Source organism: Salmo salar, chromosome ssa14, assembly GCF_905237065.1.
Source record: "Salmo salar chromosome ssa14, Ssal_v3.1, whole genome shotgun sequence".
NCBI lineage: Eukaryota > Metazoa > Chordata > Actinopteri > Salmoniformes > Salmonidae > Salmo > Salmo salar.
The window spans coordinates 85,803,489-85,875,248 of record NC_059455.1 but is presented as its reverse complement, the minus strand read 5'-3'; the positions used below and the strand labels follow the sequence as shown (position 1 = coordinate 85,875,248).

Here is a 71,760-nt window from a genome sequence, read left to right as displayed (position 1 = left end):
TATTTTAGGACCTTCCTCTGACACTACCTGGTATAGAGGTCCTGGGTGGCAGGGAGTTCGGCCCCAGTGATGTACTGGGTCATACACACTACTCTCTGTAGCGCCTTGCGGTTGGATGCCAAGCAGTTACCATACCAAGCAGAGATGCAGCTAGTCAAGATGCCCTCAGTGGTGCAGCTGTATAACTTTTTGAGGATCTGAGGGCCCATACCAAATCTTTGAGGGGGAAGAGGCATTGCCATGCCCTCTTCACGACTGTGTTGGTGTGTATGGACCATGATAGATCCTTAGTGGACACTGAGCAACTTGAAGCTCTCGACCCGCTCCACCACAGCTCCGTCGATGCAAATTGGGGCGTGCTATACCCTTCCTGTAATCCACAATCAGCTCCTTTGTCTTGCTGATGTTGAGGGAGATGTTGTTGTCCTTGCACCACACTGCCAGGTCACTGACCTCCTCCCTATGGGCTGTTTCATTGTTTTTGGTGATCAGGCCTACCACCGTTGTGTCATTGGCAAACTTAATGATAGTTTTGGAGTTGTGCGTGACCACGCAGTCTTAGGTGAACATGGATTACAGGAGGGGATTATGCACGCAACACTGAGGGACCCCCGTGTTGAGTGTCAGCGTGGCGGATGTGTTGTTGCCTACCCTTACCACCTGGGGGTGGCCCGTCAGGAAGTCCAGTATCCAGTTGCAGAGGGAGGTGTTCAGTCCCAGGGTCCTTAGCTTAGTGATGAGTTTGGAGGGCACTACGGTGTTGAATGCTGAACTATCGTCAATAAACAACATTCTCACATAGGTGTTCCTCTTGTCCAGGTGGGAAAGGGCAGTGTGGAGTGCAATAGAGATTGCGTCATCTGTGGATCGGTTGGGGCGGTATGCGAATTGGAGTGGGTCCAGGGTGTCTGAGATGATAGTGAGCCATTACCAGCCTTTCAAAGCATTTCATTGCTACAGATGTGAGTGCTACGGGGCGATAGACATTTAGACAGGTTACCTTGGCGTTCTTTGGCAAAGAGACTATGGTGGTCTGCTTGAAACATGTAGGTATTAAAGACTGGGTCAGGGAGAGGTTGAAAATGTCAATTAAGACACCTGCCAGCTGGTCAGCACATGCACTGTGTGAGCATACTGGTAATCCATCTGGGCCTGCAGCCTTGTGAATGTTTACACCTATAAAAGTCTACATTCATACTTGAGTCATTGAGGAGACACTCTTATCCAGAGCGACTTACAACAGTGAGTGCATACTTTTTTGTCTGGGCATATGCCCTACAATGTTTCGGACGCATTCCAAAGGGATGCTGGCCCATGTTGACTCCAATGCTTCCCACAGTTGTGTCAAATTAGCTGGATGTCCTTTGGGTGGTGGACCATTCTTGATACACACAGGAAACTGTTGAGAGTGAAAAACCCAGCAGTGTTGCAGTTCTTGACACAAACCGGTACACCTGGCACTTACTACGATACAGTACAAAGCCACTTAAATCTTTTGTCTTGCCCATTCACCCTCTGAATGGCACACATACCCAATCCATTCACCTGGTCAGTCTATGTCATGGAAAGAGCAGGTGTTCATAATGTTATATTATCAATGTCCTTTTTCAGCCACGACTCCAAGGAACATAGAATATTACAGTTCTTCAGGTACCGTTGATAGGATAGTCTCGAACGGAGCTCATTCAGCTGTTTTCTAGTGACTACTTAGAATAGTCACTAGAAATAGAATGGAGGGTAGAGGCAGATTACGCCTCTCTTACGTAGCCTTTTTCTTTTTAGAGTCTCGGACCTGGTCCACGGTGGTTCTGACTCGTTGAAGTAGACGTCTTCATCCAAATCAAGGTTAGTGATCGCTGTTCTGATGTCCAGAAGATATTTTTGGTGATAGGAAACAATGGCAGAAACATTATGTACAAAAGAAGTTAAGATCAGCGCAAAAAAACACACAAAATAGCCATTCTGCCCCATCTCTCCAGCCAGACCGTCCTATTTGCATGATCCTGTCGAGGCCCAGTGCTTTATCCTTCGCTTGAGGGACAACTAGGTGTTTGATAAATGAGTCTGTGAGCGCAGCTCCCTTGGGTAGAGTGCTACACGCAGCAGGAGAGAGGAGAACAATGTGCATGTCAGAGCAGAAGATTAATGTTGGGCTCCACTGTAGATGATGTAGACTCAGCTATGCTCCCCGACCGACCAACATGGCACCTTCTAAATTGCTTCTATTGATGCTCATCTGTCAGAGTCTAACAGATAGCATGATGTTGTGACCATGTAGCCTCTAGATAGAACTATTGTGGTTTTCCTTGTAGTGTGAGGAAACTATGCCCTCTGCCAAGAGGTTCAGACCTTTATGGCACAGGAGATGATGATGTGCCTGCCTCGGCTGTAACTACAGGGTTGCTGGTTCAAACCCCACTCCAGCTGTTCCCCGCCTCTCGCTACAGTGATGGCAATAGGAGGATAGGAGAGACCAGGGGCAAATGTAACAGCAGAATGATAGGTCAAGACCAGGGGCAAATGTAACTAGCCTGGCTACCCATCCACATCACTCCGGCCAAACCCCACGCCCACTAATGTTTCTTCTGCACCATGAGTCTTGGTTTGTTTCATCCTTGACAACTTCTGGAATGCAAACACATTCTGATTGTCCTGATTGGTCCCGGAAACTGATGGGTTAGGCCAGAGCTGACCTATGTGATAACATTATCAACATTGATACTCTGATTGGCTAGAGTTGTTAGAGACAATCTAATCGCTTATGAATTTATTTTGTACAATGCCCCTCATTTTGACGTCACACAAATGACTTCTAGGATGGCAGATTCAGTCTAAATGTATGTAGCGATCGATAGAGGAGCTGAATGTAGCTATTTAATGATAGGGGAGACCAGGGTCAAATGTAACAGGGGTCAGTTGTAACACCTTTAATTCCTCCAATCAGAGATAAGCTAGAGTGTTGAAATTCAATCAACAATTCCTACCCTTTCAAAAAAGTTTGAGAAAAAAACACCATGCCTAATGTTCTCTCTTATCATTCAAAACTCCTAATTTCCTCCAAACACCGTCTGCAGTCTGTGCCACATGTGCAGTACTTTTTGGCATATGTCATAACAAACGTCTTAGAAACAGGTTGGCCATTGGTTGTATAATAAAGTGAGAGCCTTCACCCCCCTGTCCTTCGCCAGTCTCCTGCATTATATAACAACACACTGTGAGGCGCAGATAAGTCAAATCTCCCAATGCTGAAATGGCTTTGTGCGCGTCTCGCCCGCTTGTTAAAACACTCCGCAGCCAGGGCTTGGATCGTCAATCACCCTGAAGGCGGCGGCAGCGGGTGAGCTAAATTGGCTCTTGCACCACGCGGGGGGAAAATCTGCCCGTGGTGCAGGACGCAACATGGGGCGTATTCTGTCAAAGCCTACCTCTCTCTGCTCTCTATTCTTTTCATGTGCAGCAGACAAACAAAAAGTCCACTGTACAATAATGACAGAAAGGCCTTTTTTTTTTAAGTATATTCAAATGTAAAATTCTGCAATCAAAAGTGTTTATGCTGTTCAGCTGAGATTTACTGGATGGGCTCAGAAGCTTTCAGATTCTGTTGCAGGGCTATATGAAATGAAGAGAGAAAGAGAAAGGAAGACAGGCTTCGAAGTTGTGTAAACAAAACTCATTAACAAGTTCTGACACGACAACAGCAGCACCTGAGGGATACAGAGATCAGAGGAAACTGGACCCAACCACAGTCAGCAAAGCAGGGGAAGAACCTTACCTCAACGCTATCTCAAAGGTTTACCATAGGCGTGTGTCAAATACCTAAAATAATGAGAAGGGAAGGGTGGGGACTATGCTTGAGGAATTAAGAAGTAAGTGCCTCTCTGGTTAAGTGTTTAACTGTTCAGGCCTATTTTCTTTCAACTGAAACATTTTAAATGAGACATTTAGAGAGCTTTTGGTTTTTGGTCGGAATTGCAGCTCCAAGCGAAAAGTTTATCTCCCATTTTAATGCACGTTATCCTCCACTAAATGTCAGAACCAACTCCTGAGGCCCAGTGTAGCCTAATTGCAACACAACTACATTAGGCATTGTGAAGATACAAGAGTCACGAAATACTCTACGGTGCCCAACAATCAATTCCAGTCCTGATTGGCTAAAATAGACCTATGCATCTTCATAAAAAGGGCAAAGACCTCCTGGAAAATTCATAGAAAGCTATACAGAAAATTGTGTATGTTGGAGGAGAGAGAGAGAGGTATGTATCAGATGCTCAACATGCTCTGCTCACACCTACTGTAATGGTCCGGGCCTAAACCACACAAAAACAACACTAGACACTTTAGAACACAAAGTTTTAACTATCTCATCCTGGAATATACAAGGTCTGAGGTCATCTGCCTTTGCTTAAAGAACAGGAACCCAGACTTCATCAAAGAAATTGACAATACAGACATTGTCATCCTACAAGAAACATGGTATAAAGGAGACAGACCCACTGGTTGCCCTCTAGAGAGCTGGTAGTCCCATCCACCAAACTACCAAACTACCAGGTGTGAAACAGGGAAGACAACATAACCAACGGGTCACAACTCCTGCAGCTCTGTTGGACGCTGGGTAGGCTTCGAGGGGACTCCTTTGGTAGGTACACATACAGCTCATCTCTTGGCAGTAGTACTGTAGACTACTTTATAACTGACCTCAACCCAGAGTCTCTTAGTGTTCACAGTCAGTCCACTGACACCCCTATCAGATCACAGCAAAATCACACTACTTGAACAGAGCTTTGCTCAATCATGAAGCATGAAAGCCAAAGGAACTGAATAATATTAAGAAATGCTATATATGGAAGGAAAGCACTGTGGAAGTCTACCACAAAACAATTAGGCAACAACAAATTCAATCTCTTAAAGACAATTTCCTGGACACAATATTTCACTGTAATAGTGAAGGTGTAAACTTGGCAGGAGAAAACCTAAACAGTATATTTGACCTCTCAGCTTCCCTATCAAATCAAAAAATGTCAAGCAGACAACCTAAGAAAATGAACAACAATGACAAATGGTGTGATGAAGAATACAAAAAATCTAAGAAACTAATTGATAAACCTATTCAACCAAAAACATAGAGAACCATAAAACCTGAGCCTACGCCTTCACAATGGTGAATCACTAAAACAATACAGAAATACACTACGGAAAAGGAAGGAACAGCACTTCAGAAATCACCTCAATGTAAATGAAGAATCCATAGAATCTAACAACTTCTGGGAAAATTGGAAAACTCTAAACAAACAATAACACGAAGAATTATCTATCCAAAATGGAGATGTATAGATAAACCACTTCTCCAATCTTTTTGTCTCTATAACAAAGAACAAACAGCAAAAGCATATACATGATCAAATACAAATCTTAGAATCAACTATTAAAGACTACCAGAATCCACTGGATTCTCCAATTACCTTGAATGAATAATGGACAAAATAAAAACCCTCCAACCCAAAAAGTCCTGTGGGGTTGATGGTATCCTAAATTAAATGATCAAATATACAGACCACAAATTCCAATTGGCTATACTTAAACTCTTTAACATCATCCTCAGCTTCGGCATCTTCCCCAATATTTGTAACCAAGGACTGACCACCGCAATCCACAAAGTGGAGACAAATTTGACCCCAATAACTACCGTGGGATATGCGTCAAGAGCAACCTCGGGAAAGTCCTCGACATTATCATTAACAGCAGACTCGTACATTTCCTCAGCGAAACAATATACTGAGCAAATGTCAAATTGGCTTTTTACCAAATTACCGAATGACAGACCACATATTCACCCTGCACACCATAATTGACAAACAAACCAAAACAAAGGCAAAGTCTTCGCATGCTTTGTTAATATCAAAAAATCTTTCAACTCAATTTGGAACGAGGGCCTGCTATAGAAATGGATGGAAAGTGGTGTTAGGGGAAAAACATATGACATTACAAAATCCATGTTTAGAAACAACAAGTGTGCTGTTACAATTGGCAAAAAATACACACATCTCTTTCCATAGGGCCAGGGAAGTGAGAAAGGGAAGCAGCTTAAGCCCCACCCTCATAAACAGAATCAACGAATTGGCGAGGGCACTAGAGCAGTCTGCAGCACCCAGCCTCACCCTGCTAGGATCTGAAGTCCAATGTCTACTGTTTGCTGGTGATCTCGTGCTTCTGTCCCCAACCAAGGAGGGCCTACAGCAGCACCTTGATCTTCTGCACAGATTCTGTCAGACCTGGGTCCTGACAGTAAATCTCAGTAAGACAAAAATAGTGGTGTTCCAAAAAAGGTCCAGTTGCCAGGATCACGAATACAAATTCCATTTAGACACCCTTACCCTAGATCACAAACTTTACATAGCTCGGCCTAAATATCAGCGCCACAGGTAACTTCCACATAGCTGTGAACGATCTGAGAGACAAGGCAAGAATGGCCTTCTATGTCATCAAAAAGAACATAAAATTCGACATACCAATTAGGATCTGGCTAAAAATACTTGAATCAATTATAGAACCCATTGCCCTTAATGGTTGAGAGGTCTGGGGTCCGCTCACCAACCAAGAATTCACAAAATGGGACAAACACTAAATTGAGACTGCATGCAATATTCTGAAAAAAAACCTCCGTGTACAACGTAAACCACCAAAAAATGCATGCAGAGCAGAATGAGGCCGATACCCGCTAATTATAAAAATCCAGAAAAGAGGCGTTCAATTCTACAACCATCTAAAACAAAGCAATTCCCAAACCTTCCATAACAAAGCCTTAACTTCCATAGAAAAAAACCTGAAGAGTCCCCTAAGCAAGCTGGTCCTGGGGCTCTGTTCACAAACACAAACAGACCCCACAGAGCCCCAGGACAGCAACACAATTAGATCTAACCAAAGCATGAGAAAACTAAATAATTATTACTTGAAACACTGGAAAGAATTTACAAAAAAACAGAGCAAACTAGAATGCTATTTGGCCCCAAACAGAGAGTGCACAGTGGCAGAATACCTGACCACTGTGCTGACCCTAAATTAAGGAAATCTTTGACTATGTACGGTGAGCGTAGCCTTGCTATTGAGAGTGGCAACCGAAGGCAGACCTGACTCTCAAGAGAAGACAGGCTATGCCCTCAAAATTAGGTGGAAACTGAGCTGTACTTCCTAACCTCCTGCCAAATGTATGACCATATTAGAGACACATATTTCCCTAAGATTACACAGACCCACAAGGAATTTTAAAACAAATCCAATTTTGATCAACTCCCATATCTATTGGTTGAAATACCACAGTGTAGCATAGCAGCAACATTTGTGACCTTTTGCCACAAGAAAAGAGCAACCAATGAACAAAAAACACCATTGTAATTCCTTGAATTCCTTGATTTATAAATAAATCACTAACAGTGTCACCAGCAAAGCACCCCCACACAATCACACCTCCTCCTCCATGTCTCACGGTGGGAATCACACATGCGGAGATCATCCCTTCACCTACTGTACTCAGCCTCGGACAAAGACACGGCGGTTGGAACCAAAAATCTCAAATTTGGACTTATCAGACCAAAGGACAGATTTCCACCGGTCTAATGTCCATTGCTTGTGTTTCTTGGACAAGCAAGTCTCTTCTTATTATTTGTGTCCTTAATTAAGTAGTGGTTTCTTTGCAGCAATTCAACCATACAGGCCTGATTCACACAGTATCCTCTGAACAGTTGATGTTGAGATGTGTCTGTTACTTGAACTCTGTGAAGTATTTATTTGGGCTGCAATTAGGTAACTCTAATGAACTTATCCTCTGCAGCAGAGGTAACTCTGGGTCTTCCAATCCTGTGGCGGTGCTCATGAGAGCCAGTTTCATCATAGCACTTGATGGTTTTTGTGACTGCACTTGAAGAAACTTTAAAAGGTCTTGAAATGTTCCGTATTGACTGACCTTAATGTCTTAAAGTAATGATGGACTGTCATTCTCTTTGCTTATTTGAGCTATTCTTGTTATAATATGGACTTGGTCTTTTATCAAATAGGGCTATCTTCTGTTTACTGTTCAATTGAACTTGAGCAATGCCAAAGACACCCATATGATGTCTGCCAACAGTGGTCTGATCAACAGTCTGCAGGCTCAGATAATAAAACTCAACAGAGATAAAAACCTCAATATGGAATCATTTCAGGGCGCAACTTTGATTTTGGAAGTGGGTTTTTTTCTTCGTTTTTTTATCCAGTCGGAAAAACACTCCAAACAGCCTACCCGACCGCTCATTTTGTATCACATTCCAATGATTAAACTGGGGTGGACATAAATGCACGAGGAGGTGTGGTATATGGCCTGTATACCACGGCTAAGGGCTGTTCTTCAGCGCGGCACAACGCGGAGTGCCTGGATATAGCCCTCAGCCGTGGTATATTGGCCATTTTACACAAACCCCCAAGGTGCCTTATTGCTATTATAAACTGGTTACCAATGTAATTAGACCAGTAAAAATGAATGTTTTGTCATACCCGTGGTATACAACGGCTTTCAGTCTATCAGCATTCAGGGTTAGAGCCACCCAGTATATATAATAGTATAAATGACACAGCAGTAATATTATGTGACTTATATGAAAGCCTTCACAGGAAACCATGTAACTAAAAAGAGAGAATATACTATTTTGTGCCGGAGTCTGGTGTTGCGCATATGCCCACATATGCCCCCTGGCAACGGGGGTTCGAGGCGACCTGGTGACCCTCAGTCTATGCCCCTACTATCTGTCTCTCTACATTGTCAAAAATAATACAAATCCTTTAAATATATATTTTTCTAAAGGATGAAAAGAAAACTGTTTCAAGAAAATGATGGCAGGCAGACACAGGAGGTCATATAGAGTAGCTTTCACAGTTAGTAGGACCCCTGTCTGCCTGGTATCATTTCAATTTTATTGAAACAGTATTTTCTCCGTTCTAGCAATATGTCAACAAGGGTAAGTGCCTAGGGGTAGATGTTGATATGGGATTCAGGGTATATTTCTCCCCATCCCCTCCATTGTATTACTTGCTAATTTACATCCCCTTTGGGACATAAGGGACAACGAGCCACTTATTCTTGTGGAAACATTTAGCACCCTGTTGACTTATGCCCTGTGTTGTATGGAATGACCTGTGTTTGTTTAATGCTGTGCTTGTTTGGTAAGCTCATAGACAAGTCTTCCCAATGGGGATACAATGCAATACACTAATCATACAAGTATCTCATTGCTTGTTTGTGCAGACAGCTTCCCACCTAGTGCCTTAAATAATTTTTTGCAGTTTACTGGTGAGCAATAATCTCTCCACACTACCAAAGTAGGCTAGGCACCAGCATGGCTGTATAATCCACAGGAGACCTGTGTGTTTACACTGTAATGCAGGATATGTCAGCCTGAGAACATTCACTGAAACCCTGTAACTCCTATCCAATCCTCTCAGATCACCCTAAGTGCATAAGGTGTATGTAGGGGCGAGGGATTGATTTAGGATTCATGAGAGGTTTCTTCTGAATAAACCACCACTGGGTTTTCCCACAGTCCCACTAGGTAACACATTCAGTACTAATTCCGCCATGGAGTCAGTCACCATAAGCCACTATATTGTTACTTACCTGTATCCTATATGTCCTCAGCTCCAGCCCTCCTGACAGTCTGTCACAGACTCATTATCTGTGCAGTCCAGGGCAGATAGGCCTTACCATCACTTCTGTTGCGTTCATCAAGTAAATGCAGTACCTTGTCAGTCATCATATGAATATTGTATAAGGGGAAAGTTATTCAATTGAGAAATGTCATCATGTCAACATTCAAGGGCAACCTCCTCGTGTTGGGTTGCTACTGGAGAAACTGGTATTGAAAAGTGTCAATACCTGGTGCTAACATGTGTCATTTGTCCTGGTTTTGTCCACATTCTGATTGTGCCCACATTTTTAGGCAGATGTAGACTAATAAAATACGCATTGTGATTTGATTGTGATCAGAAATTATAAGTGTAAACAGACAAGATTAGGAAAATATCAGGACAAAGGACGTATGTTAGAACCAGGTATAAACAGGACTTGTGTCAACTTTCAAGGGCAACCACCTCGTGCTGGGTGGTTACTGGTGAAGATTGTACTTTACGCTGAATTTGGATACATGAATCTGGGATAGAGAGTAAATGATAGCTCTCAATACTTATTCCGAGAATCATCATTGGATGCACTCTCTAGCAGTCAAATAACTGGAGAGATTATCAGGTGAGAGTGTGTGTGTGTGTGTGTGTGTGTGTGTGTGTGTGTGTGTGTGTGTGTGTGTGTGTGTGTGTGTGTGTGTGTGTGTGTGTGTGTGTGTGTGTGTGTGTGAGGCCAACTGACCTCGTGTCCTGGTTTAATAATTTGAACATGTGAGAGCGATGCTGAATTTCACGGTATCATGTCCACTCATGGATCACCGAAAGATGTAATGTGATTTAATGTCTGTTCCACTGACTCACAGATCAAATTATCTGGTTTATGGATGTCAGTGTCTTCAGTGCCGTCCTGGTCTAGCATGCCTCTTAGGCTCATTCTCTTTAATAATCAAACCAAACAACACACAAACTGTCACGTCCTGCCAATAGAAAGCTGTTATTTTCTATGGTAGAGTAGGTCAGGGGGTGACATGGGGGTTTTCTAGTTTAGTTTTTCTATGTTGTTATGTTCTAGTTTTGTATTTCTCTGTTGGGTTTTGTTTGGGATGATCTCCAATTTGAGGCAGCTGCTCCTCATTGTCTCTAATTGGAGATCATACTTAAGTTGGGTTTTTTTCTACCTGGGTTTGTGGGAGATTGTTTTTGAGTTAGTGTATGTTTCAACTCTGCGTCACGGTTTGTTGTTTTGTTATTCAGTTTATTTATATGTATTGCATAGTTTCACAGTTCAATAGAAATGTGGAAGAACACACGCTGCACTTTGGTCCGCTTCTTCCTACGACAGCTGTGACAGAATCTCCCACCACCAAAGGACCAAGCAGCGTGCCCAGGAGAAACAGGAATGGACCTGGGAGGAAATTCTGGATGGGAAAGGACCCTGGAGTCAGGCTGGGGAGTATCGCCGTCCGAAAGAGGAGATTGAGGCAGCGAAAGCGGAGCGGCGATATTACGAGGCACTATACCAACCACGAGGCATGTGCGAGAGGCAGCCCCAAAAACAATTGGGGGGGGGGGCACACGGGGAGATTGGCAGAGTCAGGGTGGAGACCTGAGCCAACTCCCTGTGCTTACCGTGGGGAGTGAGTGACGAAGCAAGCACCGTGTTATGCGGTGATGCGCACTGTGTCGCCAGTGCGCATTCACAGCCCGGTGCGATCTGTGCCCGAGCCCCGCATTTGCAGAGCTAGGTTGAGCATTCAGCCAGGAAGGGTGGTGCCAGCTCAGCGCTCCTGGTCTCCAGTTCACCTTCTCGGTCCAGAATATCCTGCGCCGGCTCTGCGCACTGTCGCCAGTGCGTATTCACAGCCCAGTGCGTCCTGTGCCAGCACCCCGCATTTGCCGGGCGAAAGTAAGCATCCAGCCAGGACGGGTTGTGCCAGCTCTACGCTCGAGACCTCCAGTGCGCCTTCACGGCCCAGTATATCCTGTGCCTGCCCCACGTACCAGGCCTCCAGTGAGTCTATCCAGCCTGGTACGCCTTATGCCTGCTCCTCGCACTTGCCCTGAGGTGCGTGTCACCAGTCTGGCGTCACCTGTGCCAGCCCCACGCATCAGGCCTCCAGTGCGCCTGCCCAGTCCGGCGACAGTTCCCAGTCCAGAGCTTCCGGCGACAGTTCCCAGTCCAGAGCTTCCGGCGACAGTTCCCAGTCCAGAGCTTCTGGTGACAGTTCCCAGTCCAGAGCTTCCGGCGACAGTTCCCAGTCCGGACCCTCTGGTGACGGCCCGCAGTCCGGACCCTCCGGCGACGGCCCGCAGTCCGGACCCTCCTGCGACGGCCCGCAGTCCGGACCCTCCTGCGACGGCCCGCAGTCCGGACCCTCCTGCGACGGCCCGCAGTCCGGACCCTCCTGCGACGGCCCGCAGTCCGGACCCTCCGTTGACGGCCCGCAGTCCAGAACCTCCGGCGGCGGTCTGCAGTACAGAGCCTCCAACGATGATCCACGGTCCGGTGGCACAAAAGCAGAGGGATCAGCGGGCGGAGCGGGGATTACGCCCCGGAGCCGCCTCCTCTGTTGGAGGATCCGCGGGATGAGAAGGTTCTGCTTACTGCACCAGAGCCGCCATAGACATTTGTCACCCTCCCTAACCCTCCCTTTTCTTTGGTTATTTTGGTTGTTTAGGTGCATTCAGAGTCTGCACCTTTGGGGGGGGGGGTACTGTCACGTCCTGACCATAGAAAGCTGTTATTTTCTATGGTAGAGTAGGTCAGGGCGTTACAGGGGGGTTTTCTAGTTTAGTTTTTCTATGTTCTAGTTTTGTATTTCTATGTTGGGTTTTGTTTGGGATGATCTCCAAATTGAGGCAGCTGATCCTCGTTGTCTCTAATTGGAGATCATACTTAAGTAGGGTTTTTTTCTACCTGGGTTTGTGGGAGATTGTTTTTGAGTTACTGTATGTTTCAACTCTGCGTCACGGTTTGTTGTTTTGTTATTCAGTTTATTTATATGTATTGCATAGTTTCACAGTTCAATAAAAATGTGGAACGACACACACGCTGCACTTTGGTCCGCTCCTTCCTACGATAGCCTTGACACAAACACACACAAAACGTACACACATACAGACACACTCTCACTCTCTCTGTCTCTCTAATACACACACACACACCTGCACACGCACACACACACAGCTACATAATAATCAGGATCAGCCAGCAGTAAAGGTCTCTCAGAACCGTATTCATCCTGAATTAATCTCCAGCTGTTGAAGTACATTGACATTCTCATTCCATAGAATAAAGATGCTGCACTGTGTGGCTTGTTAGAATTCATACAGTAAGTGTGTCTTTAATACGTCTCACTCCTTTATCCTTTTCTTCGTCACTGGAGATATGAGAAGGTTGGGGTCTGTGAAAGCCATATAGCCATTATTTCCATATCGCCTCAAGTATACTGTGTGTTGTGATGTATACACTTGTGTGTTGTGAATTCTGTAATGATTGTATTGAAATGTTTTTAAAAAATTATAACTGCCTTAATTTTGACGGAACACAGGAAGAGTAGCTGCTGCCTCGGGATACATAATAAATACAAATAAAATACAAATACTGAACAAAAATGTAAACGCAACATGCAGCAATTTCAAAGATTTTACTGAGTTACCGTTCATATAAGGAAATCAGTCAATTTAAATAAATAAATTATGCCGTAATCTATGGATTTCACATGACTGGGAATACAGATATGCATCTGTTGGTCACAGATACCTTAAAAAAAAGTAGGGGTGTGGATCATAAAACCAGTCAGTATCTGGTGTGACCACCATTTAACTCATGCAGCGCGACACATCTCCTTTGTATAAAGTTGATCAGGCTGTTGATTGTGATCAGGCTGTTGAATGTTGTCCCACTCCTCTTCAATGGCTGTGCGATGTTGCTGGGTATTGACGGGAACTGGAACACGCTGTCGTACACATCAATCCAGAGCATCCCAAACAAGCTCACTGGGTGACATGCCAGGTGAGGATGCAGGCCATGGAGGAACTGGGACATTTTCAGCTTCCAGGAATTGTGTACAGATCCTTGCGACATCAAATCAAACTTTATTTGTCACATGCCCCGAATACAACAGGTGTAGACCGCACCATGAAATGCTTACTTACAAGCCCTTAACCAACAGTGCAGTTCAAGACAGAGTTAAGAACATATTTACCAAATAAACTAAAGTAAAAAATTATTAAAAAGTAACACAATAAAATAACAATAACGAGGCTATATACAGGGTGTACCGGTACCGAGTCAATGTGTGGTGGTACAGGTTAGTCGAGGTAATTTGTACATGTCGGTAGCAGAGAGAACAGTCCTTTGTGACTGGAGTCTTTGACAATTTTTGGGGCTTTCCTCTGACACCGCCTATGTCTGTGCGCCTGTGTGTATGACTGTTTGTGTTGGGGCCGGGGGGGTTGTGAATTCTAATCATCCTTCCTTCATTTCTTTGTCCCACCTAGCTGGTTAAAAATTTTTCATTCTTTTTTTTTATGGTCTTTTTTCTGTCATCTCCTCAAAGGGAGGAGACGACAGGACTTAGAAAAATGATCCACAACGACCAGGATCGTGGTGTTACTTTGTGAAGGTGGAAGATCGGTTAAGAACTCCACCGACAAGTGCGACCACGGCCGTTGTGGAACAGGTAAGGGTTGTAACTTACCTCTGGGCAGGTGTTTAGGAGCCTTGCACTGGGCGCACACTGAGCAGGAGGAAACAAACCCTCACGTCCTTAGCTAAAGTGGGCCACCAGTACCTCCCACTAAGACAGCGCATTGTCCGACCGATCCCAGGATGACCAGAGGAGGGTAACGTGTGGGCCCAGTAGATCAATCGGTCGCGGACAGCAGACGGAACGTACTGACGCCCAGCTGGACACTGGGGGGGAACGGGCTCTGCACGTGATGCCCGCTCAATGTCCGTGTCCAGCTCCCACACTACCGGTGCCACCAAACAAGAGGCTGGGAGTATGGGAGTGGGATCCATGGACCGCTCCTCTGTGTCATATAGCCGGGACAGTGCATCTGCCTTAAAGTTCTGAGAGCATGGTCTGTAGGAAAGGGTAAACACAAAACAGGTGAAAAACTGGCTCACCTTGCCTGGCAAGGATTCAGTCTCCTCGCCTCCCGAATGTACTCCAGATTGCGGTGGTCAGTCCAGATGAGAAAGGGGTGTTTAGCCCCCTCAAGCCAATGTCTCCACGCCTTCAAAGCCTTGACGACAGCCAACAGCTCCCGGTCCCCCACATCATAGTTTCGCTCCGCCGGGCTGAGCTTCTTAGAGAAGAAGGCACTGGGGCGGAGCTTAGGTGGCGTACCCGAGCGCTGAGAGAGCACAGCTCCTATCCCAGCCTCAGATGAGTCCATCTCCACTATGAATTGCAAAGAGGGATCCGGATGAGCCAACACAGGAACCGAGGTAAACAGAGCCTTCAGGTGCCTAAAAGCCCTTTCCGCCCCAGCTGACCACTGCAAGCGCACCGGGCCCCCCTTCAGCAGTGAGGTAATGGGAGCAGCTACCTGACCAAAACCCCGGATAAACCTCCGGTAGTAGTTGGCAAACCCTAAAAATCGCTGCACCTCCTTCACTGTGGTGGGAGTCGGCCAATTGCGCACAGCTGCAATGCGGTCACTTTCCATCTCCACTCCTGACTTGGAAAGGCGATATCCTAAGAAGGAGATGGACTGTTGAAAGAACAGGCATTTCTCAGCCTTGACGTACAGGTCATGCTCCAACAAGCGACCAAGCACTCTTCGCACCAGGGACACATGCTCGGCGCATGTAGCGAAGTATGTCAGAATGTCATCAATATACACCACTACACCCTGCCCGTGCAGGTCCCTGAATATCTCGTCTACAAAGGATTGGAAGACTGATGGAGCATTCTTCAACCCGTATGGCATATTCATATTCATATTTGGGTCAGTGATTCTGTCACGGCGTGTGTGTAGGTGGCAGAGAGGTCAAGCGCAGGAGAAACAAGCTTGGTGGAACTGGAGTAGTTTAATATAGTAAAACAAACTCCAAAACCAAAGTACAATAAAAAAAGAAACATGGGTACAAAACCCTGTTAAGCACCAAAAAGGAAAACACACGCAAAACAACAAACAATCACTGACAAGGACATGAGGGGAACCAAAGGGTTAAATACACCACATGTAATGAATGGGATTGGAACCAGGTGTGTAGACAAGACAAAACCAATGGAAAATGAAAAATAGATCAATGATGGCTAGAAGACCGGAGACATCGACCGCCGAGCACCACCCGAACAAGGAGGGGCAATGACTTCGGCAGAAGTCGTGACAGCAGAATAAAAGTGAAGACATCAAAACTATGAATTAACACATATGGAATCATGTAGTAACCAAAAAAGTGTTAAAGAAATCTAAATATATTTGAGATTCTTCAAAGTAGCCACCCTTTGCCTTGATGACAGCTTTGCACACTCTTGGCATTCTCTCAACCAGCTTCATGAGGTAGTCACCTGGAATGCATTTCAATGAACAGGTGTGCCTTGTTTTTGTTTTTTTACCTTTATTTAACTAGGCAAGTCAGTTAAGAACAGATTATTGTGTTGTGCTGTGTTGTGACAAGGGAGGGGTGGTATACAGAAGATAGCCCTATTTGGTAAAAGACCAAGTCCATATTATAACAATAACAGCTCAAATAAGCAAAGAGAATGACAGTCCATCATTACTTTAAGACATGAAGGTCAGTCAATCCGGAAAATGTCAAGAACTTTGAAGTTTCTGAAAGTGCAGTCACAAAAACCAACAAGCGCTATGATGAAACTGGCTCTCATGAGGACCGCCACAGGAATGGAAGACCCAGAGTTACCTCTGCTGCAGCGGATAAGTTCATTAGAGTTATCAGCTTCAGAAATTGCAGCCCAAATAAATGCTTCACAGAGTTCAAGTAACAAACACATCTCAACATCAACTGTTCAGAGGAGACTGCGTTAATCAGGCCTTCATGGTCGAATTGCTGCAAAGAAACCACTACTAAAGGACACCAATAATAAGAAGAGACTTGCTTGGGCCAAGAAACACAAGCAATGGACATTAGACCGGTGGAAATCTGTCCTTTGGTCTGATGAGTCCAAAGTTTCGATTTTTTGGTTGCAACCGTCGTGTCTTTGTGAGACACAGAGTAGGCGAACAGATAATCTCTGCATGTGTGGTTCTCACCGTGAAGTATGGAGGAGGAGGTGCGATGGTGTCAGGGTGCTTTGCTTGTGACACTGTCAGTGATTTATTTAGAATCCAAGGCAAACTAAACCAGCATTGCTACCACAGCATTCTGCATCAATATGCCATCACATCTGGTTTGTGGGACTATCATTGGTGGGTCTATCATTTGTTTTTCAACTGGACAATGACCCAAACACACCTCCTGGCTGTGTAAGGGCTATTTGACCAAGAAGGAGAGTGATGGAGTGCTGCATCAGATGACCTAGCCTCCACAATCACCTGACCTCAACCCAATTGAGATGGTTTGGGATGATTGGACCGCAGAGTGGCTACTTTGAAGAATCTCAAATATAACCTATATTTTGATTTGTTTAACACTTTTTTGGTTACTATATAATTCCATATGTGTTACTTCATATTTTTGATGTCTTCACTATTATTCTACAATGTAGAAAATAGTAAAAATAAAGAAAAACCTTTGAATTAGTAGGTGTGTCCAAACTTTTGACTGGTACAGTAAGTATTCACACCCCTGAGTCAATACTTTGTAGAAGTACATTTGACAGTGATTACAGCTGTGAGTCTTTCTGGGTAGGTCTCTAAGAGCTTTCCACACCTGGACTGTGCAACATTTGCCCATTATTCTTTTCAAAATTCTTTAAGCTCTGTCAAACTATTTGTTGATGATTGCTAGACACCATTTTCAGGTCTTGCCATAGATTTTCAAGTAGATTTAAGTGAAAACTGTAACTCGGACACAGGAACATTCACTGTCCTCTTGGTAAGCAACTCCAGTGTCGAATAAGGACAAAAAGTGAATTGCTTTGCCAATTTTTTGGCAGATTACTTTATTGCCTTGTTGCAAACAGGATGCATGTTTTGGAATATGTTCTGTACAGGCTTCCTTCTTTTCACTCTGTGAATTAGGTTAGCGTTGTGGAGTAACTGCAATTTTGTTGATCTATCTTCAGTTTTCTCCAATCACAGCCATTAAACTCTGTAACTGTTTTAGTCACCATTGGCCTCATGGTGAAATCCCTGAGCAGTTCCCTTCCTCTCCGGCAATGGAGTTAGGAAATTGGAAAACCTCCCTGGTCTTTGTGGTTGAATCTGTGTCTGACATTCACTACTCGACTGAGGGACCTTACAGATAATTGTATGCGCAGGATGCAGAGATGAGGTAGTCATTCAAAAGTCATGTTAAACACTGTTATTATTAGTCCATGCAACTTATTATGTGACTTGTTAAGCAAATGTGTACTCTTGAACCTATTTAGACTTGCCATAACAAAGGGGTTGAATACAGCTTTAAATGTTTAATTAACTTGCAAAAATCATAATTCCACTTTGACATTATGGGGTATTGTGTGTAGGCCAGTGAATTTTTTATTTCTTATTTCAGGCTGTAACACAACAGAATTTAGAAAAAATCAAGGGGTGTGAGTACTTTATGGCCAAATTAATCATCATCTTGTTGTTTGTCCGGGGATCCAATGCAACATCCTTGACTTGGGCCCTGAGGGACCAGACAGACATACTGTCTATGGGTTTCACTGAATAGTGATTATGACCCTTAACAGTGCCATACTGCACTGGGCTAAGTGTACTGTACTAAGAATAGCCCCACTGTCAAAGTACAATAGTGGAGGTTATTATACCATGCCAGGGTCAAGGAGAGGCTTCCTAAAAGAGAGTCTGTAGGCCAACTCACTGCTGCTACTCCAACCTCAGGTTGTAAAAGGCTTGACTTTGGCTGTGACTTGTTTACATCTTCATAAAGGCAGAACAACCAAGACTGAATATCTATTTGGTTTTGGTTGATTGATTACTTTGTCAACACGTTGGTTTGCAGATTGATCAATGGAAGGTTGAGAAAACCAGAGGATTTTGACAGAATCACTTTTGCGATAAAAAAATAATATATTGTCTTTCTTTGGATGAATAACACAATGTGGAAATGGAAAGGTAACCTTATAGAATATCATTTCTATACGGTTCACAATGCTGTTGATAGTTTATTTGTCTTTAGTGTGTATGTCAGCCTTCATTTATAGGACTCACGTGAGGCAGGATGTCCAGACAGAATTTCCAGCTATGAGACACGTAAAGGTAACAGGCATCTAGACCTCCACCAATGGACTGTATGTATGGTATCATTTTAAAGCCTTGAGCTCCCTCTTCTGGTTCAAATAGCAGCAGCATCTTGCTCCAAGACATGTTTCTCATCCTCCAGTCTATGGACCCGTGCCAGTTTGTGAAATGTTTTAATGATACTAAGGGACGGATCGAAATTTACAGAATGGTTACCTGGAGGAAAATGCTTTTTCAATTTTAGTCAAGTGGAGGGTTTCGTATTTTTTAAATCTAGTCCAATGGAGGGTCATGTAATTTGTTATTGATGAAATTGAGATATTTTTGTTTTATAATTTTAAATATGTTTTGGAATTAGTTGCTTATTAGGCTATATATCGATGTGTTCCCGATGCCACCCCTCATTTCTGATACTCCGCTGGGCGCTCAATATGATGTGTGCCTATTGGCTATTTAGTGTGGTCTCTATCAAATTATCCATGACCTTGTCACGCCCTGACCCGAGAGACTTTTTATGTCTCTATTTAGGTTTGGTCAGGGTGTGATTTGGGTGGGCATTTTATGTCCCTTTTTCTACTTGTTTGCATTTCTTTGTTTTGGCCGGGTGTAGTTCTCAATCAGGGACAGCTGTCTATCATTGTCACTGATTGGAAGCCATACTTAGGCAGCCTGTTTTGCTTTGGGGTTTTGTGGGTAGTTGTTTTCTGTCTTGTGTGTTCACCTGGCAGAATTGTTGGCTTTCGTTTTCTTGTTTTAGTTAAAGTGTCATTAAAGTTAATATGAGCACTTACCATGCTGCATCTTGGTCCCCTCTGTCAGACGATCGTTACAGAACTACCCACCACAACTGGATCAAGCAGCGTGCTCGTGAGGAGATGGACACCTGGTCTCACCAGGAGTGGATTGGGAGGAGAGACTGGACTTGGGGCCAGGTGATCGACAGATATCGGAGCCTACCTGGGAAGAACGAGAGGCAGCCCCCCCCAAAAAAATGTGGGGGGGCACACGGGTAGTTTGGCTGGACCAAGGGTGAGGCCCGAGTCAACTACCCGTGCTTTTTGCGGTAAGCAGGTGCCTGCCTCTCGCACTCTCTCTCCAGTGCGCCTGCCCAGCCCAGTACATCCTGTCTGCTCCCAGAGCCAGGCCTCCTGCATGTCTCCCCAGCCTGGTGAGTCCTGTGCCTGCTCCCAGAGCTAGGCCTCCTGCATGTCTCCCCAGCCTGGTGAGTCCTGTGCCTGCGCCCAGAGCCAGGCCTACTGCAAGTCCCGTCAGTCCGGCGCCGCAAGAGCTGCCCGCCTGTCCGGCGCCGCCAGAGTCGCCCGCCAGTCCAGGGCCCGCGGCGAGGGACCTCTCCAGAGCTGCATCCCGCTCCAGAGCCGCCACCGCGGAGAAATGCCCACCCAGACCCTCCCCTATAGGTTCAGGTTTTGCGGCCGGAGTCCGCACGTTTGGGGGGGGTACTATCACGCCCTGACCTGAGAGAGCCTTTTTATGTCTCTATTTAGGTTTGGTCAGGGTGTGATTTGGGTGGGCATTCTATGTGTTTGCATTTCTTTGTTTTGGCCGGGTGTGGTTCTCAATCAGGGACAGCTGTCTATCGTTGTCGCTGATTGGGAGCCATACTTAGGCAGCCTGTTTTCCTTTGGGGTTTTGTGGGTAGTTGTTTTCTGTCTTGTGTGTTCACCTGGCAGAACTGTTGGCTTTCATTTTCTTGTTTTATTTAAAGTGTCATTAAAGTTAATATGAGCACTTACCATGCTGCATCTTGGTCCCCTCTGTCAGACGATCGTTACAAACCTATAGGCTACGAAGTGCATGCACAGAGCAAAGTAATATTTCTAAGAGCTGCTGGGATGGTGTGAATAAAACTAGGCTGCATTACACACTGCAATGGATATTCCAACCCTGAGCCCCGGCCTGCTCTGCTCTTGCTGATGAAAACCGTTTTTGTGTTGCCTGCTGAACGAACCCTACGGTCGCAGTTCAGGAAGAGAGTCAAAGGCTCTTTGACTAACTTTTGGTTAGGCCCAGACTTGTGTGCGGACTAGCCTATAGCCTTTGTTACTATAATTGATGTTATTAAAAACAATGTTTCTTATGTATTCATCAGAGTTATTGACGTCACAATAAGCCAAATTTGAGTAACTTTGTGCTGAAACTTGAAGCAGCAGCTGCTTCAAAATCAATCAAATGGGCAGCTCATGGTGCGGAAAAAGAAAGCAAATTCGAGTAGGCATTCATTTCAACTTCTTAATTTTAATTAGACTTTACTAACAACAAGAGGGATTTGTGTTGGAGCTTATTTCTTCCTATTTAAGAAATAAGAGGGAGGTCTACAAAATTAGGCTACAGGCTGCTATATCCATATATTTGGAGGTCAATTCATCCACCCACCATGCACTCTTTAAAAAGTATACCTCTTTGACAGTGACGGGCTGTTAAGTTAAAATCAAGACTCGAGTTTAGAGGGTATAAGAGGGTATGCCATAGGCCTACCCTTCATTAAAGAAAATGGCAAAAAGTACAGGCCTATGCTTTGTTACCTTAAGATTTTTAACAAAATGGAACCTATTATATAAAGTGATATTTAACAGCACTGTGGTCCGCGATGCTTTATGCTAGAAACAAGCTATACAGTACCTGGGAAAAACGCGACTCTGATGCATTTGGGGATATCATTGTTTTGTTTCTTTGACATTCAGAGTCTGAGCTACAACCTTCTATAGCCAAGGAGACAAAACATTGTCTTTGCTTGGGAAGTAATCAATTCTGCCATTATAAATTGATTAAGCTATTCACTTTCTGTACAATCGAAGATTTTTAAACCCAGACAGCTTTTGGGGAAACCCTTGTGACCTTCTCTCGTTGCATTAAGACACGGAAGAAGAGTAGCCAGCAGTTAAAGCTTACATTTTTTCAGTGTTGGTAGGCCTACTCTGTGTGGGGTGGAAAGATAGGCTTGTTCTGTCTGGGGTGGAACGGTAGGTCTACTCTGTCTGGGGTGAAAAGGTAGGCCTAATTTTAAGTACTATGCTCAGATTCCTAATACAGCCTGTCTCAGATTTAATGATTTGCAAACGGGGACAGTTTCATTGCAAACAAGACACACTGATTTGGCATTACAGAAATATGCTAAGATTAACATAGGCCTTGGTACATTATTATTATTAGCCTGCAATTTCTGTAATTTGTGTGGTATTAAAAAAGATTCTGCTAATATGTACAATTACGTAGAATTGCATGAAATGTTCATTTTAAAAAACATTCTCTGACCACAGTGATCTGCAAATCCAAAACCTTCTGGCCCGCAGCCCTGTGCTCTATAAAAACTATGCGTTGCCATCCAATGCTTACAAGGCGAATAACAGTTTCTACAACTGCATATCTATCCTCTGGTCTGTCCAAGAAGTGAGGATAAACGGTAAGCATGTTCTACCTTATTGTTTCATTTCACCACATGACCAAAATTATGTGGACACCTGCTGGTCGAACATCTGATTCCAAAAATCATGGCCATTAATAAGGAGTTGGTCCCCCCTTTGCTGCTATAATAGTCTTGAGTCTTCTGGGAAGGCTTTCCACTAGATGTTGGAACATTGCTGCTGGTCGGGTACTGATGTTGGGGTCGGGCACTGATGTTGGGCGATTAGGCTTGGCTCGCAGTCGGCATTCCATATCCACCCAAAGGTGTTTGATGGGGTCAGTGCTCTGTGCAGGCCAGTCAAGTTCTTCCACACTGATCTTGACAAACTATTTCTGTATGGACCTCGCTTTGTGCACGGGCACATTGTCATGCTGAAACAGGAAATGGTCTTCCCCAAACTGTTGCCACAAAGTTGGAAGCACAGAATCGTCTAGAATGTCATTGTATGCTCTAGCATTAAGATTTCCCTTCACTGGAACTAAGAGGCCTAGCCCGAACCATGAAAAACAGCCACCAAACTTTACAGTTTCCACTATGCAATGGGGAAGGTAGCGTTCTCCTGGTATCCACCAAACTCAGATTCATCCCTTGGACTGCCAGATGGTGAACCGTGATTCATCACTCCTGAGAATGCGTTTCCACTGCTCCAGAGTCCAATGGCGGCGAGCTTTACACCGTCCAGCCGACGCTTGGCATTGCGCATGATGATCTTAGGCTTGTGTGCGGCTGCTCGGCCATGGAAACCCATTTCATGAAGCTCCCGACGAACAGTTATTGTGCAGACGTTGCTTCCAGAGGCAGTTTGGAACTCAGTAGTGAGTGTTGCAACTGAGGACAGATGTTTTTTACACGCTATGTGCTTCAGCACTCGGTGGTCCCGTTCTGTGAGCTTGAGTGGCCTACCACTTTCTGCTAGATGTTTCCACTTCACAATAACAGCACGTACAGTTGACCAGGGTAGAAATATGACAAACTGACTTGTGCCACGTTGAAAGTCACTGAGCTCTCCAGTAAGACCATTCTACTGCCAATGTTTGTCTATGAAGATTGCATGGCTGTGTGCTCGATTTTATACACCTGTCAGCAACGGGTGAGGCTGAAGTAGCCAAATCCACTAATTTGAAGGGGTGTCCACATACCTTTGGCCATGTAGTGTATTATTTTGGGTATAGGGGAGTCACTTTTTCTTTTGCAAGCGTTCATGGGAGGGTTTATGTAAAATATTTCAGAGGTCCGATATTCTAACCCTTATTATAAATAACGTTTACTCCCTAATTGAGTCAGTTATTCAAAGCTAGGTTTAATATAGGAGGAAAAGCCATATCTTGCCGGTCCCAGACACACAAGGGACAGCATGGCCAGTTCCTGGAACGAACAAGGTTGAGAAACACATACTGTTCTAGATGGCGATAGTTGAAACAAAAGGCAATACAATAAAATATTGCCACCATTCATTCAACAAACAAGATGGCAGGTTATATCCTCTGAGTCAGATACAAATGACGCGTTCATAACAACTGGGAGCTTGGAAATCTCCGACTTCCGACTTCAGTTCATTCATAACAACTGGGAGCTCGGTTGTTCTATGAAAAATCGATCTGAATGGTCACCCAACTCGCAATTCCAACTCAGGACCTCGGGCCGCTATCTAGAGCTCCGACTTCCCGACCTGAAGATCCCTGACGTCATTATGTTTTCAGAGTTCCCAGTTCTTTTAAATCCGGCAATAGATAGGCTATGATACAGCCTAACCTACACCTTACCCTCAGCTATTGTTTTTTTGGTGCACATTGTCCCCCCTTCACTTTATGAGTAATACATCTATATGCATATTTACGTCATCTTCATCTTAATTATCCAAAAGCGTTTACTTGAGCCCTGTATTTACTTCAATTTTAAATGGCAGATCCAATAACAAAGTAATTGGGTAATCTAACGTCTGCTTCTAGCTAGTTTTACTACATTGAACCAAATCACTTGAAATCCCACGTTGCTGTTGATTTCATCCTAGAAGAAAAACAATCAAATTCATGAATCCGGCGTTACCTCTGCAGAGCAGACGTGCTGTGTGACGTGGCAGAATGGGCGGAAGGGGTTGTTTGTGTTTTGGTTCTAGTAAAAGGGGAAGTTGCAAGAAGAAAGAAAAAAGGAGGAGACGTGATCGGGGTTGTTGAAATTATTTGTATGTTCAACAATACGTATCTGTCCGCACTGCAACCTTTATTTTGTGTATAGACTCGTGTGTGGTATTCTGTGTTCGTCAACCGCCTGGCACTCAGGTATAGTAAGCAAAATGGTGTGACAAGTTGTAGATTTCAGCTCATTAGTTGTCAACAGGCTAGCTTAGCTAGCTTGATATGCTACATTGGCGTCTGATGAGAAATGCAGAAAATAGGCCGTGGCCCGGATTTGGGTCGGGAAGAGACCTAACAACGGTTTGTCATTTAATCGTTCCGGCCAAAACCGTGTTCGTGATGCTATTTATTGGCTGTTTATCATGTGTGGATATGGGTTCGTCATACGCTTCTGCTCGCTAGTTAGCTTATTGAAAATATAGTAAGCCAGCCAGCTCCATCATCACATTCGCAATCGGACTTGTTTTGCTAACGTTAGCTTGCCACCCAGTCACCTAACTAGCTAACAGTAGCTGCTTAGCAAGGCAGTCGGTAATCAGGGAGTAGGTAGGTAGCACACGTTAGCAATTCAGATTTTGATGTAGCTAGTTAGCTGGCTAGTTACCTGGCTTGCTAATAATCTAGCTAGCAAGCTAACGTTAATTGAGTTAGCATTTTCTTCTATTTGGAAAATGGCGTACTCTCAATTTTCTAGCTAGACACTGTGGCTTCGAAAATAAATCGAAGAGTAGGCCACGTTAGCTATGCTAATTTAGTACATTGTTAGAAGTTTGAACAGTCCATGCTAGCACTGCAGAGATTCATAACAGTGCTGGTTGAGTCACTTCCCACCTCGAAGGCAACAGCCAGTACAAGTACAGGCCGTTGGCATTGCTGTCAGCCTATTGCGCATGTTTACCTTCTAACTAACTTCGCTCTTATATTAGCTATATGTAGGCGAACATATTTACATTGGAAGGCAACACTGCAACGTCCTTGCTGAGTAGTGTTTTCCTCTATGACAAATTGTGTGTGTGTTTTGGAAAGTTTGATGGGTACAAATTCAGCTCCGAGTGGGGATGTTACTGTGTTAATTTCGGTACGAAAGAGTTTGCATGGTTTTGACTGTAAATGCATATGGGAAGTCCAGATCAGAGCCAAATTATTCTGTCTTTTAAAAATATTTCCATAGTATAAAGATTAGGCACACACAACTCTGTCAGTAGCAATGTATGGTGTATTTGATGAGGGAAAATATATTTTAGTGAGCTCACATATCCAGCCATCTCTGATACCATGCACTCAGAGACTGGGCTGGGTCATATTCAATACACAAAATGGGAGAAAACAGTTTAAAACGGGGATATACTATCTGCTTGTCCAGTAAGAAAAGCTTGTATTTGTTTTCTGTTGCACAGTGTTTTGCTATGGTGTGGCCTTATTAATATGCCCCAGCTCTACAGCAAGGTTTGACTGGCACAAGCCATGTTTATTTTGACAACTTGTTTTCAGGGCAGCCTGCCACTCTCAATTGTCTTCAGTAGACAGGATCATCTATTCAGTTTCTACCTCCCTGAGGAAGGGAGGGACATAAAATGTCCAGTTCATTGTGTAGTTCATTCATTCCATCCCAAGATTTCACCATATTTTTAAGGGCTAAGTTGATCTCTTTATCAGGAGAGTCTGGACACGAATATCAAGGTTTTTTTCTCTTTCGAGAAGCATGTCCACTTCCATACTGTCACCTTGACTCACTTACGGAGGATATAGGCCAGGGTTAAACTACATGTCAAAACAACTTTACGACAACATCCATATCTCTACTTCAAATCCTCTTTATCGTTACCACACCTGACATAACCCTAGTGAAAAACATCATCAGGGTTGTGAATAATTGTTCCTTTATTCCTTCTCTCTACCGCCGCCTCCAGCTGAAGCCCTGACAGCATAGTCAGACGTGCGGGACAAACACTGACCGGGGGAACTGACTAGGCCATGGCCAACAGGGGAGGAGCTACGAGACCCAACGGGTCTAACGCTGGTAACAAGATCTGCCAGTTCAAGCTGGTACTTCTGGGGGAGTCGGCGGTGGGCAAGTCCAGCCTGGTGCTTCGCTTCGTCAAGGGACAGTTCCACGAGTTCCAGGAGAGCACCATTGGAGGTGACCATCACTCATTTATGCACTTAGGCCAGGAACAGAAAAGTATCTATAGCCTCTTCTACAAGTCTCTATCCCTTCAGTGTTATAAGATCTGTAGGAACCGGTTACGGAAGGAACCTCAGACTTGCAGATAATGGAGCAATAGGGACTATGGGTTGTTGTTGGGTCTGGGCTGTAGTTATTTATCCCTTCATTCATATTGTTGAATGTGTTTAGTGAGGTGTCCTGCTCTAATGCTTTTTAAAGTTCACGTCAATTATGTATTTGACAACTCTCTTCTCTCCTCCCCAGCGGCCTTCCTGACCCAGACAGTGTGTCTAGACGACACGACGGTGAAGTTTGAGATCTGGGACACGGCAGGACAGGAGCGCTACCACAGCCTGGCGCCCATGTATTACAGAGGGGCGCAGGCCGCCATCGTGGTCTACGACATCACAAATGAGGCAAGTAGCATCATCTTGATAGATTATATAACAGTGCAAACAACCTTCCTTTGTAAAAATGATAATTTATCTCACATGTTTGGATATGTGGTCACACTGGTGATCCCTTCACGTGGGATTATTCACATATATTGGAAGTTGGCCTAGGGCTCTGCTCCATTGAAGAAAAGGTATTCCAAATTGAAGGTGAAGTGTTTTTAACATCACCATTTCCCTGGTACCATGTCTCTTGTCTCAGGAGTCATTTGCACGGGCCAGGAACTGGGTGAAAGAGCTGCAGAGACAAGCCAGCCCCAACATTGTCATCGCCCTGTCTGGCAACAAAGCTGACCTCGCCAGCAAGAGAGCCGTGGACTTCCAGGTGAGTCCTCCAAACACCTGTACCTGTCTGGTGTCACGAGAACACACCAGTGTGTGTCTGCGTTTGACAGGCAGTGACTGTCTCTGACATGGTTGTTTTTCCCAGGATGCCCAGTCATATGCAGACGACAACAGCTTGCTCTTCATGGAGACGTCGGCCAAGACGTCTATGAATGTGAACGAGATATTCATGGCTATTGGTAGGTTCCTCTCACCCCGTGACAAACATCACTTACTGATGTGTAATTGGATAGGGCCCTGCACACTCAAATACTCACTAAATACATACTTAGACAAGTATCAAGGAAATGTGAACTAGCAGGATGTTTTGATCAAGCGATCCTCATCAGTAGCTGGTGTTTGAAGTTTTTTTGTTTGTTTTTCTTCCATCCTCTAGCAAAAAGATTGCCCAAGAGCGAGCCTGCGGCCACTGGAGCTAACAGCGGGCGGAACAGGGGCGTCGACCTAACGGAAGCCGCCCAGCCAACTAAGGCCCCCTGCTGCAGTACTTAAAGTGAAATCCGTTCCCCCCCCCACACTGCAGTAACTAATGTGATGACCCTGCCCGCCCGCCCAAAACTCTCTGATCTGCAGCAATGAAAAAAGATGCCCTTTGAACCCCCTTCCCATCCTACCCTTCTCCTCCTCTCTGCAGTAACTAATGCAAAGCAACGCCCTCATCTATAGTTCTCTCAACGACGCCCCGCCCCTCCCTCTCCCCTACTGGTTCTGCTGTTACTAATTGAGACACCTCCCACCTTCCTCCTTTTTTTCTGAAATTAGTGCCCGCCTTCCCTACCTCATTCTTCCTGACTATTGGCAAGCAGCAGGACTAAGGGGTGGGGCAACTCTGATGGTGGTCTCATCTCCTGGGATAGCTACAGACTATCGCTCTGTCTTTCTAACACAATCTCTGTCCTTTCTGTTTGTTTTTTGGTTTTGTTTAGTTTTTTTTATAGTGGGAATTATGGATGCATGTATCACTACAAGGCCTAACTTGATGATGAGAAAAAAATCTGTGTTAACTTTATTCAGTGGCACAAAAAATATATATTTGAGAGGGAGAGAGGCTCCAAAGGTTTGCGAGGGCAAATTCTAAAGTCTAAAGAAAAGACTGTTTAGCAGTGGTCTTGGGTTCCTTCTAGTTTCTCTCTGTTCTATGTCTATCCTCAATCTGTCTCTTCAGTAACGTATTCATATGCTTTGCCCACTAAACCTTTAGTAGCGCTAGTATAGAGTTTCTCCCTTCTCTCTCTCTTTGTCCCAACCCAGGGCCTTGCCTGCTTCTAATGCTCAGCCCCAAATCAAACCCTAACCCCTTAGGTACTTCATGTAGGTCTGAGAGGATTTCAGGTCTAAACAATCGGGTGAACATTCCACCTAGCCTATCAGAGGGCAAGTTGGAGCGATCCCCATAATGCTCACACCTATTCAATTCTCTCAGGTCTACCTAAGGGGTTAGAGGGCAATTTGGGATTGGGCATAGCTGTCCTAGTGGCATTGTGCAATGGTTCACAGTATTGGCTCTGTGATTTCTTCAGTGTCTGCAAGGACCTTCACACTGCAAAGCAAAGCAACCTGCCTCAACACCCTCCCCAACCCTACCTGCTATCACCACCTTACCCCCACCAACCCTACCTGCTATCACTTCCTTACCCTTCCCAACCCTACCTGCTATCACCACATTACCCCCACCAACCCTACCTGCTATCACTTCCTTACCCTTCCCAACCCTACCTGCTATCACCACCTTACCCCCGCCAACCCTACCTGCTATCACCACCTTACCCCCGCCAACCCTACCTGCTATCACTTCCTTACCCCCGCCAACCCTACCTGCTATCACCACATTACCCCCGCCAACCCTACCTGCTATCACCACATTACCCCCACCAACCCTACCTGCTATCCCCTTCCCAACCCTACCTGCTATCACCACCTTACCCCCCACCAACCCTTCCTGCTATCCCTCCCCCAACTCCCCCCAACCCTTCCTGCTATCCCTCCCCCCCAACCCTTCCTGCTATCCCTCCCACCAACCCTACCTGCTATACCCCCACCAACCCTACCTGCTATCACTTCCTTACCCTTCCCAACCCTACCTGCTATCCCCACCTTACCCCCCCAACCCTACCTGGTATCCCCCCCACCAACCCTACCTGCTATCCCCACCTTACCCCCCCAACCCTACCTGCTATACCCCCACCCAACCCTACCTGCTATCACCACAGTATGGCATCGGGCCTCTGAGACTTCACAGGTTACACCACACCTTACCCCCCCGCCCACTGAATGCCAAGCCTCCAGAGCCCTTTCTCCTGACCTGATGGTCTCTCTGAGGGAGGGTTACATCCTGATCCATACTGGTTACAATGTCAGCTGATGTTCATTACGTCTCAACATGTAATGGATGAGATTAGGTCATGGTTCAGGTTATGAGGCCTGTCCAGGTGTAAACAAGATGCTGGCTGGAAGGCAGCTGTTTTCCACTTGGAGAGACAGGGGAGCATGATGACATGACCTCTGTAGGTGTTGAGACAGGGGAGCATGATGACATGACCTCTGTAGGTGTTGAGACAGGGGAGCATGATGACATGACCTCTGTAGGTGTTGAGACAGGGGAGCATGATGACATGACCTCTGTAGGTGTTGAGACAGGGGAGCATGATGACATGACCTCTGTAGGTGTTGAGACAGGGGAGCATGATGACATGACCTCTGTAGGTGTTGAGACAGGGGAGCATGATGACATGACCTCTGTAGGTGTTGAGACAGGGGAGCATGATGACGTGACCTCTAGGTGTTGAGAGAGGGGAACATGGTGAGCTGACCTCTAGGTGTTGAGAGAAGGGAACATGGTGAGGTGACCTCTAGGTGTTGAGAGAAGGGAACATGGTGAGGTGACCTCTAGGTGTTGAGAGAAGGGAACATGGTGAGGTGACCTCTAGGTGTTGAGAGAGGGGAACATGGTGAGGTGACCTCTAGGTGTTGAGAGAAGGGAACATGGTGAGGTGACCCCTAGGTGTTGAGAGAAGGGAACATGGTGAGGTGACCTCTAGGTGTTGAGAGAGGGGAACATGGTGAGGTGACCTCTAGGTGTTGAGAGAGGGGAACATGGTGAGGTGACCTCTAGGTGTTGAGAGAAGGGAACATGGTGAGGTGACCTCTAGGTGTTGAGAGAAGGGAACATGGTGAGGTGACCTCTAGGTGTTGAGAGAGGGGAACATGGTGAGGTGACCTCTAGGTGTTGAGAGAAGGGAACATGGTGAGGTGACCCCTAGGTGTTGAGAGAAGGGAACATGGTGAGGTGACCTCTAGGTGTTGAGAGAGGGGAACATGGTGAGGTGACCTCTAGGTGTTGAGAGAGGGGAACATGGTGAGGTGACCTCTAGGTGTTGAGAGAAGGGAACATGGTGAGGTGACCTCTAGGTGTTGAGAGAAGGGAACATGGTGAGGTGACCCCTAGGTGTTGAGAGAAGGGAACATGGTGAGGTGACCTCTAGGTGTTGAGAGAAGGGAACATGGTGAGGTGACCTCTAGGTGTTGAGAGAAGGGAACATGGTGAGCTGACCTCTAGGTGTTGAGAGAGGGGAACATGGTGAGGTGACCTCTAGGTGTTGAGAGAAGGGAACATGGTGAGGTGACCTCTAGGTGTTGAGAGAGGGGAACATGGTGAGGTGACCTCTAGGTGTTGAGAGCTTCTTCATTAGGAATCAGCTGACACTGTGGCCCTGGGTGTGTCCCAAATGTCACCCTATTCCCCAAATAGTGCACTGCTTTTGACTAAAGCCCTGGTCAAAGGTAGTGCACTATATAGAGAATAGGGTGCCAATTAGGACGTCTCTCTTTGTCATGGTCACTATTCATCCCCTGTTCTTTAGGAAGTGCTGTGTGTGTGGGGGTGTGTGTACACAGAGGGAGACTGGGCTGTTTGGTGATAAAACATCCTCATAGACACAACAAACACAGTCAGATGCAGGTTTATTTCTCCAAACCCTCCCAGATCTAAATAACACACACAAGCTAAAACACGGCTCGCTCACACACATACACTTTTGTGTTATTTTTAAACCCTGGACCTGTTACATACATACATTTATACACACATGCATTTAAACACACATACACACAACCCGTCCTGGTCAATAACTCTGTCCAGGTCTCTTCCTCATGCCTTGCACTAATGATTCTCATGAATATATCTTGTCATAATTACAGCCAGTGTGATATAAATATATATATATAATATACTGTACATAGGGTGTTGCAATGTAGTGTACTTTTTCCATTTACAGTTGACAGGACTAATGCTTGCTAGGGAGTTGTCTAGATAATCATTAAAAACTGTACAGTTAGCAGAAAACGGCTTCAGTGTGGGTTTGGAGTTGTTTTTTTCCCCACAAAAAATGTTTAAATTATAATCCATGGTGGTCTTTATAAATGTAGTGTTATTAACAAAAAAATACTTTATTTCTCAAGAAAAGCAAAATGTTTCTTTTTTTGGGTTTCTATTTTTTAACATTCTCTCGCATTTCACTCATTTGTGAGTGATCTAAAGCTAGGATGCCCTGTCTAGTACTCCTCATCCCACTAGAACTGAAGTCACACGCAATACACTGTCTGGGTGTTGAATCCCTGTTGAAGCAAAGCGCAAAGGATTTTACAAAATTCACTTTCCGCTTGTCTTATAACGTCTCAGTAAGAATGTAACAACGTTGTGGGAACAATATTAACAACCTTAGTAGGAGAAGAAAGACTGCTCTGTTCTACTGTTGGGGTATTAGCTGGTGGATCATGATCATGATGATGAATAAATGGATTAACTCATAGGGATGTACATTGTATACATTTTTGTTGTTGCTGTGGCCACTTAATTGCAGCCGGGAAAAAAATCAACAAATGCAAGCATTTTACAGTACTGTTAAATAATAATATGTGTGGAGTAGGATACTTGTTAGCTAAGAGGAGGGTGGTTCCTATTTTTTGTGGTTCTAAGATTGTTTTCAACGGTTCTAGATGTTTTCTAACGCTACTATACACTGGGGTAAAGAACCCCAACCACTCCGCCGGAGGTCACCAGTGACATCCTGTTCATTTTATCTGACCTTTGACCACTTAGCTTTGCCTATTGAGGTCACAGCGACTAAGGTACTGGTGGTCCTGTCAGACCTGTCCTCACCCTGGCTCTTTGAATATCGAGTCAGAATAACAAAACTATATTGTAAGATGTAATAAATGGCCTATAATTGGAAACATTTAATTAATTGGAAACATGTATTGTGTAACTACAAGGCCTAGTACATTATTGTGGTATTTGTAAGGTGGACATCATCACCAGAATCTTTTGTCTGCTTTTCGCTTGTTTTATCATTTTTTTGCTCCATTTTGTCCCAGGTCATTACATTTGACCTTGAAATTCTCACTACAAATGGTTACATGTTTTGTAACCTCTACCCTGGATCATAGCCTACTCCAGCATTTCCCAAACGAGGGGTTTGAAAACAGGAAATTCTGATATAAAGTGACGTCAGTAACCTTCAGTAGCAGCTAGATACAGTTGTAATAAACAGTGGTTTCTGTTTTCTTCCTACAAATGTACTTCTATCTTTTGAACGGTTTAAGCTAAATATTATTATGACCCCATCACTGATATTGATAAGTCAGATTGTCCGAGAGAGATTTATATGGTTATCAAAACGTCACGCCAGGGTAAGCCTACATGAAACACAACTCTTATTTTAAGTGTTTCTAAAATCCCCTATGGGGAAAAAATGTATTGTGAAAAAACTATAGGAACCAGTTCCCTTTTTGACCATTAGGTTTTCTGGGTATTATTACACCTATGCACACAAGCCTGTGTAGGACTCATTAGAGGCACTAAATCAGACTGGGGGGAAAAAGAACATCAATGATGCTGTCAGACTGATTTATAATAGACTGTCTAAGACACAGTTTAAATAGTAGACATTGGCTGTTGATTACACCTTGTGTTTTTTTACATGGTGTGTTTTTTTTTTTTATATCAAAATGGGGTCGCGGACCAAAAAAGTTTGGGAACCCCTGGCCAAGCCTACTCACTGGAATACCTATTTGTCTCCCCTAGTGGAGGAAAAATGGACCTACAATGACAAATAAAAAAACAGGGATCAGCGCATTGAGCTATAAAAAAAAAACGGATCAGCGCCATGTCTGATTCTCCAGTAGTGGAATAGAGAACGGGACACCTAAACCATTTAATTCCAGGGTCGGGGATCCCGTTCGGTCTCGAGAATGTCCGGGAGCGCAGGGATTCAGCAGGGCTCCCCGGCCATCGGTGCAGCGGGATCGGCGCCTGCGGCTCCGGGAGCCGGGGGAACCGAGGGTTCGGGCGCCACGGTAGGATCGGCACGAATCGCGGTGAAGAAGGCGCAGCTCCGCTCCTCCCCGCGCCCGAAGAAACTGGAGAAGCTCGGAGTTTATTCATCTTGCAAGGTAGTTTTAAGTAGTCCATTATTACATTATTTAACAATTATACATTTTGCAATGTTTTGAAAGTGGATTGTGTTTCAGATGCTTGTTGGTTTGCAGCGCTACCAAAATACAAACGCAGCAAAGGAAGCCATTGCTGCGCTTGCATTTTTTCATATCCCTCATGCTCTCGTCATGTAAAATGATCCTATTGGAAATAAACATCAGGAAAAAAACGGCAAAATGTTCAGTCTAGCGCTCCTGTATTATAATGTTAAAAATGTATTTCTAGGCGGGAGAGTGAACTATAAACATTCTCAAGGTGCTTTGACAAATTCAGGTTAGCCTGCATGCCTTGATGCGTAATGCCTCCAGCAAGGGGAGTGTGCGGGGCGTAATTCTCCCCACTGGAATAGTGACAGTGTGTTTTTTCCGTCTGTCAGCGCACGGTGGTAAAATAGAAAGTATTTATTGCAGTTATATATCATCTGCAGGGAGAGACAGCGTCTTTGTTTTGACAGTGACAGCTGCTGGGGGCGGAGTTTGTTGTTCCTGTGCACAGTTTGGCTCCAGCTAAGAGTTGTAGTGAGAGAGGGCTGGCCCACCAGGCATTGCCTAATTATGCCACTTTGTAGCCAATCTGTCTTTGTCAACTTATGCATATAAATTAAATGGGATTTTTCCTATTACCTTATGTTTCTAAACATGTGTGTGTGTGTGTGTATGCATACAGTATGTGTGTTTCTAACCTGTGGAACCCTGTGCTGTAGGCTGAGGGGGCCTGTAAGTGTAACAGCTGGAAGAGCCAGAACCCCCCTCCCACACCACCCCGTACAGACCAGCAGCCCAACACTGTCAACCTTCAGGACCCCTGTCGTAGCTGCTCTCATACACTGGGTAAGACTAGGGGGAGAGAGGGTTGAGAGCGGAGACATTAGGAGGAGTTGCCCTGTGTACCGGAAGGGGAGAGAGGGTCAGAGGGAGGACATGGGGATGGGGTGCCACTGCCTCGTGTAAGGGAATGATATAGGCAGGTGGAATGTTCTAGAAATCCAGGTAATAAGGAGGTAACAGGTTTTCAGGGACACATTGGTCATCAAAACTAAAGTCTTTCTTCTCACTCACTGTCTCTCCTTTTCAGGTGATCATGTAACCCACCTGGAGAATGTTTCAGAGGAGGAGATGAACAGGCTTCTGGGCATTGCTCTGGACGTGGAGTACCTGAACACATGTGTCCACAAAGAGGAGGACGCTGACACCAAACAAGTCTACTTCTCCCTCTTCAAGGTAGGCCACAGCTCAACATGTCAACAACACATTACTTTCAGTGCATCTGTCTCACAATGTCCTTCTTTCTCCTTCAGCTGTTGAGGAAATGCATCCTACAGATGGGCAAACCTGTAGTGGAGGCACAGGAGAGTCCTCCCTTTGAGAAACCTAGCATTGAACAGGCAAGTGTACGCAACAAATACACACACGCCTAGCAATAAAATACATATTTAGTTCACACTTACACAAGATGTACACATTATATTTTGCTTACATGATCTCTGTGTCTCTTCAACAGGGGGTGAATAACTTTGTCCAGTACAAGTTCAGTCATCTTCCCTCCAAGGAGCGACAGACCATCGTGGAGCTGGCCAAGATGTTCCTCAACCAGATCAACTACTGGCAGCTGGAGACACCCTCACAGAGACGACGGCGGGCCCCTGCTGATGATGCCGCCGGGTACAAAGTCAACTACACCAGGTAGCAGGCGCCCTTTGATGATATGATTGCAACTGCTGGCAGGCACGCTTTGAAGATGCGTTCACAGTCATGACATGTTTATTCCTAATGCACTGACCACACTGTGGGCTGGCTTCATGTTCTTAATGCTTTCATGCTGACTACACCGGGCGCGCGTGCGCGTGCGTCCACGTGCGCCATCCCACCCATGTAGATTTTGTTCATCCACACCAGACATGATTTGTCCTGGGATATAAACATTGGGTTGTTGTTTTACCTGAAATGCACAAGGTCCTTTTACCCCCCCTGGATCTTGGGAGTTTTGACCCATTTTGAGTTACACAATTGTGTGTTCTCAAACACTTAAACATAGGGTAGCTATGGTGTTTTTAGTCCCCAGTAGCCCCAGTTACTCCCATAACTTGGTACCAACAGATTCATTTTCTCTTCATTCCAAAAGATGTGTATATTTCATGCATATTGTATCACCGTTATATAACCTAGAATCAAACCCACATTTTTGTGGTGTGTTTTCCCCCAGATGGCTGTGCTACTGCAACGTCCCTCAGTTCTGTGACAGTCTACCGCGGTACGAGACGACCCAAATCTTCGGTCGGACCCTGCTGCGCTCTGTCTTCACTGTAATGAGGAAACAGCTGCTAGAGCAGGCCAGGCAGGAGAAGGATAAGCTACCCCCGGAGAAACGCACTCTCATCCTCACACACTTCCCCAAGTAAGAAACAAATTCTTCACACACACACAAGAGAGAGAGGAGGATTCCTAGTGTCGGTCTAGAGTAGGTGTGATGATGATATCTGTGTGCTGTAGATTCCTGTCCATGCTGGAGGAGGAGGTGTACAGTCACAGCTCTCCCATCTGGAGTGAAGACTTCCTGGCTGGATCCTCAGGAGGACCGATCCCCATCCATACAGGTAAAACACACCTGGCCTTTAGCCAGCTTGTCCAACACACTCTCACTTAGAGTTTTACCTTGCCTCAAAAAGTTTAAGTAGGGCAAGTTGTGATGTGATTGATATGATGAGTGCTACTCTCCATTGATAAATTAATCCGATGAGCTCCCCTGTGTATAATGACAGTGATCAGTGCGCCCCCGGTGGCCAGGCCTCTGTACTACAACACCAGCCCAGTATCTGTGGACCAATCCAGCTGTGGCAGTGTCAGTCCTGCCAGGAAGACCGCCTCTGTTCTGGAACCCAGCCCAGGTAAACACAACAGGCTCTACGCACAGATCTAGGATCAGCTTAGCCTCCACAAATTATAACCTTAACCATTAGTGGTAAAATCTCTCTTTAGATCAGTTTCTGGGGGCAACTTTACATATGATTTATCTGTGTAGGTGGGCAGAAGCGGAAGCCATCGGAGCCCCTCCCCCATGAGGAGACTAAGAAGCTTAGGATTGTCGGGGACATCCCCATGGAACTCATCAACGAAGTCATGGCAACCATCACCGACCCCGCCTCCATGCTGGGACCAGAGGTAGCATCAAACACTCAGGGCTCTGTTCAGTCAGATCCGCTTTAGCCGACTTCCGAATAGCGGTTGCTTTGGCGGTGCTTGAGGTGGAACTGCGTCAGAGCTGTCAAATTCAAAGGCGGCTCCTGGCATTATACCTAAAGTGGACATTGCCATTGTGTGCAGGGAGTCACCTTTGGAGAAATCCCATGCAGCCTTCAAGTTTGACCACTGGAATGCACAGGAGGCAGCTGAGGGGAAAACGGCTCATAATTATGTCCAGAACTGCGCAAATGGAATGGCATCAAACACCTGGAAATCAATTGTTTGATGTATTTGTTACCATTCCACGAATTCCGCCCCAGTTATTACCACGAGCCCGTTCTCCCCAATTAAGGTGCCACCAACCTCATGTGCTGGAATGTAAGACGTAGTAATCATCTGATTATGATGATAGAAATACTAATTATTTTGTTTAATGATTCATCTATTTGAGTGTCATTATTTCTATACAGCCTACACTTTCTGTGTCTGAACTTCTAACTCGAGTGGGGCGGGTGTGGCTTCGTGACAATGATCGCAAGAGCAGCTGCTCACCGATTTGAAGGCTCCAACGCAGTTCCACCTCCAACACCACCAAAACATCCACTATGCGGCTTTCTGCTATCGCCGGTTAACTCTTGATCTGATGGAAACTAGGCCTCAATCAGTCCAACATGTATTCATCAATACTTCCATCTCTTCAGTCCAACATGTATTCATCAATACTTCCATCTCTTCAGTCCAACATGTATTCATCAATACTTCCATCTCTTCAGTCCAACACGTATTCATCAATACTTCCATCTCTTCAGTCCAACACGTAGTCATCAATACTTCCATCTCTTCAGTCCAACACATAGTCATCAATACTTCCATCACTTAACACTCTATTCCATCTCAGTTAAAAATCAGTTAGTGGATATTAGATTATATTTGACTTGCAGTTCAGAACCCCCCACTAAGTCAATGTTTTAGAGGCAGTATTGAGGTTTGAAGGTGATGATTATGGTGAAGCTACTGCTGCTGCTGACAATAATGATGATAATGGGACAAATATAAGGACACTGCTAAATCAAAATGAGTGCTGTAATAGGACTTGATGATGAGTAAGGCTGACGTCATCCCCTCCCCACCCCCAGACCAGTCTACTGTCGGCCCACTCAGCCCGTGATGAGGCGGCACGCCTGGAGGAGAGGAGGGGGGTGATAGAGTTCCACGTCATCGGGAACTCCCTCAACCAGAAGCCCAACAAGAGGATCCTCATGTGGCTGGTGGGCCTCCAGAATGTCTTCTCTCACCAGCTGCCTCGCATGCCCAAAGAGTACATCACACGCCTCGTCTTTGACCCGTGAGTGTTACCATGAAAGATGGCACCGACAGACATGGCAGCTCTGCTTTAGCTCATTAGCAACTTTGCAGTATTTTGTTTTTTTGTGTGTTATTTCTTACATTATTAGCCCAGAATGTTTTTTTGTGTTATTATATACAGCTGGAAATAACTTTTGGATATCAGAGCGGCAGTAACTCACCAGCATTTCGACCAGGAATACGACTTCCAAGAATTGGATCCTTTGTTCGCACCCCCCAGGGCAATTGAACTGATCCCAGAGGCTGCTCCAAGACCCGGTGGAGAAGAGGTATTCGGAGTGGACTTCTAGTCCGACTCAAGAGGCGGGCACACCATCCACTGCTTCCGAGTATATTACTCGCTAATATGTATATACTGTCCCCGTCCATACAGCCAGCTGGTTCTCAGTACATCGCACAGACAGAAATAAAAAACTCTCCAGGAAGAAGTAGGGCGGTGGTGTATGTTTCATGATTAACTACTCGTGGTGTGATTGTGATAACGTTCAGAAACTAAAGTCCTTTTGTTCACCCGACCTAGAATATTTCACAATCAAATACCGACCGTATTATCTCCCAAGAGAATTATCTTCGGTTATAGTCACAGCCGTGTTTATTCCCCCTCAAGCCGATACCACGACGGCCCTCAAGGAACAACACTGGACTTTATGCAAACTGGTAACCACATATCCTGAGGCTGCATTTATTGTAGCTGGGGATTTTAACAAAGCAAATTTGAGGAAAACGCTACCGAAGTTCTATCAACACATTGACTGCAGTACTCGCGCTGGGAAAACACTCAACCACTGCTATTCTCTCTTCCGGGATGCCTAGAAGGCCCTCCCCCACCCTCCCTTTGGCAAATCAGATCACAACTCCATTTTGCTCCTCCCTTCCTATAGGCAGAAACTCAAACAGGAAGTACCCGTGCTAAGGTCTATTCAACACTGGTCTGACCAATCAGAATCCATGCTTCAAGATTGTTTTGATCACGGGATATGTTCTGGGTAGCCTCGGAGAATAACATTGATGTATACACGGACACGGTGACTGAGTTCATCAGGAAGTGTATAGGGGATGTTGTTCCCACTGTTACTATTAAAACCTACCCAAACCAGAAACCATGGATAGATGGCAGCATTCACGCTAAACTGAAAGCATGAACCATTTAACCATGGCAAGGTGACTGGGAATATGGTTGAATACAAACAGTGTAGTTATTCCCTCTGTAAAGCAATCAAACAGGCAAAACGTCAGTACAGAGACAAAGTGGAGTCACAATTCAACGGCTCAGACATGAGATGTATGTGGCAGCGTCTACAGACAATCACGGATTACAAAGGTAAAACCAGCCACGTCGCGGACACTGACGTTTTTCTCCCAGACAGCTAAACACCTTTGCCCGCTTTGAGGATAACACAGTGCCTTCCCGCAGCCTACTCCCAAGGACTGTGGGCTCTCGTTCTCCATGGCTGACGTGAGTGAGACATTTTAAGCGTCTTAACGCTCACAAGGCTGCCGGGCCAGACGCCATCCCTAGCCACGTCCTCAGAGCATGCGCAGACCAGCTGGCTGGAGTGTTTACGGACAAATTCAATCTCTCCCTATCCCAGTCTGCTGTCCCCACTTGCTTCAAGATGTCCACCATTGTTCCTGTACCCAAGAAAGCAAAGGTAACTGAAATAAATTGCCCTGTAGAACTCACTTCTGTCATCATGAAGTGCTTTGAGAGGCTAGTTAAGGATCATATCACCTCTACCTTACATGACACCCTAGACCCACTTCAATTTGCTTACCGCCCAATAGATCCACAGACGATGCAATCACCATTGCACTGCATACTGCCCTATCCCATCTGGACAAGAGGAATACATGTGTAAGAATGCTGTTCATTGACTATAGCTCAGCCTTCAACACCATAGTACCCTCCAAGCTCATCATCAAGCTCGGGGTCTGAACCCCGCCCTGTGCAACTGGGTCCTGGACTTCCTGATGGGCCGCCTCCCATGGTGGTGAAGGTAGGAAACAACATCTCCACATCACTGATCCTCGACACAGGGGCCCCACAAGGGTGTGTGCTCAGCCCCCTCACTCCTGGTGGAGTGGTGCTAGGAAATAACCTCTCCCTCAACATCAACAAAATGAAGGAGCTGATCGTGGACTTCAGGAAAGGGGGAGCATGCTCCTATCCACATTGACGGGACCGCAGTGGAGAAGGTGGAAAGCTTCAAGTTCCTCGGCGTACACATCAACTGACTATCTGAAATGGTCCACCCACACAGACATTGTGGTGAAGAAGGCACAACAGTGCCTATTCAACCTCAGGAGGCTGAAGAAATTTGACTTGGCCCCTAAGACTCTCACAATTGAGAGCATCCTGTAGGGCTGTGTCACCACATGGTATGGCAACTGCAACGCCCGCAACCGCAGGGCTCTCCAGAGGGTGGTGCGGTCTGCACAACACATCACAGAGGGCACACTGCCTGCCCTCCAGGACACCTACAGCAGGAAGGCCAAAAAGCTCATCAAGGACATCAACCACCCGAGCCACAGCCTGTTCACCCCGCTATCATCCAGAACAGGTGTATAAAAGCTGGGGCCGAGAGACTAAAAAACTGCTTCTATCTCAAGGCCTTCACACTGTTACATAGCCATAACTAGCCGGCAACCCTGCCCCTTAGAGGCTGCTGCCCTAGATACATAGACATGGAATCACTGGTCACTTTAATAATGGAACACTAGTCACTTTAATAATGTTTACATGCTGCTTTACTCATTTCATGTGTATATACTGTATTCTATTCTACTGTATTTTAGTCAATGCCACTCCGACATTGCTCGTCCTAATATTTATATATTTCTTAATTCCATTATTTTACTTTTAGATTTGTGTGTATTGTTGTGAATTGTTAGATATTACTGCACTGTTGGAGCTAGGAACACAAGCATTTCGCTACACCTGCAATAACATCTGCTAAATTTGTGTATGTGACCAATAAAATAAGATTTGATTTAGAGTTCTACCCTGATTGACTGACCACCAAACAGAAAAATAGTCCCAACTTTGTAGCACAGAAAGAAGACTCTTAATGTGAAGTTGCTCTACAGTTGTAACCAGAGGTTTGACCCCTCAACGTTATGGCAACAATTGAACATTACACTTGGCTGTATCTCTTTAACCCTAAAGCAGAAGTTGAACCCAGTTTCATATTATGAGGTGTTGAGATGAATGGGAACCGTTCACTTTCTCTCCAAACAGTAAGCACAAGACTCTGTCGCTGATCAAAGATGGCCGTGTGATCGGAGGGATCTGCTTCCGGATGTTCCCCTCGCAGAGCTTCACAGAGATCGTATTCTGTGCTGTCACCTCCAACGAGCAGGTCAAGGTACGAGAATGCAGCTCTTTTAACCTAGTCCAGATCTGTTTGTGCTGTCTTTCCAACTCCTATGGACATGTTTGACATGACAGTGACCATAGGACTTGGCTATACACAAACAAACAGTTCTGGGACCAGGCTACAGTTCCTCTTCTGGTCGCATTTCTGTTGGTATTAACTGATATGACTGATATTCATTCTACTGCCATTGTGCTCCGTGCCTCACTCTTCTTGATTGGTCAGTTTTGACCTTTGACCCCTACCTATTGTTTAAAGGGATACGGCACTCACCTGATGAACCATCTGAAGGAGTACCACATCAAGCACGACATCCTCAACTTCCTCACCTACGCAGACGAGTATGCCATTGGCTACTTCAAAAAGCAGGTCAGTACATGATTGGCTGCTTAAAAAGATCAGCAAATGGCATTGGTTATCTTGTAATGTAGGGAAACATCAAGAAACTGTCTCTTTAAAAAAATGTACCATTCTTACAGCTCTCTCCCTTTCTCTTTCTCTCCATCTCTCTCTCTGTCTCAGGGCTTCTCTAAAGACATCAAGGTTCCCAAGGCCAAGTATCTGGGCTACATCAAAGACTATGAGGGAGCGACGCTGATGGGCTGTGAGCTCAACCCCAGCATCCCTTACACTGAGTTCTCTGTCATTATCAAGAAGCAGAAAGAGGTGTGTGTGGTGTGTGCATGCCTACGATGTCTATTTGTATAATAAATTGAGTTACCTAAGTTCTCTCTCTTTCGGTCTCCCTTCCACTATCTCTCTCACACCCTCCCTCCCTCTCACTCACTCCATCCTCCCTTTCAGATCATAAAGAAACTGATAGAGAGGAAGCAAGCTCAGATCAGAAAGGTCTACCCAGGACTTTCCTGTTTTAAGGAAGGAGTTCGACAGATTCCCATCGAGAGCATTCCTGGAATACGTACGTTTCTCCTCCTGTCATTATATTAGTCTACCTTCAGCATAGGTTCAAAGGATGCGTCCAAAATGGCACCCTATTCCCTACATGGGCCCTGGTCAAATATAGGCCACTATATCGGGAATATGGTGCCATTGTGGACAAAGGCAAATCTCCAAAGAGGTAGCAGTGATTTGGGCAGTAAAGAAGTGTGTGGACAGTGTCTAGTTTAACTCAACTCCTTTTTTTCACCAGGAGAAACTGGATGGAAACCGGTGGGCAAAGGGTAAGTCTTTCAGCTCCTTATAGCTTCTACTCATCTATTTTTAGTAAAACAAATGTAACGGCTTTTAAGTTTTCCTTCTAAAGCTTAGCCAGTGAGCTACCGCTGTCATCGTCATGGTAACTCTGACAGAAAATGAGGTGAATGCAACTTCCTGTTTACTGTTGTGATCCCAGGAAAGAGCTGAAGGATCCAGATCAGCTGTACAGCACCCTGAAGACCATCCTACAACACGTTAAGGTGAGGGATACGCACACACACGCATGCACACACGCACTCACTCACTCACTCTCAAACGCACATACACACCAACTCGTAGCCACACACACACACACAGGTTTCTCATTATGTGTTATAGAGTCACCAGAATGCCTGGCCGTTCATGGAACCAGTGAAAAAGACTGAGGCTCCCGGCTACTACCAAGTCATCCGCTTCCCCATGGGTATGTATGGCACTACGCATGGAACACATCTGTGCCTGGGTCAACTCTTCAGGGGAAGGAATATACATAACTTGTAAGCAAGAAAATATGGATGATTGAATTGAGTCAGATACAGCCCCTTCAGAAAGTATTCATACCCCTTGACTTGTTCCACATTTTGTTGTGTTACAGCCTGAATTCAAAATGGATTAAATAGATTATTTTCTGACCCATCTACACACAATACCCCATAATGACAAAGTGAAAGTTTTTGCTAATTTATTGAAGAATTACATTTATTGAAGGCCGAAACATGGGTAAATCTCTAAGGGCTTTCCACACCTGGATTATGCAACATTTGTCCCATTATTCTTTAAAAAAAAATATTCAAGCTGTCAAATTGGTTGTTGATCATTGCTTGACAACCATTTTCAGGTCTTGCCATAGATTTTCAAGTAGATTTAAGTCAATTCTGTAACTCGGCCACTCAGGAACATTCACTGTCTTCTTGGTAAGCAACTCCAGTGTAGATTTTGCCTTGTGTTTTAGATTATTGTTCTGCTGAAAGGTTAATTCATCTTCTAGTGTCTGGTGGAAACCAGACTGAACCAGGTTTTCCGCTAGGATTTTGCCTGTAGTTAGCTCCTTTCCATTTAAAAAAAAAAATCACAGAGCGGAACAGCGGACTGTCAAGCTCCCGCCTATTCCTCTCTTTGGATTGGTGGATACATCTCTTTATTTGAATACTTTTTAAAATATTCGATGAGGGGTGTTGATGTCAATGCCTGTATTCAATGGAGATTGAGGTGCTACGCTGATATGCATAGGCCATTTTATTTATTTGATTTTGGGCTTCGCCTTTTCTTCTCTGGTATAGTTACCTACAGACAGACACGTAATGGCTAGTTAACCTGTTAGGGCTAGTGGGCAGTATTGACACGGCCGGATAAAAAACGTACCCGATTTAATCTGGTTACTACTCCTGCCCAGTAACTAGAATATGCATATAATTATTGGCTTTGGATAGAAAACACCCTAAAGTTTCTAAAACTGTTTGAATGGTGTCTGTGAGTATAACAGAACTCAAATGGCAGGCCAAAACCTGAGAAGATTCCATGCAGGAAGTGGCCTGTCTGACAAGTGGTGTTTCATCTTGGCTCTTTTTATTGAAGACTGAGGATCTTTGCTCTAACGTGACACTTCCTACGGCTCCCATAGGCTCTCAGAGCCCGGGAAAAAGCTGAACGATATCGAGGCAGGCTCTGGCTGAAACACATTATCGCTTTTGGCAAGTGGCCGATCTGAGTACTATGGGCTTAGGCGCGTGCCCGAGTCGACCGAATGCTTTATTTTCTTTTGTCTGTTTACCTAAACGCAGATTCCCGGTCGGAATATTATCGCTTTTTTAATTAGAAAAATGGCATAAAAATAGATTTTAAACAGCGGTTGACATGCTTCGAAGTACGGTAATGGAATATTTAGAATTTTTTTTGTCACGAATTGCGCCATGCTCGTCACCCTTATTTACCCTTTCGGATAGTGTCTTGAACGCACGAACAAAACGCCGCTGTTTGGATATAACTATGGATTATTTTGAACCAAACCAACATTTGTTATTGAAGTAGAAGTCCTGGGAGTGCATTCTGACGAAGACAGCAAAGGTAATAACATTTTTCTTATAGTAAATGTGACTTTTCTGAGTGCTAAACTTGCTGGGTGTCTAAATAGCTAGCCCTGTGATGCCGGGCTATCTACTGAGAATATTGCAAAATGTGCTTTCACCGAAAAGCTATTTTAAAATCGGACATATCGAGTGCATAGAGGAGTTCTGTATCTATAATTCTTAAAATAATTGTTATGCTTTTTGTGAACGTTTATCGTGAGTAATTTAGTAAATTCACCGGCAGTGTTCGGTGGGAATGCTAGTCACATGCTAATGTAAAAAGCTGGTTTTTTATATAAATATGAACTTGATTGAACAAAACATGCATGTATTGTATAACATAATGTCGTAGGGTTGTCATCTGATGAAGATCATCAAAGGTTAGTGCTGCATTTAGCTGTGGTTTGGGTTTATGTGACATTATATGCTAGCTTGAAAAATGGGTGTCTGATTATTTCTGGCTGGGTACTCTGCTGACATAATCTAATGTTTTGCTTTCGTTGTAAAGCCTTTTTGAAATCGGACAGTGTGGTTAGATTAACGAGAGTCTTTAAAATGGTGTAAAATAGTCATATGTTTGAGAGTTTAAGTCATATTGTGTTAATCACAACGTTTGGTTTCATAGTGGTTAATCAAGAGTGGTGTTAATGTTGTGTGATTATCTCCAGACCTGAAGACGATGTCGGAGCGTCTGAAGAGCAGGTACTACACCACGCGGAAGCTCTTCATGGCCGACATGCAGCGCATCTTCACCAACTGTCGCGAGTACAATCCCCCAGAGAGCGAGTACTACAAGTGTGCCAACCTGCTAGAGAAGTTCTTCTACACCAAGATCAAGGAGGCAGGTCTCATTGAGAAGTGAAGAGATGGGAGGGGCTTCAAGGGTAAGGGAGCAATGGGCTTAGGTCTAATGATTTCAAAAGGTTTTTGTTTTTATTTACTTATTCTTTATTTTTCTACTGCGTTCAACCAGAAAAAGAAATAGATATATATCCAGTAGGGAAGATGATTTTAGGTTAATCAGTATACTATCCCTTGCCCCACTCAGGAAAACAGAAGTCCTAGATAGAAACTCCAATCTGTTCAGCTAACCCAACCCTCCATCTGTTCAGCTAACCCAACCCTCCATCTGTTCAGCTAACCCAACCCTCCATCTGTTCAGCTAACCCAACCCTCCATCTGTTCAGGTAACCCAACCCTCCATCTGTTCAGCTAACCCAACCCTCCATCTGTTCAACTAACCCAACCCTCCATCTGTTCAGCTGACCCAACCCTCCATCTGTTCAACTAACCTAACCCTCCATCTGTTCAACTAACCCAACCCTCCATCTGTTCAGCTGACCCAACCCTCCATCTGTTCAACTAACCCAACCCTCCATCTGTTCAGCTGACCCAACCCTCCATCTGTTCAGCTGACCCAACCCTCCATCTGTTCAGCTGACCCAACCCTCCATCTGTTCAGCTAACCCAACCCTCCATCTGTTCAGCTAACCCAACCCTCCATCTGTTCAGCTGACCCAACCCTCCATCTGTTCAGCTGACCCAACCCTCCATCTGTTCAGCTGACCCAACCCTCCATCTGTTCAGCTGACCCAACCCTCCATCTGTTCAACTGACCCAACCCTCCATCTGTTCAGCTAACCCAACCCTCCATCTGTTCAACTAACCCTACATCTGTTCAGCTAACCCTCCATCTGTTCAACTAACCTAACCCTCCATCTGTTCAACTAACCCAACCCTCCATCTGTTCAACTAACCCTACATCTGTTCAGCTAACCCTCCATCTGTTCAACTAACCCAACCCTCCATCTGTTCAACTAACCCTCCATCTGTTCAGCTGACCCAACCCTCCATCTGTTCAGCTAACCCAACCCTCCATCTGTTCAACTAACCCAACCCTCCATCTGTTCAGCTAACCCTCCATCTGTTCAACTAACCTAACCCTCCATCTGTTCAACTAACCCAACCCTCCATCTGTTCAACTAACCCTCCATCTGTTCAGCTAACCCTCCATCTGTTCAGCTAACCCTCCATCTGTTTAGCTAACCCTCCATCTGTTCAGCTAACCCTCCATCTGTTCAGCTAACCCTCCATCTGTTCAACTAACCTAACCCTCCATCTGTTCAACTAACCTTACATCTGTTCAGCTAACCCTACATCTGTTCAACTAACCTAACCCTCCATCTGTTCAACTAACCTAACTGTACATCTGTTTGGAGTCATACTACATGTAAGACGTCACATCTGTGAAGAACTGGACTGTCTGAGAGATATGGGGAGGGATAGTCAGTTACTCAGTCATTCAGTCTCTGTCTCCATATGATGTTACTGGGTCGTAATGGTGTAGGGTGAAAATACCCCTAGACGCCGATTTTGGGTCAGTTTTGCACTTTCCCCACTAATGGTAAAGGTTAGGATTAGGGGAGGGGAAGCTGATCCTAGATCTGTACCTAGGGGAACCCTCAACCTGGAACCATAGTAATGACTTGTTTTATTTGTATGTGCGTGTTATGCGTGACTTCAGATGAGGTCTGTCCCAGAATTTATGAGGGCATAATTTGTATGTATGTTACTAGAGAGTTCATCCTGCCAAAAAAGGAAAATTATATTTTAAATCTATGTATGAATTTTAACAATTGTAAACCTCTTGAATTACTTGCTGTATATTTTTCACGTTTTGTTTTTTTAAACTGAAAGGAGGGGAAGCCTCTTTTCTTGAAGTTACCCTTCATGCTGGTCCATGTAAAAAGTCCAATAGGGCAAAAGGTGACCATGGAAATGCACTTATTTATTTTTTCAAGCAACTATTCAGCATCACATGGTGAAAAATAGCTTTTTTGTTTTCCATCGAGATGTTCTGTTTTTTGAGAAAAGCACTATGAACTAATGGCTAATTTTAACTATGTAGAGTTTCTCCTTATTTATGTGCTGTAATTTTTAAGGAATAATGCTTAATAAAATAATTTATTCTGTCTTATTTGTCTAGACAATTGATATCTTTGTACTTTGAAGATAAAATAAAGATTGTGCAATACTATGTAGTTTTGCATAAAAGATGTTTGTACTTTTTCAAACTTTAGGAGAAACCTGGATTTTGTAATATTGGTTTGAATGACAGACTATTTTATAGACTGATTAAAATAGAAGTGAATCTAATGGATTGGAGTTGTTTTTCCTGCTACAAATCACACTGACTCGGACGTTCCAACTCAAATCCCACTTTGCAAATTGATATAAAACAAAAGCCGTTTTTATACCTGTCGCTAACATGGGTCCTGTGTCCATCCACATTCTGATTGCCCACAGTTGAAATAACAGGTGTAGACGATTAAAATAACATTGTCGGTCACCTGCTCAGAGGTTGCATGCGTCTATGGTTGCGTGTCACATCAACTGTCAGATTGCTATAACCTGGTTAGTTGATACTTAAATACCTATCCAGGCATTGTAAGGTCTGGCAGGCGTCAGCAACCCCTGGGCAGAGGAATGCGCCCCTCGTGATCAGATCTTTCTGACCATCTCCAGAGGTAGTTGGGGACGAATGAATTGGTTAGATGAAAGCTTAGTGGCAGGTCAGTGGGTGGCAGGTCAGTGCTTTCTGGAATCCTTGGGATGTCCCTACCCTAAACATCTTTATTTGCCCTATATTAATTTGGCAGTAGTGGCCCGCCACTTAATATATTTTTTAAGAATATATATTTATATATACACTTCTGCCGAGACACGCATTTTAAGATCAGAGTGACAAGTTACATTTATTTGTAGAAAGTTGCATTTGATGCATTCAGTTTAAGGTAAATGCAGATGAGCAACCCCACACTTCAGCCTATTTATTTAAAGCCACTACACTGCATCAGTCAGGCTACAATAATGCAGGTTACAAATTATATTTCAGATGGTGTCTTTTAATGTACAACCTGAGTGTATACGGGGCCATTAAAGACTCAGCTGAATAGGAATCATGGACTGAATGTTTACTCATAAAACCAAAACATCTTACACATGAAAACAGCAGCATGAAGCAAATGAATAATCAAAGTTCTAGAAAAGGCAAGCTAAACATTTTTGTACAACAGTGAACTGAACACAACCATACAGTAGATGAGGAACATGATGTCGTCCGACAGAATGCTGTTCTAACATCGCCCTCTACAGGTGGCTAACAATCAATACAGGCATCATGAAACAGGCAGATGGAGAGAATATAGATTTTGGGGAGACATACTTGAACATCTCCAATGCCCCTGATGATTTGGCTAAATTCAGCCTACTGATAAGAACAAAGAATGAACCACAATTGAAGCTGCCTTCCATTATTTCATTGGACAAAAAACTTAATTTACCACAAACACAGGTGCCAAACTAACACTCAAACAAATTTGAATGGGTAAAACGTGTGTTCAATGTGTGGACATAAAGCACATGTTAGCGACATCCCACAAAAGACTCGTATTCTCCAATGACGGCTGGGTCTTCATGGACTTCCTAGGTTTGAAGATGGGAGAGCGGAGGAACATGGTGTCTGTGAACTTCTCTCCACGCCTCAGTTTCCTGAGACAGGAAATAAGAGATGGAGAAAGGATAGAGATTATCTTGTGTGGTGTTCATGTTGTGTTATTCAACCAATGTTCGCAGGTCCGATAGACAGACCCACAACATTATTGGGTTTTTAAAACAATACAGCCATATCAATTTACGTAAAAATACTTAATACTTAGATGTTGACATATCAATTACAAGCAATATAGACAGCAAATATGGTTCATATTTGCCATTTACCTCTGCTAGATCACATTTATCAATAAAAGCGCTGTGTCTACACACTACGAGGGACAGAGTTTTGCTGTGTTTGTGTTGCAAATGTATTTCTTGCACTTGATGCATGTGTACTGTGTCTTCCTGTCCTTCTTTGTTCCACACACATCGCAGCACTTCTTCTCGTTACTACCGACTGCAATTTAGAATGATGAACACAGTTCAGGAATTTTACACTTATTTCTGGAATTTTACAAATTTCTCACTCACATATATAGTTACAGCAGGCCAAGGTAGGAGAGTCAGACACACACACATGCAACAACATCACTCACACTTACTTCCGGTATTGGAGTTGTTGGTTCTGTGGGTCGGGCGGATGGGGCACCAGCATCCTCCTCCTGAATCCTCCTCATGATGGCTGCAGAAACCAGGGTCCTTGGGATATGTTGCCTCTGGATTCGAGGTCTTACTAATGCCTTGCCCAGCTCCTCGAGAAAGAGCCGTCTTCCTCTGGAGCTTCCCTCTGTTCCAATCTGGATTCAATGCCATCCAGATGACAAACATTATACATCGAGATGTCCAAGAACTTGAAGAATATCACAAATGACCAGTGTAGGGTTCTTATTTTGCAGCTGTAGCTACCAGCTTGTCTAAATTGTCCACCCCTCCTTTTGTGCCATTGTAATCCATTATTATTTCTGGGTTTTGATGTTCCTGGCTACAGATTCTCCCATCCCTATGCAGCGTACTCATAAGTACCACATTTTTTGGCTTTCTTTGGCACGTAGGACACTAGGGACGTGTCGGCTGTGAACACAAACTTAGAAGAATTGATAGGCCTGTTCCGTGTATTGAACAGCTGAGGTGGGAGCTGTGGCTTGTTTTTTTCCTACTGTTCCTACCATCGTCAGCTTCCTCTTGAGGAGCTCCTCTCCCAGCTTGTGCGAAGTAAAAAAGTTATCGCATGTGATGTTGTGGCCACGGAGTCCCTGTGTCACGTCCAGGACAACCCGCATCACTTGGTTGTTCTCAGGGCTCCTCCTTCTGGCTTCCCCGTATACACTTGCAAGTTCCATGCATATGATGAAGCAGCATCAAAGGCAACCCAGATCTGGATTCCATATTTTGTGGGTTTAGACGGTATGTACTGCCGGAAGGGGCAGCAGTTCCTAAATGGCACAAGCTGCTCATCAACAGTAACGTTGGGCCCAGGGTTGTAAAACAGGGGAAGGCTGTCCACCCACTATCCCACACTGACCTGATTGCAGCTAGCTTGTCTCTCTGCCGCCGAGCTGGTCTGGTGTCTCGGTTACTGAAGCGGATAATCCTGGAAATAATGTGGACGTTTTCCAGAGACATTGTTGCATGTAAAAGTTAACCCACAGGGATTCTGTGAATTCCCATTGGATCTGAAAACACCAGCAAGGATAAGAATGCCAAAATATGCATGTAAATGAGTTTGGTCCGTCTCCTTCCATCTCTCTCCAAAAACACAGCTTCCCTCCAAATTAGTGCTGTCTAGAATGATTTTCTGGATGGTGTCTGGGAAGAACAGTTCAAAAGAAGACTAGGTCCTGCACATGAGTAACCCCCATCCGCGTCGGCCCTGGTTGCATGTTTATCACATTGGCAGCCATGCGGGGTGGCTCATTCCTTGGTCAAGAAGACCATTCAATGCCACCATTTGTTGACATCCCTATTTATCCTCCTGCAGGCTACTGATGGCTGGTTGCTGACGGCTGGTCCTGGGGCTGGCTGGTCCTAGCTGAGGGTCAATTCTATCTTCTTTCAACTCACTGTCAGACTCCAAATTGACAGAGACATGATCCTCATATTCTTCATCTTCCAAAGTGGATGACGCTCCTTCCACACTAGCTTCTCTCTCTGCAAAAATGATTTGTAAGGCCCTCTGAGCAAAGATTCTTTTTGCTATACTGATTGATTGTGGTAAGGAGCCACACATGCAAAGCTATTTATTTGTTGTGTCCTTCCCCCAATTTGCACCTGGTTGGGGTAGAGTGTGGTAAAATACAGCATTTTTTACAATGCATCGAAATAATGTATTGTAAAAATAATTTGTGCAGGTTCCCGCAAGATATTGTGTAGTGTCACACACTACAGTCGTGGCCAAAAGTTTTGAGAATGACACAAATATTAATTTTCACAAATATTAATGACACAAATATTGAAGTTTGCTGCTTCAGTGTCTTTAGATATTTTTGTCAGATTTTACTATGGAATACTGAAGTATAATTACAAGCATTTCATAAGTGTCAAAGGCTTTTATTGACAATTACATGAAGTTGATACAAAGAGTCAATATTTGCAGTGTTGACCCTTCTTTTTCAAGACCTCTGCAATCCGCCCTGGCATGCTGTCAATTAACTTCTGGGCCACATCCTGACTGATGGCAGCCCATTCTTGCATAATCAATGCTTGGAGTTTGTCAGAATTTGTGGGGTTTTGTTTGTCCACCCGCCTCTTGAGGATTGACCACAAGTTCTCAATGGGACTAAGGTCTGGGGAGTTTCCTGGCCATGGACCCAAAATATCGTTGTTTTGTCCCCGAGCCACTTAGTTGTCACTTTTGCCTTATGGCAAGGTGCTCCATCACACTGGAAAAGGCATTGTTCGTCACCAAACTGTTCCTGGATGGTTGGGAGAAGTTGCTCTCGGAGGATGTGTTGATGCCATTCTTTATTCATGGCAGTGTTCTTAGGCAAAATTGTGAGTGAGCCCACTCCCTTGGCTGAGAAGCAACCCCATACATGAATGGTCTCAGGATGCTTTACTGTTGGTATGACACAGGACTGATGGTAGCGCTCACCTTGTCTTCTCCGGACAAGCTTTTTTCCGGATGCCCCAAACAATCGGAAAGGGGATTCATCAGAGAAAATGACTTTACCCCAGTCCTCAGCAGTCCAATCCCTGTACCTTTTGCAGAATATCAGTCTGTCCCTGATGTTTTTTCTGGAGAGAAGTGGCTTCTTTGCTGCCCTTCTTGACACCAGGCCATCATCCAAAAGTCTTCGCCTCACTGTGCGTGCAGATGCACTCACACCTGCCTGCTGCCATTCCTGAGCAAGCTCTGTACTGGTGGTGCCCCAATCCCGCAACTGAATCAATTTTAGGAGACGGTACTGGCGCTTGCTGGACTTTCTTCGGCGCCCTGAAGCCTTCTTCACAACAATTGAACCGCTCTCCTTGAAGTTCTTGATGATCCGATAAATGGTTGATTTAGGTGCAATCTTACTGGCAGCAATGTCCTTGCCTGTGAAGGCCTTTTTGTGCAAAGCAATGACGACGGCACGTGTTTCCTTGCCATGATTGGCAGAGGAAGAACGATGATTCCAAGCACCACCCTCCTTTTGAAGCTTCCAGTCTGTTATTTGAACTCAATCAGCATGACAGAGTGATCTCCAGCCTTGTCCTCGTCAACACTCACACCTGTGTTAAGGAGAATCACTGACATGATGTCAGCTGGTCCTTTTTTGGCAGGGCTGAAATGCAGTGGAAAAGTTGTTTGGGGATTCAGCTCATTTGCATGGCAAAGAGGGACTTTGCAATTAATTGCAATTCATCTGATCACTCTTCATAACTTTCTGGAATATATGCAAATTGTCATCATACAAACTGAGGCAGCAGACTTTGTGAAAATTAATATTTGTGTCATTCTCAAAACTTTTGGCCACGACTGTACAAAGGGTAGAGTGCGAGAAAAGGGGGAGACGGGCAGACAGGCAGGGAGACAGGTTCTTGGTGCTGTGTTGAAACAGCAGGGCCAGGGAGGAGAAAGACCGAGTGAAGGCATACAACAAACCTTTTCATTTCATTTTTACTTGTTTTCACCTACACACACACACTTTTATTACACTCAGGTCCAATGGACCTGAACACCACGTTATATAAATGTGTAGCGGGGTGCACAATGTGGCTAAGGTTTATATAAACTTCCGACTTCAACTGTATGTATTTAAACTCAGTTTTTCACAATTCCTGACATTTAAATCTTATAAAAATTCCCTGTCTTAGGTCAGTTAGAATCACCACTTTATTTTAAGAATGTGAAATGTCAGAATAATAGTAGAGAGAATGATTTATTTCAGCTTTAAGTTCTTTCATCACATTCCCAGTGGGTCAGAAGTTTACATACACTCAATTAGTATTTGGTAGCATTGCCTTTAAATTGTTTAACTTGGGTCAAAGGTTTTGGGTAGCATTCCACAAGCTTCCCACAATAAGTTGGGTGAATTTTGGCCCATTCCTCCTGACAGAGCTAGTGTAACTGAGTCAGGTTTGTAGGCCTCCTTGCTCGCACATGCTTTTTCAGTTCTGCCCACAAATGTTCTATAGGATCGAGGTCAGGGCTTTGTGATGGCCACTCCAATACCTTGACTTTGCTGTCCTTAGGCCATTTTCCCACAACTTTGGAAGTATGTTTGGGGTCATTGTCCATTTGGAAGACCCATTTGCAACCAAGCTTTAACTTCCTGACTGATGTCTTGAGATGTTTCTTCAATATATCCACATAATTTTCCTTCCTCATGATGCCATCTATTTTGTGAAGTGCACCAGTCCCTCCTGCAGCAAAGCACCCCCACAACATGATACTGCCACCCTGATGATTCACGGTTGGGATGGTGTTCTTTGGCTTGCAAGCAACGCCCTTTTTCCTCCAAATATAACGATGGTCATTATGGTCAAACAGTTCTATTTTTGTTTCATCAGACCAGAGGACATTTCTCCAAAAAGTATGATCTTTGTCCCCATGTGCAGTTGCAAACCTTAGTCAGGATTTTTTATGGCGGTTTTGGAGCAGTGGCTTCTTCCTTGCTGAGCGGCCTTTCAGGTTATGTCGATATTGGACTCGTTTTACTGTGGATATAGATACTTTTGTACCTGTTTCTTCCAGTATCTTCACATGGTCCTTTGCTGTTGTTTTGGGATTGATTTGCACTTTTCGCACCAAAGAACGTGTTTCCTTCCTGAGTGGTATGACGGCTGCGTGGTCCCATGGTGTTTATACTTGCGTACTATTGTTTGTACAGATGAACGTGGTACCTTCAGGCGTTTGGAAACTGCTCCGAAGGATGAACCAGACTTGTGGAGGTCTACAATTTTTTTTCTGAGGTCTTGGTTGATTTATTTTGATGTTCCCATGATGTCAAGCAAAGAGACACTGACTTTGAAGGTCGGCCTTGAAATACATCCCCAGGTACACCTCCAATTGACTCAAATGATGTCAATTCGCCTATCAGAAGCTTCTAAAGCCATGACATAATTTTCGGGAATTTTCCAAGCTGTTTAAAGGCACAGTCAACTTAGTGTATGTAAACTTCTGACCCACTGGAATTGTGTTACAGTGAATTGTAAGTGAAATAATCTGTCTGTAAACAATTGTTGGAAAAATTACTTGTGTCATGCACAAAGTAGATGTCCTAACCGACTTGCCAAAACTATAGTTTGTTAACAAGACTCCAACCTAAGTGTCTGTAAACTTCCTGCTTCAACTGTGGGGATACATGGAGCTGAAGGGTGTGACTAATTTGATAACTCATCAAAAAAAATGTTATTGGTCACATACACATATTTAGCAGATGTTATTGCGGGTGTAGTGAAATGCTTGTGTTCCTAGCTCCAAAAGTGCAGTAGTATCTAACAATATATATATATATATATATATATATATATATATATAAAACATTCTATTGGTTGCAATAATTTTGTATAATAATTTAAATTGAAAGAAAGTTTTTAATCTGGCGTTGTTTTGCTCATCAGTTCATAAACCATGTGCCATGGAATTGGTACATCAAAAATCTCTTCCCAACTATTTTGCAATCTATATGGCACAGCTGGCAATTTTTTGGTCCTTAAATGAAACGGGTCTACTTTTTTTATTTATCACAATTTTCTTTAATAAATGTTGGTCTTTAATGCAGGGCCGACAGACTCTTACTTTTTCCCCCTTCCACTTGCCTCTTCCAATTTTTGTGGTAATTCTGCAATTAGTTGGTTGTAATTTTGAGTAGAGCAGACATGTCCATATATTTGTGTTAGCTGCATGTGACAGAACTCCAGCAGTCCTATTATGATATCATTTACAAAGATTATTTATAAATCTTGTATGATTCTTGCCATTCCCCTTCAACCTCTCATCAACAAGATGTTTTTCCCACAGGACTACAGCTGACTAGATGTTTTTTGTTTGTTGCACCATTCTCAGTAAACCCTAGACACGGTCTTGTGTGAAATGCCAAGAAGGTCGGCCATTTCTGAGATACTGGAACCGGCATGCCCGACACCGACGATCATACCACGTTAAAAGTCGCTCAGGTCACTAGTTTTGCCCATTCTAACGTTCAATCGAACAGTAACTTGATGCCTGTCTGCCTGCTTTATATAGCAAGCCACGGCCATGTGACTCACTGTCTGTAGGAGCGAACCATTTTCTTGAACCGGGTGGTGTACCTAACCTATATTTTTAGCTCCTGTGAAACTTTGTGGTCGATGTAATCAGTCTCATATTGACTCTGTATAAACTGAATGTACAAATCATTAGGAACACCTTCCTAATATTGAGTTGCACCCCCTTTTGCCCTGAGAAGAGCCTCAACTGGTCGGGGCATGGACTCTACAAGGTGTCAAATGCATTCCACAGGGATGCTGGCCCATTTTGACTCCAATGCTTCCCACAGTTGTGCCAAGTTGGCTGGATGTCCTTTGGGTGGTGGACCATTCTGGATACACACGGCAAACTCTTGAGCGTGAGAAACCCAGCAGCGATGCAGATCTTGACACACTCAAACTGGAGCGCCTGGCACCTACTACCATACCCCGTTAAATTCAAAGGCACTTAAAGCTTTTGTCTTTCCCATTCACCCTCTGAATGGCACACATACACAAGCCATGTCTCAAGGCTTAAAAATCCTTCTTTAACCTGTCTCCTCCCCTTCATCTACACTGATAGAAGTGGATTTAACAGGGGACATCAATAAGGGATCATAGCTTTCACCTGGATTCACTGGGTCAGTCTATTTCATGGAAAGAGCAGGTTTTCATAATGTTTTGTACACTCAGTGTATATAATACTACGTATTCAGACAGTCTCATATTGACTGTGTATATTTAATACTCACGCGTGCAGCGACGGCTCTTTGTAGTCCACTGTTATCGTGGACCTCCTCTTGCGGGCGGAGATGGAGCATCGGTCTGAAGGGCGGGAGCTCTTTAAAGAGAACTTCCGATAGGCAGCAGGGGTAATATTGGTCACATCAATCAGACTGAAACCCCGCCTAGCTCTGACACCAAGCCCACCTGTGGTGAGAGGACAAAGTGAGTTGTACGTGCAGAAAAGTTGGAGAAAAAAAAGTGTAAAGTTCAGGCAGATATTCTATTGACACCAGTGGACTGATAGTTCAGACAGAGGTGGTGGGAGAGAAGAGATTACGAGATTTTGATATGGCCAAAGCATTTCACTACACTCGCATTAACATCTGCTAACCATGTGTATGTGACCAATAAAATTTGATTTGATTTAGTGGTCAGAGAAGAACACTGTACATGTTGAACGTATAAGTGTAGTGTGAAAGAATGAGAGGACACTGATTTAGCATCATTCATTAACATGTCCTTGGCAGCCAACTGGGCAGTACCTGTCCTCCTGCATGTTTTGGAGATCAGTGCAGCGTGGTTCTGGGGGGTGCTGCTTGTCGATACCCCAGGACCAGGAGGCTCACAGGGGGAGACCCTGAAACCAGGCAGGACGTTGGCGATCCTCATCATCTCCTCCTCCAGTCCTGGAGTGACAGGAAGCAGAGCCTCCTCGCCATCTACTCTGTGGTGCTCTGGAACACACAATCACCGACCATTTTTCACTTGTGTCCCAAATGGCACCCTAATCCCTGTAAAGTGCACTACATAGGGAATAGGTTGCCATTTGGATGAAGCCTTAGTCATTTCAATAGACTATCACCATAACAAGCATACCCACTTACCTGTGTGACCCTCAAGACCTTGCTCTGCCATTGGACCAGGACTGTCAACAAAGACACTCCCAGGGATTTCTGGGAGTTGGTGTTCTATGTCAGGGACCTCAGCGGGCCCAGCTGTAGGACAGGGATCTACTCTTCTGACTGGAGCACCAGAAACAATATAGACACAATATATAGCCAAGTGTTTCGCAACTGGCTTTGCATCGAAACCAAAGTTAAACTAGGTTCTCAGTCGTGACCCAATATTCGCATCGTAATATTTTTTTGCCAAAATGCTATCTGGAAAAAGAAATGCTATACTGACAGTAGCAATTATATGACAAGGGAACAACATTCCTACCTTTTTAATTGTCAATAACTCCATATTGCTCATATTCTTGATGAAGAATGTTGGTAAGCTCACTGGTTCGAGACCACTAAATCAGCCAAATCTGCTATATAGCGCTGCTAATAACTCTACATTGAAAATACTATGATTGAAGAAGAAAAATTCTTCAGAGATTCAATTATATATATTTTTTTAGGTTCATTATAATATCTACACATTCTGTACCTTGTATTAGTCATTTAAGTTTAGACTAGAGTATGTTTTTTTCATCACCCCCCAAAATTATTAAAATACATTAAAAAAAAATAGATTTTACCCAGACGCCCGTGACCCACCAGTTGAGAATCGCTGTCATAGCCTATCCTTTCCTATAACAGCAATGTAGAAATCTGTATGTTGTTCACTGCTCACCACGTTAAGACAGTTGTTTCGGAGGGGGGGATGTTCTCCTTGACTCTGTCTGCTTTAAGGTGCCGTCCCCTGCGAGTAGGGCCCTGTGTCTTCCATACGCCACGGCTTTTAGGAACATAGGGGCTATCCTCTAACTTAGACGAGCTGGCCTCCATGGCAACCACAGACAAGAGGATCTGAATCAAGCTCTGTCTCTGTCTCTTTTCTGGTTCTTCCTTGAGTTGTTTGTCAAGGACCACAGGGGTGGCACTGACCTCCATTCTGGATACTAGATATGGGAGATGAACAACAAATTGAACCCGCTTACCCTCTTCTATAACAGAAAATGTGGTAATGTATATAAAAAAACATGTATATGAGAGCTGTGCCTACAATCATTTTGTCAACCTGGACACTAGGTGGATAACAGGGCAGGAGGTAGCCAAGCAGTTAGAGCATTGGGCCAGTAACCGAAAGGTCGCTGGTTCGAATACCAGATCCGAGAGGATAAAAAAATCTCTCGATTAACCCTAACTTGCTCCATTTGCTGCCGTACTACTATGGCTGACCCTGTAGCACAACACATTTCACTGCACCTATCCAGTGTATTTTTACAGCAATGCTTCAGAGCAATCAAAGTACTTGATACATCATTTTAAAGACAGTCCTAATTGAGTAGGTTAACAGTTAATTGCTCACCATGTAACGACTCTCGTTTGAGTGGGGGGGCACTCTCCTTGTCTGTAGCTGCTTTGGAGGGTTGCCCTCTGGCTCTACGAGCGAGGGCGGGCTTGGCCTGGTCCGGAGGGTACTGTCTCTTCCGTTTCTGAGGAATGTAGGGGCTGTGTTCTGACTCAGAAGATGAACTAGACTCCGGTGATGACCGAGTCCTTTTCAGGGTCTGTCCCCTCTCTGCCTCTTCCTCCTGTATAGGTGTGGCTGGGGGGTTATCCTTGCCCCCGTCACCCTTGAAGGGGGTGAGGTGTACCCAGTCCTCGCAGTCGAAGGTGTCGTTGAATCCCTGAGATGTGTTGAGGGAGGTGTTGAGAAGTGCAGTGGTTCCCGCCCCGGCTTTGGTCCGCGTAGCCGAGCGGTCCTGGCTCTTGGACCGGGCTCTGGGTTTAGAGGTCTCCCAGGGTTTCTTCAGAGGAGGGCAGTCTGGTTTGCGGCCCCTCTCCAGTTCGGGTTTGGGCCGCGGTGGCTGGGCCTGTTTCGGTTTGGCCCGGGGTTGCTGCTGCTGATTGGCTGGTTTAGCTGGTGGCCCTGGGGTGGAGTGCTGCTGGAACTCCTCTGAGCCAATTGGATTGCCTTTCTCGGTCTTTACTTCCTGTATGGGGTTCTAGCCTCTCCTGTCGTTTAGAACCAGGCTCTCCACTAGGACCTCTGTCTCTTCCGGTATGAGAGGTTCTGTAGGGGAACTGTGGTTCTGCTTACAGAACGAGGAACGGCACCCTTCCTGCACACGCTCAGATCGCCTCCTGCTGCCCTCCAGCCAGCGGCATCTCACACCCACTGTCCGTGGCAATGTCACCTGCCCATCACTCTCGCTTTGACCCGCCCCTTCGTGAAACTGAGGGTCTGAGAGAGGAGAATGGATGTCATTGTCAACACTTGCAACAACATGGATGGTTAATTGAAAGTGAAATCCAAACATACATGCACAATAACATGTTTTCTATGTAATTATCCAAAGTAATAACATCACAATTCTGGATTAAAAAGGCCTAGCAGTTAAAATCTGTTGGAATGGTATGTCTGGTAAATGTAATTTTCATATACCTGAGCTGATGGGTGAGGGTGGGGCTTAGACCATTACAAGATCTTCCAGAGCAGCATGACTTTGAATTCTCCTGCACAAAAGTAACAAAAGGGAAAAGTTAAAAATTCCAGGGAGGAATTGATTACATTCACAAGCTGACAGTAGATGGGGTGAATCAAACTGGACATCAAACAGTGGCTCTTTGACTGCGAGTCAGAAATAAGATGCATTCAGTTGATACTATATTTAAATAGCTCACGTGGAGGAGTCCACTGGCTTTGGTGGTTCAGCAAGGAGCTGTGCAGGTCCAGTCTAAACACACACAGGTAAATATCATGAGAGAGCAGAGGGGGAAGGGAACAACTTTCTTGGTTACTCAGTTTGACTCAGCCATTCAGGCAGCATCATACCTGTACATTGCTTGCCTGCGCCTCCTGGTCTTTGAGCCTCCTCTTGAGCAGGAGGAGGAAGAGAGCCTGCTGTTCCCTCTTCATCTGCAGGATGATACCATTGGCCTGCCTCACCTTCTCCTTCTCTGCCTGCAGGGCCAGAGCCAGGGCTTTGTTGTTGATCTGCACGTTCTTCAGGATCATCGGCTTCACGTTGCCCGCTGTAGAGAGACGGAGGGAGGGAGGGAGGGAGGGAGGGAGGGAGGGAGGGAGGGGAGACAGCTAGCTCAGAAATATGGCCTCCACTCCTGTGATGCCGGGACACCCTGGGGCGGCGGCACCTGCAAACAGGGCGGCTGGTGGATGCTCTGCAACGTCTGGGCATTGTCATTAATAGGAAAGACTATAAATTACTTTTAGACGGGCCACGAGTCCCTTTTACAGGGCTGGAGGGGGAGCAAAATGATGTCATAATGGCATTGGAAATGACGCCACAATAACCCTGCCGTTCCAAACAAAAACAGGGGGAAATAAATGTTTTAAATTGCCTACCGGATGTAAGAGGACGATGCACTTCTTTTGAGAGTATAATGAAGAAAATCGGCCCAAATTTGTAGGAGTAGACCCTCCTGCAGATTAGAATGCTTTGCATATTATATACTGAACAAAAATATAAACGCAAGATGTAAAGTGTTGGTCCCATGTTTCATGAGCTGAAATAAAAGATCCTAGAAAAGCTTATTTTGCTCAAATATTTGCACAAATTAATTTACGCCAATGTTAGTGAGCATTTCTCCTTTGCCAGGATAATCCATCCACCTGACAGGTGTGGCATATCTAGAAGCTGATTAACAGCCCTAAGGATCGGCCCTTTTTTCCTTCAATTTTCGCCTAAAATGACATACCCAAATCTAACTGCATATTCTTGATACCATTTGAAAGGAACCATTTGAAGTTTGTGGAAATGTAAAAGGAATGTAGGAGAATAACACATTAGATCTGGTAAAAGATAATTCAAAGAAAAAACCAACCGCTTTTTTGTATTTTTTTTGTACCATCATCTTTGAAATGCAAGAGAAAGGCCATAATGTATTATTCCAGCTCAGGTGCAATTTAGATTTTGGCCACTAGATGGCAGCAGTGTATGTGCAAAGTTTCAGACTGATCCAATGAACCATTGCATTTCTGTTCAAAATGTTGTTTCAAGACTGCCAAATGTGCCTAATTTGTTTATTAATAACGTTTCATGTTTAAAACTGTGCACTCTCCTCAAACAATAGCATGGTATTATTTCACTGTAATAGCTACTGTAAATTGGAGAGTGCAGTTAGATTAACAAGAATTTAAGCTTTCTGCCAATATCAGATATGTCTATGTCCTGGGAAAATGTTATTGTTACTTACAACCTCATGCTAATCGCATTAGCCTACGTTAGCTCAACTGTCCCGCAGAGGACCCACCAATCCTGAAGCATGATCATTACACAGGTGCACCTTGTGCTGGAGACAATAAAAGGCTACTCTAAAATGTGCAGTTTTGTCACACAACACAATTCCACAGATGTCTCAAGTTGAGGGATTGTGCAATTGGCATGCTGACTGCAGGAATGTCCACCACAGCTGTTGCCAGAGAATTGAACGTTCATTTCTCTACCATAAGTCACCTGCAATGACATTTTAGAGAATTTGGCAGTACATCCAACCGGCGTCACAATCACAGATCACGTTTAACCACGCCAGCCCAGGAACTCCACATCTAGCTTCTTCACCTGCGGGATCATCTGAGATCAGCCTCCGGGACAGCTGATGAAACTGTGGGTTTGCACAACTGAAGAACTTCTGCACAAACTGTCAGAAACCTTCTCAGGAAAGCTCATCTGTGTGCTCGTCGTCCTCACCAGGATCTTGACCTGACTGCAGTTCGGCCTCGTAACCGACTTCAGTGGGCAAATTATCACCTTTGATGGCCACTGACCTGCTGGAGAAGTGTGTTCTTCACAGTGGGCGAGCGGTTTGCTGATGTCAACGTTGTGAACCAAGTGCCCTATGGTGGTGGTGGGGTTATGGTATGAGCAGGCATAAGCTACAGACAACAAACACAATTGCATTTTATCGATAGCAATTAGAATGCACAAAAATACTGTGACGAGATCCTGAGGCTCTTTGTTGTGCCATTCATCCACAACCATCCCCTCATGTTTCACCATGATAATGCACAGTCCCATGTCACGAGGATCTGTACACAATTCCTGGAAGCTGAAAATGTCCCAGTTCTTCCATAGCCTGCATACTCACCAGACATGTCACCTAACGGGATGCTCTGGATCGACGTGTACAACAAAATGTCCCAGTTCTTCCATAGCCTGCATACTCACCAGACCTGTCACCTAACGGGATGCTCTGGATCAACGTGTACATCAGCATGTTCCAGGTCCCACTAATGTCCAGCAACTTTGCACAGCCATTGAAGAGGAGTGGGACAACATTCCAATCAACAGCCTGATAAAATCTATGCGAAGGAGATGTGTCATGCTGCATGAGGCAAATGATGTTCACACCAAATACTGACTGGTTTTCTGATCCACGCCCCTACCTTTCCTTTTTTTAAGATATGTGACCAACAGATGCATATCTGTATTTCCAGTCATGTAAAACAATGTTTTTTTTAAATCAATCAATAGATTAGGGCCTAATGAATTCATTTGAATTGACTGATTTCCTTATATGAACTGAAACTCAGAAAAATCTTTGAAATTATTGCACGTTATATTTTTGTTCAGTATAATATATAGGCATAGCTACGTCCAGTTGACCAGAATTGAGGTTATCGTGATGAGTAAGTCTACATTATCATTCAACTAATCTGACTAATCAGGCTGTAATACACAATTCATTGGTATATACAGCCTGAAACATTGCAAAATTGTGTATATGTTCCTTACAAGCCAGTACCTTGAATAAAATTACATTTAAACTTACTCTACCGGTTGTCCTTCAGCAGCTCGAAATTTGAGACAAAATATCCACAGCAAAGTATTGTTTACCCGGCTTTTTAGAGTGCCAGTAGGTATTTCTGGGTTAGCTGACAGACTGTCACAAAAATTATGTGCGTGCTTCAATGGGGCAGAAGTCCGCACGTTGTTGTGATTCTGAATGGCCAGATTGCTAGCAAGAATGGCAAGAAACTGCCATGTGGGGAATCGTAAGTGGCTACTTTCAGCTCGTTTCATCTTGTTCTTGTTCTTTCATCTTGTTTTGAGGTGTATTGACTGATTTCATGTCAATGCAAATATGGCAAAAAATGTGCTAGCTAGCTAACCAACAACTGTAACTATGTATTTGAGAGACAAGTGCTTATTGTGGGAATTTATTGTTTTCAATAAACATTGGATGAAATATAGCTTGTTGTCAACAATCTAAGCCAACCCCATCTGTTTGGCCCCATAGTTGCTCATGCATAGGTTTTATTGCTAAACAACCAACCTGTTTATAATTGCTCATTTAAAAAATATTATGTATTAAAATTCAAAAATTCACACAAAGGTGTGGATTGTTCTCCATCCAACCATGATTCGGAACATACCAATTTCATTGGCATGGCATGCATGGTTCAATAGCTATTGACCAGAGAAACCCGAATATCCAATATAAAACTAACTTTACCTCAGTACCACAGTGGACGGGGCTAAAACGCGACACTGGACAAATGTTAATTCTCTCGCCTTCTAGTGATCCTACCATTTACATTCAACCATGGTGAGGGAACGGGGGCAGGAAAAGTATTTTCAGCAAAGCCTGGATGACATCAAGGAAAAGATGATAGAGAAGAGGAACAAACGCCTAGCAAGCGATAAGGCACCTCTGGGGTTTGTGGTATATGGCCAATATACCACGGCTAAGGGTTGTCTCCAGGCACTCGATGCGTCGTGCGAAAGAACAGCCCTTAGCCGTGGTATTTCGGCCATATACCACAAACCCCCAAGGTGCCTTATTGTTTAAGTAAAGCATAGCGTTACCTTCCTATGGATATTTTGTTTCAAGTTTCGAGCAGTGTAAGGCCAAACCGCACAGACAACCGGTAGAATAAGTTCAACTGTAATTTTATTCAACATTCTGGCTTGTAAGGAACATGCATACGATTTTGCACACAAGTCTCGGGCTGTATATAACAATTAAGTGTGTATTAAAGCCTGATTACACTAATCTTCATGATGTTGACTAGCATATCATGGGAATCTCACCACTGGTTTTGCTTATCCTTTTGGACCGTCCTCTGTTGGCTGCAGAGGCGCATGCTAGGCGTTTGTTCCTCTTCTCTATCATCTTTTCCTTGATGTCATCCAGGCTTTGCTGAAAATACTTTTTTTGCCCCCGTTCCCTCACCATGGTTGAATGTAAATGGTAGGATCACTAGAAGGCGAGAGAATTAACATTTGTCCAGTGTCGCGTTTTAGCCCCGGCCTCAGGGCTGAATGTTGTTTATCCATTGCGAATAAAAGTAACATAACATATACTCGCTGACTTACCTCCTCGGTTATAAACAGTGCAATGCAATTTTATTTAAATATGTTTATTTCTCAACAAATTCTCATAACGTGGTAAAATAGCTAGCCACAACTCTGCTGGCCTGATTGACTTTCCAATTCTGCGCTGCGAGTGTTGATTGGTTGGGAAGACTCAGTCACAACGTAATTTCCTCTCATCTGAAATGCATAACTTCCCACTAGGTGACGCCAGTCTCTCAATTCAATTTAAGGCCTTTATTGGCATTGGAAACACGTTTAGATTGCCAAAGCAAGTGAAATAAATAATTAACAAACATGAACAGTATACATTACAAAGGTCAAGGTCCAATTGAATAAAGACATTTCAAATGTCATTATGTCTATATGTCTATATACAGTGTTGCAACGATTCGCATTTGCGTTAAAGTACAAAAGGGAAAATAAACAAATATGGGTTGTATTTACAATGGTGTTTGTTATTCACTGGTTGCCCTTTTCTTGTGGCAACAGATCACAAATCTTGCTGTTGTGATTGAGTCCTGTTGTATTTCACCCAATATATATGGGAGTTTATCAAAATTGGATTTGATTTCAAATTCTGAGGGAAATGTGTCTCTGTGGTCATTAATTTGGCAGGAGGTTAGGAAGTGCAGCTCAGTTTCCACCTTGTGGGCAGTGTGCACATAGCCTGTCTTCTCTGGAGAGCCATGTCTGCCTATGGCTACCTTAATAGCAAGTCCATGCTCACTGAGTCTACATAGTCAAAGCTTTCCTTAAGTTTGGGTCAGTCAGTGGTCAGGTATTCTGCCACTGTGTACTGTTTAGGGCCAAATAGCGTTCCAGTTTGCTCTGTTATTTTGTTAATACTTTCCAATGTGTCAAGTGATTATGTTATTGTTTTCTCATGACATGGGTCTAATTCTATTGCTGTCCTAGGGCTCTGTGGGGTCTGTTTGTGTTTATGAACAGAGCCCCAGGACCAGCTTGCTTAGAGGACTCTTCTCCAGGTTCATCTCTCTGTAGGTGATGGCTTTGTTATGGAAGGTTTAGGAATCACTTCTATTTTTGTGAATTCTTGGTTGGGGAGCGGACCCCAGATTGTGAATTCTTGGTTGGTGAGCGGACCCCAGACCTCACAACCATAAAGGGCAATGGGTTCTTTAACCGATTCAAGTATTTATAGCCAGATCCTAATTGGTATGTCGAATTTTAAGTTCATTTTGATGGCCATAGAAGGGCCCTTCTTGCCTTTTCTCTCAGATCGTTCACAGCTTTATGGAAGTTTAGGCCGAGGTATGTATCGTTTTTTTTGTGTGCAGTAGGGCAACAGTGTCTAGATGAAATTTGTACTTGTGGTCCTGGCAACTGGACCTTTTTTGGAACGCCATTATTTTTGTCTTATTGAGGTCTACTGTCACGGCCCAGGTCTGACAGAATCTGTGCAGAAGATCTAGGTGCTGCTGTAGGCCCTTTTTGGTTGGGGACAATAGCACCAAATCATCAATTAACAGTAGACATTTGACTTCAGATTCTAGTAGGGTGACGCCAGGTGCTGCAGACTGTTCTAGTGCCCTCGCCAATTCGTTGATATAAACAGTGCATTCAGAAAGTATTCAGACCCCTTCTCTTTTTCCACATTTTGTTACGTTACAGCCTTATTCTAAAATTGATTAAATAAAAAGTCCTCATCAATCAACACAGAATACCCCATAATGACAAAGCAAAAATAGGTTTTTAGGAAAAAAAAGCTTATTTACATAAGTATTTAGACCCTTTGCTATGAGACTCGAAATTGAGCTCAGGTGCATCCTGTATTCATTGATCATCCTTGAGCTGTTTCTACAACTTGATTGGAGTCTACCTGTTTCTGGAAACTTTTAGAAAATCCTGTTCTGGGAACAGGTCATGTGTTGGAGATTAAAGTGTTCCAGGACAAGGTCCTGAAGTATCCTGAGGTACTATAGAGATACCAGGACAGGGTCCTGAGGTAGAAGTAAAAAATATTCCTGCAGGTTAGAAAAACATTGTAAACTAAAATGTATTAATCAGTGGACTAGTAAAACAGTTGCTTATGATTGGGAACTAGCTATAAATGTAAAACCAATATGTAAATTTGCATAGGAGGAACTACCATGTGAGTAGAACATTTTAAATAACAGAGTAATTAAAATATTTTGATGAAAAAACTTTGAATTATAAGAAAGGAAGACGTTCCTAACAAGCACTGTTTGTTTTGTGTGTTTGTGCCCCTGAGTCTGTGTGTATAGATGTGTGTGTATAGATGGAGTTTCACAATGGGAGCCAAGAGCAGCAAGGGAGAACCTTGCCCGACCTGCTGACCGGACCGTAGAAGGTAATGGTGGATAAGTGGAGCAGGGACATTCTGGAACAGGTACTGCTCTGGCATAAGGTAATGGATTTTCCCTTAAAAGGCACATTGAGTGAAGCTTTATTAGCAGAATGTAGAAAGAAGTTACAGGACTTTGAAGAAACCCAAGAAAGGCAAGGCAAGTAGAATAGACTGGGATGATTTTATGACGTGGGAAAGAGAAGCAGAGAAAAGGGCAGACAGGAACATTAAAGGAATAATGGTGGATGATAAGAAAAGAAGTAGAAACAGGCTATGAAAAGCCAAGTGACATTTACTGACCTGTTGCACTCTCTACAACCACTGTGATTATTTGACCCTGCTGGTCATCTATGAACATCTTGGAGAACATCTTGGTCCTGTGTGGCTCAGTTGGTAGAGCATGGTGTTTGCAATGCCAGGGTTGTGGGTTCGATTCCCATGGGCGACCAGTATGGAAAACCAAAAAATGTATGAAATGTATGCATTCACTACTGTAAGTCGCTCTGGATAAGAGTGTCTGCTAAATGACTAAAATGTAAAAAAGATCTTGGAGAACAATCTGGCCTTAATGGCCATGTACTCTTATAATGTGGACCCGGCACAGCCAGAAGGGGACAGGCCAACCCTCAGAGCCTGCTTCCTCTCTAGGTTTCTTCCTAGGTTCCTGCCTTGGGAGTTTTTCCTAGCCACCGTGCTTCTACATCTGCATTGCTTGCTGTTTGGGGTTTTAGGCTGTGTTTCTGTATAGCACTTTGTGCCATCTGCTGATGTAAAAAGGGCTTTATAAATACATTTGATTGATTATTAATTTATGGTTGGATCAGAATCGTCATTATAATTATTGACCAGCAGAGAGAATTAAATAAAACCACATGTCCAAATCCCTATCTCCATCCATGACTAATTTAGGAAAGAGACGATTTTAGCTACGATTTTAGCTAGCTAGCAAGCAAGCTACCACGAGGACAATGACACAACAAGATGCAACAATTACATTTTTTACGGTAAATTACGTTATGCTTTTGATGTGATGTGATTGGTGTGGAGCCAAATCCAAACTAGCTTCCCTTTACACTTTTTTTCTTGGTGTGCCAGGACCATTCACAGTTGAACTCACTCAGTTTAGCTCAACGCTGATTGGCTAATATTTTATATATTTATCATCAAGGGAGGCCAAATGCTCGTTGGCTTCCCTTGCATTCAATGCTACGGTGTGCAACAATGTCATACTCTTTATTGACCAGACTGCATCAGATACATGGGCTACACATAGAGACAGAGGGGCGCTGTTTCTCTTACTAGGATGCTTTCTCCGGTGAGATACATTCAGCCTCTTTCGAATTGAAGAAAAATTATGAAACAGAGAGATGAAAGATAAGTTATTTGATGTTCTTTTCTTGGTACATTTTTTGGGGAAGCCTGGCTTCCCTTGGCATCCATGATTACATGCCACTGGTGAGAAGAAACAAATGTGAGAACAACAAAAAAAAAGTATTAGAAATTAATAGTAAACATTGAAATAGACATGGGCTGGAATGCGGTTTTAACCAATCAGCATTCAAAATTAGACCCACCCGTGGTATAATTAAGCAATAGGGCAGAGGGGGTGTGGTATATGGCCAATATACCACGGCTAAAGGCTGTTCTTAGGCAAGACGCAAAGCGGAGTGCCTGGACACAGCCCTTAGCCGAGGTATATTATACTACAAAGTAATTATAGTACGAATAGTAGGGGAAGATAAACATATGTATTGGTGGTATTTACAATGTTGTTTGTGCTCCATTTGTTTGCAAATCATTTTTTTGTCTGTATGATCTGTGGGAAATGTCTCTGTGTCATACATTTAGCAGGAGGTCAGGAAGTGCAGGTCAGTTCCCACCTAATTTTGTGAACAATGGGCACATATCCAGTTTTTTTTTGAGACAGTCACAATGGTCAGGTATTCTGCCACTATGTAATCTCTGTTTAGGGCCAGATAGCATTCCAATATGCTCTGTTTTTTTGTTGATTCTTTCCAGTGTGTCAGTTATTTTTTTGGTTGGGACTAATTGTGTTGCTGCCCTGGGGCCCTGTGGGGTCTGTTTGTGTTTGTGAACAGAGCCTCAGAACCAGCTGGCTGAGGGGACTCTTCTCTAGGTTTATCTCTCTGTAGGTGATGGCTTTGTTATATGTGTGGGCATCACTTCCTTTTAGGTGGTTGCAAAATGTTAACACTCTTTTCTGGATTTTGATAACTAGCGGGTAAAATCCTAAATCTGCGTGCATTGTTTGTGGTTTTGTATTGTACACAAAGTATATTTTGGCAGAAATCTACATGCAGTCTCAATTGGGTGTTTGTCCCATTTTGTGAATTCTTGGTTGGTGAGTGGACCCCAGACCTCACAACCATAGAGGGCAATGGGTTCTATAACTGATTCAAGTATTTTTAGCCAGATCTTAATTGTGATGTTGAGTTTGATGTTTTTATGGCATAGAAGCCCCTTCTTGCCTCTTAGATCATTCACAGCCTTGTAGAAGTTATAATATGCCATTTAGCAGATGCTTTTATCCAAAGCGAATTAGTCATGTGTGCATACATTTTACATATGGATGGTCCCAGGAATCGAACCCACTACCCTGGCATTACAAGCACCATGCTCTACCAACAAAGCTACAAAGGACCATGTTACCTGTGGTGTTGATGTTTAGGCCGAACTAGGTATAATTCCTTATGTGCTCTAGGGCAACTGTGTCTAGATATTTGTATTTGTTGTCCTGGCAAGTGGACCTTTTTTGAAACACCATTATTTTTGCCTTACTGAGATTCACTGATAGAGTGTCTGACAGAATCTGTGCAGAAGATCTAAGTGCTGCCATAGGCCCTCCTTGGTTGGGGATAGAAGCAACAGATCATCAGCAAATAGACATTTGATTCCCAAGTCTTTCTGTGTCCATCCTTTCCTGCCTCTCTCCTTTTCTGTGTGTGTGTCAGTGGAGGCTGGCGGGAGGAGCTATAGGAGGACGGGATCATTGTAATGGCTGGAATTGAATGAATGGAACTGAGTCAAACATGTTGTTTCAATATGTTTGTGTTCGACACCGTTCCATTAATTCCATTCCAGCCATTACAATGAGCCCATCCTCCTATAGCTCCTCCCACCAGCCTTCTCTGGTGTGTATGTATGTTTGTGGGGGCATGTGACCCTGTCTATGTCTTTATCTGTGTCTGTGGTGTTTGTATAGAGGAAGAAGGGAAAATAACTGATGGAAAATATTTATATTTTGTTCACATCATCAAGGCTTGAAAAAGATACAATGGACCAATTACAGCATAATACTGTTTTGACAGGAAACTAACTAAGAGCACCACAATGACTCAGTGAACATCGGTAATGGCCTATTGGTATAATATTGATGAGTTTGAATGGATAATGAGTTGGCACAAGTTGGCAGGGGATGGATGGATGGAGTTGATTGTTGTTTTTCAGTATAAATCCATCAATAAGCAATATGTAATTAAGTTATTTACTTATCTGATATTCCTCAAGTTTTTGGTTGAATATTCTGACTGCTGTTTCCTGATCACTAGACGTAGTGGATCAAGAATCATAAGCAGGCTGTGTGGACGGACCATATACTTTCATTTGACCATGTAAACGGTCTCCCCATTCCCCTCTCTCATCACTCTCTCTCTCCTCCCCATTCCGTCATTCTGTCCTCTCTCTGCTCCCAATGCAGTAAATAGTCATTCCTTTCTGCTCAATTAACCTTCCATAAATAATACATTAAATTAAATGCCACGTCATGATCTCATTTACTTTCCTCTGCATGAGTCAAATGGAGCAATTATATCTTGACACACAGAGAAACACTCATTTATCAACACAGCAGCAGGGCACCTAAATAGACACACCTAAGGTGAGTCAGGAAGAGCCTGGAATGAGTCAGTTAGTGTACTGTATATTGTGGTGCAAGGGAGAGGAAGCAAGTGGTTCACCACATTGGGTAACTGGGATTCCACATACTGTAATTACTTTCACAACAACGATCTCTCTTCACACAAACACTACCCATTCCATTAGACATCTTATTGCAGAGGAGACATTGCTGTTATTCTCCTTAAAGGCCATGTAAATGTTGTGGCT

The 71,760-nt window shown here is 44.1% G+C and overlaps 3 protein-coding genes across 5 annotated transcripts; 2 read left to right on the top strand and 1 right to left on the bottom strand.

Annotated features, from left to right (window-relative positions):
- The first annotated feature begins 24,465 nt into the window (after positions 1-24,465).
- LOC106570504 (ras-related protein Rab-5A) lies at positions 24,466-32,297 on the top strand. 3 transcript variants are annotated; one of them, XM_014142910.2, is made up of 6 exons: positions 24,466-24,669; positions 26,436-26,665; positions 26,957-27,108; positions 27,347-27,469; positions 27,575-27,668; positions 27,866-32,297. In XM_014142910.2, the coding sequence occupies exons 2-6, from the start codon at positions 26,500-26,502 to the stop codon at positions 27,979-27,981; spliced, it is 651 nt and encodes a 216-aa protein (XP_013998385.1). In that variant the 5' UTR covers positions 24,466-24,669; positions 26,436-26,499; the 3' UTR covers positions 27,982-32,297. The 3 variants fall into 3 exon arrangements, with proteins under 3 accessions (XP_013998385.1, XP_013998386.1, XP_013998387.1); XM_014142911.2 differs by having other exon boundaries at positions 24,470-24,572; XM_014142912.2 differs by having other exon boundaries at positions 24,494-24,825.
- A 930-nt stretch (positions 32,298-33,227) lies between these two features.
- On the top strand, positions 33,228-48,140 carry LOC106570503 (histone acetyltransferase KAT2B). Its single transcript, XM_014142909.2, has 18 exons — positions 33,228-33,939; positions 34,686-34,812; positions 35,057-35,202; positions 35,280-35,366; positions 35,483-35,664; positions 36,185-36,376; positions 36,472-36,575; positions 36,741-36,866; positions 37,001-37,140; positions 38,298-38,506; positions 41,765-41,891; positions 42,159-42,269; positions 42,423-42,566; positions 42,705-42,819; positions 43,051-43,081; positions 43,255-43,318; positions 43,437-43,521; positions 45,832-48,140. Exons 1-18 carry the CDS (start codon positions 33,739-33,741, stop codon positions 46,023-46,025), a joined length of 2,385 nt encoding a protein of 794 aa, XP_013998384.1. The 5' UTR covers positions 33,228-33,738; the 3' UTR covers positions 46,026-48,140.
- A 957-nt stretch (positions 48,141-49,097) lies between these two features.
- LOC106570507 (shugoshin 1) lies at positions 49,098-65,511 on the bottom strand. The gene is made up of 12 exons (XM_045693706.1): positions 65,008-65,511; positions 60,803-60,994; positions 60,652-60,704; positions 60,413-60,417; positions 60,015-60,211; positions 59,333-59,972; positions 58,655-58,922; positions 58,458-58,468; positions 57,919-58,056; positions 57,577-57,768; positions 57,061-57,238; positions 49,098-49,714 (listed from the first exon to the last, which is right to left on the bottom strand). The coding sequence occupies exons 1-12, from the start codon at positions 65,164-65,166 to the stop codon at positions 49,564-49,566; spliced, it is 2,184 nt and encodes a 727-aa protein (XP_045549662.1). The 5' UTR covers positions 65,167-65,511; the 3' UTR covers positions 49,098-49,563.
- Between the last annotated feature and the right edge of the window lie 6,249 nt (positions 65,512-71,760).

Coding starts and splice junctions, on each gene's coding strand:
- LOC106570503 (XM_014142909.2), top strand. CDS start 33,739: ATGTCCGGGAGCGCAGGGATTCAGCAGGGCTCCCCGGCCATCGGTGCA. Junction 34,813..35,056: donor TAGCTGCTCTCATACACTGG/GTAAGACTAGGG, acceptor TCTCCTTTTCAG/GTGATCATGTAACCCACCTG. Junction 43,082..43,254: donor TGGAAACCGGTGGGCAAAGG/GTAAGTCTTTCA, acceptor TTGTGATCCCAG/GAAAGAGCTGAAGGATCCAG.
- LOC106570504 (XM_014142910.2), top strand. CDS start 26,500: ATGGCCAACAGGGGAGGAGCTACGAGACCCAACGGGTCTAACGCTGGT. Junction 26,666..26,956: donor CCAGGAGAGCACCATTGGAG/GTGACCATCACT, acceptor TCTCCTCCCCAG/CGGCCTTCCTGACCCAGACA. Junction 27,470..27,574: donor AGAGAGCCGTGGACTTCCAG/GTGAGTCCTCCA, acceptor TGTTTTTCCCAG/GATGCCCAGTCATATGCAGA.
- LOC106570507 (XM_045693706.1), bottom strand. CDS start 65,166: ATGGTGAGGGAACGGGGGCAAAAAAAGTATTTTCAGCAAAGCCTGGAT. Junction 59,973..60,014: donor TCATACCGGAAGAGACAGAG/GTCCTAGTGGAG, acceptor AGGAGAGGCTAG/AACCCCATACAGGAAGTAAA. Junction 58,923..59,332: donor CAAACGAGAGTCGTTACATG/GTGAGCAATTAA, acceptor TCCCATATCTAG/TATCCAGAATGGAGGTCAGT.